The 59,269-nt window shown below is 45.1% G+C and overlaps 1 protein-coding gene across 2 annotated transcripts; it reads left to right on the plus strand.

Moving 5' to 3' along the window:
- Window positions 1-25,090: 25,090 nt before the first annotated feature.
- On the plus strand, window positions 25,091-58,896 carry LOC106572433 (PDZ domain-containing protein 4). 2 transcript variants are annotated; one of them, XM_014146615.2, is made up of 8 exons: window positions 25,091-28,279; window positions 50,040-50,093; window positions 52,609-52,925; window positions 53,253-53,343; window positions 53,497-53,595; window positions 53,679-53,741; window positions 53,855-53,956; window positions 56,120-58,896. In XM_014146615.2, exons 1-8 carry the CDS (start codon window positions 28,220-28,222, stop codon window positions 58,124-58,126), a joined length of 2,793 nt encoding a protein of 930 aa, XP_014002090.1. In that variant the 5' UTR covers window positions 25,091-28,219; the 3' UTR covers window positions 58,127-58,896. The 2 variants fall into 2 exon arrangements, with proteins under 2 accessions (XP_014002090.1, XP_014002091.1); XM_014146616.2 differs by lacking the exon at window positions 50,040-50,093.
- The last annotated feature ends 373 nt before the right edge of the window (window positions 58,897-59,269 follow it).

Below are 59,269 nucleotides of genomic sequence, written 5' to 3' on the forward strand. Positions count from 1 at the left end.
TATTGTTCACACATTTGTTTGTTTGTGTGTGTGTGTGTGTGCGTGCCCGAGTGTGTGCTCGAGTGAGTGTGTGCATGTGTGTGTGAATGAGAGAGAATGATAGGGGTAGTTTAACACCACCCCTCTCCACCTATGCCCCTGCGTGAGCTTCACAGTGCTGTTTTGGGTGAATGCAACTGGGACTTCTGATAGACTGCACTCCAGACACAAGTGTGAAAATTGATCTATCATGCTGCTTCTGAAAGTTAAATCAATATATGTTTCTTTTTTTTTCTCATTGTCATGCTGAGAGAAACAGCAGACCCCCACTGACACTAGTCTAAAACAAAACTGTATTTTAAACTACTGTAACATTCTGTGTAATACATTATCTATTGAATGTGTTTGGAGACATAGCTGTGGAGATCCATAGATAATCTGCCTCTTGTAGAGTATGTTGTGTGTGTGTGTGTGTGTGTGTGTGTAAATATTTATTCAATTGTGTTTACATAACAATCCGCACCAGAATTTGGTTCAGTGGCTCATTCAAAAAAGGACTGTTGCGTCAGCTTGTATCTGAAGAGAAACAACTAGGCAGCATTGCCCCCCTCCCTCAATCTCAAGGTGACACTCTTCCATCTGCCCCTTCCTCTTCTTGCCAATCTAAAAATTCCCTCAATAACCATGACTCTGTTATCCTTATTTTTGTCCTGTGATTCTTTCTCCATCTCTCTATCTATCTCTTCCTTTAAACCCCCCCATCCCCATCTGTCACTCAATACCTGTTTGGCTCAAGCATCCTGTGTTTTGAGCGTGGAAAAATGTTATTTATTGTTGTGGCAAGCAATCATAGTAGTCTAGGTGGGTGGGTGGGTGTGTGTGTGGGTGTGGTGGCTGTGTGTGTGTGTGTGTGTTGGTGGCTGGGTGTGTGGCTGGGTGTGTGTGTGGGTGGGTGAGAGTGGTGGCTGGGTGTGTGGCTGGGTGTGTGTGTGTGTACGAGAGAGAGGTAGAGAGAGGTAAAGGTAGACTGTTTACATAAACAGTGGTCTGAAAGGTATTTCAATTAACCAATATTTTATCTCCATTTCCCATCTGGCCAGATGGCACCTGGACTCTGTTGTTTTATTGCGGCGTTATTCATGCCATAGTCAAGGTGATTTGCCATATTTCTTTTCTCTTCCAAGTGTGATCATTCATACATGGTGTTTCCCTCCATTGCTCTCTCCATCTCTCAAAACAGTCTGGTCTCATATAATAAATGTAACATAGTAAATGTAAATTCGGGACACTCAAACTGTATTTCTGATCAATTTGATGTTATTGTAATGGACAATTTGTTTTTGCTTTTCTTTCTAAAACAAGGACATTTCTAAGTGACCCCAAACCTTTGAACGGTAGTGTACCTTTACATACATTAACATGTAGTGTGTGTTTATTTAAAAACAAATATTTCACCTTTATTTAACCAGGTAGGCTAGTTGAGAACAAGTTTACAACTGCGACCTGGCCAAGATAAAGCAAAGCAGTGCGACACAAACAACACCACAGAGTTACACATGGAATAAACAAGCGTACAGTCAATAACACAATACAAAAAAGTCTATATACAAATGGCGTGAGGAGGTAAGGCAATAAATAGGCCATAGTAGCAAGTAATTACAATTTAGCAAATTAACACTGGAGTGATAGATGTGCAGATGATGATGTGCAAGTAGAAATACTGGTGTGCAAAAGAGCAGAAAAGTAAATTAAAAACTAAATGGGGATGAGATAGGTAGATTGGATGGGCTATTTACAGATGGGCTATGTACATCTGCAGTGATCGGTTAGCTGCTCGGAGAGCTGATGTTTAAAGTTAGTTAGGGAAATATAAGCCTCCAGCTTCAGCGATTTTTGCAGTTCGTTCCAGTCATTGGCAGCAGAGAACTGGAAGGAAAGGCGGCCAAAGGAGGTGTTGGCTTTGGGGATGACCAGTGAGATATACCTGCTGGAGCGCATGCTACGGGTGGGTGTTGTTATCATGACCAGTGAGCTGAGATAAGGCGGAGCTTTACCTAGCTTTACTGCCGGGGGTTAAGCGTATCCCAGTTTAGGTCACCTAACAGAATGAACTCTGAAGATAGATGGAGGGCAATCAATTCACATATGGTGTCCAGGGCACAGCTGGGAGCTGAGGGGGGTCTATAACAGGCGGCAACAGTGAGAGACTTATTTCTGGAGAGATTCATTTTTAAAATTAGAAGCCTGAACTGTTTGGACATAGACCTGGAAAGTATTACAGAACTTTGCAAGCTATCTCTACAGTAGATTGCAACTCCTCCCCCTTTGGCAGTTCTATCTTGACGGAAAATGTTGTAGTTGGGGATGGATATCTCTGTAGAAATTTTTGGTGGCCTTCCTAAGCCAGGATTCAGACACGGCAAGGACATCAGGGTTGGCGGAGTGTGCTAAAGCAGTGAGTAAAACAAACTTAGGGAGGAGGCTTCTGATGTTAACATGCATGAAACCAAGGCTTTTTCGGTTACAGAAGTCAACAAATGAGAGTGCCTGCGGACACGCAGGGCCTGGGTTAACCTCCATTAACCTCCACATCACCCGAGGAACAGAGGAGGAGTAGGATGAGGGTACGGCTAAAGGATATCAAAACTGGTTGTCTACTGCGTTGGGGACAGAGAATAAAAGGAGCAGATTTCTGGGCGTTGTAGAATAGATTGAGGGCGTAATGTACAGACAGGGCTATGGTGAGGTGCGGTGTGTGTGAAGGGAGTCCATGCACTCATGGCTCTGTATAATACTGTATGTTTCCTTGAATTTGTTCTGGACCTGGGGACTGTGAAAAGACCCCTGGTGGCATGTCTGGTGGGGTAAGTGTGTGTCAGTGCTATGTGTAAGTTGACTATGGAAACAATTAGGAATTTCCAAGACATTAATGTTTCTTATAAAAACAAGAATTGATGCAGTCAAGACAGACTCATATGCATAATATTAATATTAGCCCTCTTACGATGAAGAACAAGATGTGCCGGTCTGTTCTGGGCCAGCTGCAGCTTAGCTAAGTCTTTCTTTGCAGCACTTGACCATATGACTGGACAGTAATCAAGATAAGTTAAAACTTGTATAAGGATACAAGGCGAGACCCAGATGCAGACACGGGAGGCAGATGGTTTGAGTCTTGATATTTATTAAACAATCCAAAAGGGTATGCAAGAGAATGGTCGTGGACAGGCAAAAGGTCAAAACCAGTTCAGAGTCCAGAGGTACAGAGTGGCAGGCAGGCAGAATGGTCATGCAGGTGGGTACGGAATCCAGAAAACAGGCAAGGGTCAAAAACCGGGAGGACTAGCAAAAGAGAATAGAAGCAGGAGTACGGGAAAACCACTGGTTGACTTGAAAGGCATACAAGGCGAACTGGCACAGAGAGACAGGAAACACAGGGATATATACACCAGGGAAATAAGCGACACCAGGAGGGGGTGGAGACAATCACAAGACAGGTGAAACAGATCAGGGTGTGACAACTAGAGCCTGCAGGACTTGCTTTGTGGAGTGTGTGTGTGGTAATGTGTAAGGTAAACAGGAGGGAGAACAATCATCCTCTCCATGCTATTGTTCCCTCATTGCTGCCACACTCCCCACTTGCCTGGCTGATTAAGTCAGTATTTCCCTTCTCTCTTGTGCTTTACGGTTAATTTCATCAACCTTACTCTTTCCAGTAAATGACCGAAAGGACCCCAATTTATATTACACCTCTACCTATTAGCCATCAATGACCTTTGTGCTTATTCTCCCATTACCTGTCTGACATCCAGTCTAGAGGTGTTGTTACCTCGTTGTTATGTTAAGGTATGTTGACAGGCTATTGTGTTTACACAGGCAGTCCCACACAGCCCACAGGCTCAGCCTCAGCCATGTCCGCCCCGCCAGGAGAGACTGAGCTGTCTGCCACGTCATCAGTCAACCGTGTGCTGAAGGGTTGAGCCACTACAATGCAATTACACATTAATTTCACCCAGGCAAGGCAGGCAGTCTTCCCTCCTCCTCCATCACTCTCCTCCATCTCCCTCCCTACCTCCTTCTCAGGCACCCACTGTCTTCCTCCACTGCACACAGAAATCCTCTCCATATCCTCTCTCTTTCTGCCTCCTTATCCCCTTCCCCTCTGCTCCCTCTCTCATTTTCCCACTTTATTTCTTGTTACCCTCTCCCCTGTCAACTGTAGGTTCAGAGAAATCCACTTAATGCAGCATAAAGGCCAACAGTGGAAAAGAGAGGTAGAGCATGAAAGAGGAATAGAGAAGATATCAAAGGAGAGGGGGAGCAATAGAAAGAAAGTCACCTGAATAAACATGAACTGCAGGGGAGGAAAGACTTGGAGAGAAACTCGCGAGGAAGAGGAGGGGTTTGATATTGCTGAGCTTTCTGGGGTCCCCTGAATGAGGAATGAAGGGTTGTATTCGGCGCATGTGACTAATAACATTTGATTTGATTTGCTTTGAAGCAGAGACTGGCGCTAATGATATATTGATCTGACACAGCCTGGGGTCACATAACTCTGACTGTGGGACTGGCTGAGAGAGAGAGTGGGAGAGAGAGAGAGAGAGAGAGAGAGAGAGATGTTTATTTATTTTCCCTTTTGTACTTTAACTATTTGCACATAATGGACATTTGAAATGTCTTTATTCTTTTGGAACTTTTGTGAGTGTAATGTTTAATGAATAATTTGTTTCTTTTTATTGTTTATTTCACTTTTGTTAATTAGAGAGAGAGAAAGAGAGAAAGAGAGAAAGAGAGAGAGAAAGAGAGAGAAGTAAAGCTACCCTTAAGAAAAACAGAATGTGTAATTTAGCCTATTAAACAAAAAAAACGATGTTTCAAGTGAAAATTAGGCAGGTCTGATGCCGAAAACGAATTGAAATTCTTGCCTACTTCACCCATATTTTATTTTTGTACCGCTACATGGCAACAAAGTAATGAACTACTGAAAACACTACCTAGATTTAAATTGAGCTCTACTCCCACCAAGCTACTGCTAAATGTAGTTAAAATACTAGTTGAAATACATGTTCACTACTCCCCAATACTGCAATTAACATCCCATCATGCTTAAGGTCATGTATAAACATGCCCAGGTGTCTGTTATTTTGGTTACCATGGCTAGTAGAAGAGATCTGTAACTTTGAAAAAGGGGTCTCAAATGAGCATAGGAGGTTTAAAGAGTGTGTGTGTATCTTAGTCACCAGACTTCAACCCAATTGAACACTTATGGGAGATTCTGGAGCGACGCCTGAGGCAGCGTTTTCCACCACCATCAACAAAACACCAAATTATGGAATTTCTCATGGAAGAATGTTGTAGCATCCCTCCAATAGAGGTCCAGACACTTGTAGAATCTATGTCAAGGCGCGTTGAAGCAGTTCTGACGGCTTGTGGTGGCCCAATGCCCTATTAAGACACTTTATGTTGGTGTTTCCTTAATTTAGGCAGTTACCTGTATGAAGATAAGCGAGTTAAACCTTTTAGCCTGTCAAACATTCAAACATAGAGGGAGGTCATGACCAGATGAGCTCCCACATTTTCCAGCAGGTTTTTTAAAAATAGAAAGATTTAGAGTCAGACAAACTTCAATTTTTTGGCAGGGACATATACAAGATGTTACCCTAAACAACATAACCTTCACTCCAAATCAAAACTCCAAACCTACAACCTGATTTTGGATGGAATTACCTGGAATGCTTCCTACACCCAAGGATTATTATTCCCAAACTATACAGCAAAGGCTCTGGGAAACAAACAGAAACCTGAAAACACCATCCAACCTGGAACTGAGTGAGTAATGCTTAGTCTGAAGCTAATTTTTTACTTTCAAAAGCCAGAAAAATACAATAATATATTTTACTTTATACGGACTGAAAGCTACCAAGCTTGCTAGGACAAAGAGATACAACTTAAATTAGCACTGTCGTGTGAAGCGAGAGGTGTCGAAGCCTTTGAGCCCAACAAATGGCAGGCTACCCCACCCTCCTGCTGTTCAGAGACTGCCATTTTTGACAAGAAATCTGCCTCCAGAAATAAAAGCTTCTCCCAAGTGGGTGTGACACCTACTCCCTTTGCCTGCTGCCCTGGTTGTCTCCCCCTTTCTGGTACAGGTACCCCCCCCCCCCCTCTCCCGAGCTTTCACTCGCCTCCAGCACACAGGCACTGTTGGGGTGAGTAAACTCTGAACTTACAATGGCCCCAAGTCGTTATATATATATTTAAACAAATATTGTGCATTTTGCTATTTCGCTATTTGCCTCATGACTCCTGCATGCTTTGTTGACTATGAACTTTCTTTACCCAACTGGGACAGACTATGTTTGTTCCCACACTCAGGATATGACTCTCTTGGTTACACTCTATTGGTTTTGGCCTCCCATCCTATTCTAACCACCTCTCGTCGGCGTTGTATTCATGTTACCTGATGAAATTGCTGTACAATATGATCTTGTTGCCATCTGATGCACATTCAGATGTCATAAATCAGCACTGCAGAGCTCTCCCTGTCCTATGCCATGCCTTGATTGTATTACTGTTGCCCCAATTCTGATTTGTGCTCTGATATCGGCTTCACTGATTTCTACTCTCGTAAAAGCCTGGGTTTTCTGCACGTTAACACTAGAAGCTTATTACCTAAAATGGATCAATTGAAAGTGTGGGTTCACAGCTCCAATCCAGATGTGTTGGTCATTACTGACACGTGGTTAAGGAAGAGTGTTTTGAATACCGATGTTAACCTTCCTGGTTATAAACTTTTTCGGCAAGACAGATCTTCCAAAGGTGGGGGAGTGACAATCTTTACCAAGGATCACCTTCAGTGCTCGGTTGTCTACACCAAGTCTGTCCCCAAACAATTTGATTTGCTGGTTTTAAGTATTAAACTTTCAAATAGCTCTTTCTTGACTGTTGCTGGGTGCTATCGTCCTCCATCAGCACTTGTACCCTATCTGCCCTAAGCTCTATCCTGGCCCCTTACACTAAGTCTGAATTTGTCTTGCTAGGTGACCTAAATTGGGACATGCTTAAACCACCTGACTAAATCCTAAAGCAATGGGACTCCCTAAATCTTTCTCAGATTATTACCAATCCCACAAGGTATGGCTCAAAACACCCAGAAAAGGCTACTCTTCTTGATGTTATCCTCATAAATAATCCTGATAGGTATTAGTCTGGGGTTTTCTGTAATGACCTTAGTGATCACTGTTTTACAGCCTGTGTTCGTAATGGCTGCTCAGTGAAACGACCTGTCCTGATTTATCATAGAAGCTTGCTAAAAAACTTTAATGAGCAAGCCTTCCTTCATGAACTGGCCTCTGTAAAATGGTATAGAATCAGCTTGATCCCCTCTGTCGAAGACACTTGGACCTTATTTTGTAATATTTTTAGTGGTATTGTTAACTAACACGCCCCCATAAAGAAAATGACAATTAAAAACAGGTTCAGCCCCTGGTTCGACCTTGATCTTGCAGAGTTACTCCACCTCAAGAATTGCATTTGGCGAAAGGCTAGGCACATGCATACTCAGGCTGACTGGCTGTCGTTCAGGCAAATGAGAAATGCATGCACTTAGGCTATCCGGAAGGCCAAAGTTAGTTACTTTAAGGAGCAGTTCTCTCTCTGTGGGTCTAACCCCAAGATGTTCTGGAAAACGGTTAAAGACCTGGAGAATAAACCCTCCTCCTCACAGCTACCCATGTCCCTTAAAGTTGATGATGTGGTTGTTACTGACATTAAGTCAGGATTCCTATTTGACTCAGCCATGCTTCCTTGCCCGTCCAACATTTCCTCATCTCCCACCCCTTCTAATGCAACTATGCCCGAGGCTTCTCTCTCTTTGTCCCCTGCCCCACAACAAAGTTTCTCCCTGCAGGCAGTCACTGAGTCTGAGGTGCTAAAAGAGCTCCTGAAACTTGACCCCCCAAAAACATCTGGGTCAGATGGTTTAGACCCTTTCTTCTTTAAGGTTGCTGCCCCTATCATCACCAAGCTTATCTCCAACCTTTTTAACATGTCTCTCCTTTCTGGGGAGGATCCCATTTCTTGGAAGGCAGACACGGTTCGTCCTTTATTTAAAGGTTGGAGATCAAGCTGATCCTACTTGTTATAGGCCTATTTCTATTTTGCCCTGTTTATCAAAAGTGTTGGAAAAACTGACTGGCTTTCTTGATGTCTATAGTATTCTCTCTGGTACGCAAGCTGGTTTCCGCTCAGGTTATGGATGTGTCACTGCAACCTTAAAGCTCCTCAATGATGTCACCATTGCCCTTGATTCTAAGCAATGTTGTGCTGCTATTTTTATTGACTTGGCCAAAGCTTTTGATACGGTAGACCCTTCCATTCTTGTGGGCCGGCTAAGGAGTATTGGTGTCTCTGAGGGGTTTTTGGCCTGGTTTGCAAACTACCTCTCTTAAAGAGGGCAGTGTATAAAGTCAGAAAATCTGTTGTCTCAGCCACTGCCTGTCACCAAGGGAGTACACCAAGGCTCAATCCTAGGCCCCATGCTCTTCTCAATTTACATCAACAACATAGCTCAGGCAGTAGGAAGCGCTTTCATCCATTTATATGCAGATGATACAGTCTTATACTCAGCTGGCCCCTCCCTGGAGGTTGTGTTAAATGCTCTAAAACAAAGCTTTCTTAGTGTCCAACAAGCTTTCCCTACCCTTAACCTTGTTCTGAACACCTCCAAAACAAAGGTCATGTGGTTTGGTAAGAAGAATGCCCCTCTCCCCACAGGTGTGATTACTACCTCTGAGAGTTTAGAGCTTGAGGTAGTCACCTCATACAAGTACTTGGGAGTATGGCTAGACGGTACACTGTCCTTCTCTCAGTACATATCAAAGCTGCAGGCTAAAGTTACATCTATTCTTGGTTTCCTCTATCGTAATCTTTCCTCTTTCACCCCAGCTGCCAAACTAACCCTGATTCAGATGACCATCCTACCCATGCTAGATTACGGAGACATAATTTATAGATTGGCAGGTAAGGGTGCTCTCGACCAGCTAGATGTTCTTTACCATTTGGCCATCAGATTTGCCACCAATGCTCCTTATAGAACACATCACTGCACTCTATACTCCTCTGTAAACTGGTCATCGCTGTATACCCGTCGCAAGACCCACTGGTTGATGCTTATTTATAAAACCATCGTAGGCCTCACTCCCCCCTATCTGAGATATCTACCGCAGCCCTCATCCTCCACATACAACACCCGTTCTGCCAGTCACATTCTGTTAAAGGTCCCCAAAGCACACACATCCCTGGGTCGCTCGTCTTTTCAGTTCGCTGCAGCTAACGACTGGAACGATCTGCAACAAACACTCAAACTGGACAGTTTTATCTCAATCTCTTTGTTCAAAGACTCAATCATGGACACTCTTACTGACAGTTGTGGCTGCTTTGCATGATGTATTGCTGTCTCTACCTTCTTGCCCTTTGTGCTGTTGTCTGTGCCCAATAATGTTTGTACCATGTTTTGTGCTGCTACCATGTTGTGTTACTACCATGTTGTTGTCATGTTGTGTTGCTACCATGCTGTGTTGTCATGTGTTGCTGCCTTGCTATGTTGTTGTCTTAGGTCTCTCTTTATGTAGTGTTGTGTTGTCTCTCTTGTTGTGATGTGTGTTTAGTCCTATATTTATTTTTTATTTTCTTATTTTTAATCCCAGCCCCCATCCCCGCAGGAGGCCTTTTGCCTTTTGGTAGGCCGTCATTGTAAATACGAATTTGTTCTTAACTGATTTGCCTATTTAAATAAAGGTTAAATAGAAAATAAAAAAACACCCATTGGGTTGTTAACAGTCTGCTGTTTGACTGAGAGCTGAATTACTCTGGTGTTCTGTTGTCATGCTGTCAAGCCCTCCAGCTCTTATGCTACACTAGCAATCTGTACTAATATTATGGACCCTCGGTTTGACAGCTACTCAGTCTCCACCCCCACCATGTATTTGGCTCAAGCTAATAGTAGAGCTTTTCAAATAACAGTGACATTTTGTCTGAGGCATGTGTTAATTGAAAATGACTGAGAAGATCACACTGTGTATAAAGTACGTGTGTGTGTACCTGTGTGTTTGGTGTAGGCCTATGTTGCAGTGAATTCAAATTAGTCCATTTATGTTGCAGTGAATTGAAATGAGTTCAGGGTCCAGGTCTGTGTTCAGTATCATTAATATCAGAGCAACTCCCTGCAAGAGCTGGAGATCAGGCGTTTAGGAGGAGGAGAGTGTCTGGGGAGCACATTAAGGTGAGATCACTGTGGAGGGAGAGAGGGTGGGGGAGAGGGGATTAATGGTATTTTCTGAAGGTTCCCTCTTCATGTGTCGAGGTGTGTGTGTGTGTGCGTGTGAGAGAGAACAGCAAATGTATTCACCAGCAGAGGTGTTGCCATTAGAGTATTGATTCTGGAACCCTTTGCTGAAATATAAATGAAACAAACAGATTGGAAAATACATCAATCTACAGAGGCGATGAAGAGAGAGACTCTTTAAGAGAAGATGTCTGCGGAGTTCCTGAAGTCTTAGACGTGTTTATACACTTAGACGAGTCTGGGGTCACAAGGTTTTAAGATTCGTCTAGGTCTCCCTTGGAAATCTAATGAGCTATTCATTTAAATAGTAGCTGTAGTTCATTTCATAAAATGATCCCCTCCTATCCTCCAGTTGTGTCCATAGAACCTGACGTGGTTGTACCTGTGGCTGTTTCTTAGGGTCTATGTGGTTCCGGACACTGTGGACAGGGGTCAGAGTAGGGATTAATCCAAGCATAGGAGTTAAAGACTCTTGCATGTTGTGGTCCCTCTAAGCACTTCCATTCATTAGTCAATTCTCTCTAAGCCCTCATCCTTTTGCCTGCTACTAGTAATCTCTATCCCCACCGGAAGGACAACTCTAAAGCTGCCACCTCCTTACTTTCCACTTTTCACTTTTCTCTCTCTGTCTCATAGTTTTTTCATGCTGTGCAGTCTTTGCCCTCCACAATCATTCTCTCACCCCGCTACTTCAGTCTCTCCCAGCTCCTGTCCACCCACCTCTCTTCCCCTCTCTCATGGTCTCACTCTCTGCCCTCTCAATTCCCCTCTCTCATGTCTTCTCACAGTTCTTCTTCCTTCCTCTCTTTCTTTTCCACTTTCCTTCCCTCTCTGTGCTAAGATGCCACCAGCAGTATTAACAGCTAGGTTCTAATTTAAGGAAATGTGGTCATATGTGCTACATATTGGATATTACTCATTTAAAAACTCTCAAATCTTGATACAATCAAAAAAGGCCCATCTATCCCCCCCCCCCCCCCACCTCCTCCCTCCTGAGTCCTGTAACCACATTACATCTGTTGTGACACAATTATTAAAATGAGATGGGAATAGGGGACAGGGAAGAGTAGTGATAAACAAGGAATGGAGAATAGTGATGGGTTGGCAGTAGGGAATAGTCTCCCCCTCTGTTTTGTCTCTCAGACTAATTCAGTTGGCTTGATGGGCATTCAAAGCTATTAAGTGGAGCAAAAACATTTACATGACCCAAACAACAGTCTCTTCATTTTGCAGTGATACACATGAATAATACAATTTCTCTCTGTCTGATGCCACTCTGTGCTCTCTCTCACACACTATCTCTATAGTATCATCTGTCCTCTCTCCTCCTCTATATCAACAGTGTGACTCTGAAATAAGATCACTATTTCTGTCTCAGGGAAGTAACTGTTCTTAGAATCCAAGATGGTGTAGCAGTCAGACATCTTTGTCTTTGTCCTGTTGTGTCCCTTGTATATATCTTTTTACATCCTTTTTCTTCGCATATCTTTTTTAAATATTTTCCTAAACCTCAACTTCTAAATATTCTCCTACAACCCGCCTCACCCAATGTGGCGTGGATCAGTTTTTTTTTCTAAAGTATTTCTATTTACTTCAGATCTGGAATCCCTCAACTGAAGCTATCCAGCTAACTACCTATCAGTCAGCAAACCATCCTAGCAGTCATCAGCTAACCTTTAGCTCGGAAAGCTCTCGCCAGTTCGAACAACGTGACTCAAACCAGAGCATAACGGACCTATTTTTTTTTCTCTCCATATCCCCGGATTCCTACTGCAAACTCTGAACATTTTCATCTGGATCTTCACAACTAGCTAACTGCAATCCCAGGTGACTACTCCTGGCTAGCGTTTCCATCCCAGAGCAAGCACCAGGGGCTCCTGTGCTACCACCGAAGCCCACTCCTGGGCTACAATATCCAGACCCCTTCTACTGCTGGTACAGGGCATGGAACCCCGCTGATCCTCTACGACTGGAATACCGACATAATCTGCCTGAGGATTCCAACAGGCCCCTCAGGCGCGACGTCCACTGAAGGCCCATTCTGCTAACCGCGGCCTGTTAGCTATCTTGAGCTACTTGGAAGCCTACTAATCCACGACTGGTCTATCGACGCCACCGCATGAAGAGGCAAAAACAGACTTACCTCCATCGCGACGTCCCCCAAAGGCCCTTCTGCTAACTTGCTAGCCCCGGTCTGCTAACTGCTTGCTTGCTTGCCCCGGTCTGCTAACTCATAGCTTGCTAGCCCCGGTCTGCTAACTGCTAGCTTGCTAGTCCCGGTCTGCTTACTGCTAGCTTGCTTTCCCCGGTCTGCTAACTGCTTGCTTGCTAACCCGGTCTGCTAACTGCTAGCTTGCTAGCCCTGGTCTGCTAACTGCTAGCTTGTTTAGCCCCGGCCTACTAACTGTTAGCTTGTTAGCATCGGCCTGCTAACTGTCTGAATCGCCGTGTACCCAGTCAGCCCAACCACTCACTGGACCCATATGTTCACGTGGCTACGCATGCCTCTCTCTAATATCAATATGCCTCATACATTACTGTCCTGGTTAGTGATTACTGTCTTATTTCACTGTAGAGCCTCTAGCCCTGCTCAATATGCCTTAACCAACCATGTTGTTCCACCTCCTACATATGCGATGACATCACCTGGTTTAAATGTCTCTAGAGACTATATCTCTCTCATCATTACTCAATGCCTAGGTTTACCTCCAATGTACTCAAATCCTACCTTACCTTTGTCTGTACACTATGCCTTGAATCTATGCTATCGTGCCCAGAAACCTGCTCCTTTCACTCTCTGTTCCGAACGTGCTAGACGGCCAGTTTGTATAGCCTTTAGCCGTACCCTTATCCTACTTCTCCTCTGTTCCTCTGGTGATGTAGAGGTCAATCCAGGTCCTGCAGTGCCTAGCTCCACTCCCACTCCACAGGTGCTCTCATTTGTTGACTTCAGTAACCGTAAAAGCCTTGGTTTCATTTATGTTAACATTAGAAGCCTACTCCCTAAGTTTGTTTTACTCACTGCTTTAGCACACTCTGCCAACCTGGATGTCTTAGCCGTGTCTGAATCCTGGCTTAGGAAAACCACCAAAATCCCTGAAATCTCCATCCCTATCTATAACATTTTCCGCCAAGATAGAACTGCCAAAGGGGGCGGTGTTGCAATTTACTGCAAAGATAGCCTGCAGAGTTCTGTATTACTATCCAAGTCTGTACTCAAACAATTCAAGCTTCTACTTCTAATAATGCACCTTTCCAGAAACAAGTCTCTCACTGTTTCCGCTTGCTATAGACCACCCTCTGCCACCAGCTGTGCCCTCGATACCATATGTGAATTGATTGCCCCCCATCTATCTTCGGAGCTCGTGCTACTAGGTGACCTAAACTGGGACATGCTTAACAACCCGGCCATCCTATAATCTAAGCTTGATGCCCTCAATCTCACACAAATTATCAATGAACCTACCAGGTACAACCCCAAATCCGTAAACACGGGCACCCTCATAGATATCATCCTAACTAACTCGCCCTCCAAATACACCTCTGCTGTTTTCAAGTCAAGATCTCAGTGATCACTGCCTCATTGCCTGCATCCGTAATGGGTCTGCGACCAAATGACCACCCCTCATCACTGTCAAACGCTCCCTAAAACACTTCTGCGAGCGACCTTTCTAATCGACCTGGCCGGGGTATCCTGGAATGACATTGACCTCATCCCGTCAGTAGATGATGCCTGGTTATTCTTTAAAAGTGCCTTCCTCACCATCTTAAATAAGCATGCCCCATTCAACAAATGTAGAAATAGGAATAGATATAGTCCTTTGTTCACTCCAGACCTGTCTGCCCTTGACCAGCACAAAAACATCCGGTGGCGTTCTGCATTAGCATCGAATAGCCCCCGTGATATGCAACTTTTCAGGGAAGTTAGGAACAAATATACACAGGCAGTTAGGAAAGCTAAGGCTAGCGTTTTCAAACAGAAATTTGCATCCTGTAGTACAAACTCAAAAAAGTTCTGGGACACTGTAAAGTCCATGGAGAATAAGAGCACCTCCTCCCAGCTGCCCACTGCTCTGAGGCTAGGAAACACTGTTACCACCGATAAATCCACTATAATTGAGAATTTCAATAAGCATTTCTCTACGGCTGGCCATGCTTTCCACCTGGCTACCCCTACCCTGGTCAACTGCCCAGTACCCTCCATAGCAACCCGCCAAAGCCCCCACCATTTCTCCTTCACCCAAATCCAGATAGCTGATGTTCTGGATGTTCTGAAAGAGCTGCAAAATCTGGACCCCTACAAATCAGCTGGGCTAGACAATCTGGACCCTCTCTTTCTAAAATTATCTGCCGAAATTGTTGCAACCCCTATTACTAGCCTGTTCAACCTCTCTTTCGTATCGTCTGAGATTCCCAAAGATTGGAAAGCTGCCGCGTTCATCCCCCTCTTCAAAGGGGGTGACACTCTAGACCCAAACTGCTACAGACCTATATCTATCCTACCCTGTCTTTCTAAGGTCCTCGAAAGCCAAGTTAACAAACAGATTACCGACCATTTCGAATCCCACAGTACCTTCTCCGCTATGTAATCTGGTTTCAGAGCTGGTCATGGGTGCACCTCAGCCACACTCAAGGTCCTAAAGGACATCATAACCGCCATCGATAAGAGACATTACTGTGCAGCCGTATTCATCGGCTTGGCCAAGGCTTTCGACTCTGTCAATCACCACATTCTTATTGGCAGACTCGACAGCCTTGGTTTCTCAAATGACTGCCTAGCATGGTTTACCAACTACTTCTCTGATAGAGTTCATTGTGTCAAATCGGAGGGCCTGTTGTCCAGACCTCTGGCAGTCTCTATGGGGGTGCCACAGGGTTCAATTCTCGGGCCGACTCTCTTCTCTGTATACATCAATGATGTCGCTCTTGCTGCTGGTGATTCTCTGATCCACCTCTATGCAGACGACACCATTCTGTATACATCTGGCCCCTCTTTGGACACTGTGTTAACTAACCTCCAGATGAGCTTCAATGCCATACAACTCTCCTTCTGTGGCCTGCAACTGCTCTTAAATGCAAGTAAAACTAAATGCATGCTATTCAATCGATCCCGCCCGTCCAGCATCATTACTCTGGACAGCTCTGACTTAGAATATGTGGACAACTACAAAGTCCTAGGTGTCTGGTTAGACTGCAAACTCTCCTTCCAGACTCACATTAAGCATCTCCAATCCAAAATCAAATTTAGAATCGGCTTCCTATATCGCAACATAGCATCCTTCACTCATGCTGCCAAACATACCCTCGTAAAACTGACCATCCTACCGATCCTCGACTTCGGCGATGTCATCTATAAAACAGCCTCCAACACTCTACTCAACAAATTGGATGCAGTCTATCACAGTGCCATCCGTTTTGTCACCAAAGCCCATACACTACCCACCACTGCGACCTGTACGCTCTCGTTGGTTGGCCTTCGCTTCATACTCGTCGCCAAACCCATGGCTACAGGTTATCTACAAGTCTCTGCTAGGTAAACAGTCCCGTGTGGCTCAGTTGGTAGAGCATGGTGTTTGCAACGCCAGGGTTGTGGGTTCGATTCCCACGGGGGACCAGTACGGGGAAAAAAATTATGAAATGTATGCATTCACTGCTGTAGGTTGCTTTGGATAAGAGCGTCTGCTAAATGACTAAAATGTAAATGTAGGTAAAGCCCTGCCTTATCTCAGCTCACTGGTCACCATAGCAGCACCCACTCGTAGCACGCGCTCCATTAAGTATATCTCACTGGTCAAAGCCAATTCCTCCTTTGGTCGCCATTCCTTCCAGTTCTCTGCTGCCAATGACTGGAACGAACTGCAAAAATCACTGAAGCTGGAGACTCATGTCTCCCTCACCAGCTGTCAGAGCAGCTCACAGATCACTGCACCTGTACATAGCCCATCTGTAAACAGCCCATCTATCTACCTACCTCCTCCCCATACTGTATTTATTTATTTATCTTGCTCCTTTGCACCCCAGTATCTCTACTTGCACATTCATCTTCTGCACATCTACCATTCCAGTGTTTAATTGCTATATTGTAATTACTTCGCCACCATGGCCTATTTATTGCCTTAACTCCCTTATCTTACCTTATTTTGCACTCACTATATAGACTTTTTGTTTTCTTTTGTTGTACTGTATTACTGACTGTATGTTTTGTTTATTCCATGTGTACCTCTGTGTTGTTGTATGTGTCGAATTGCTATGCTTTATCTTGGCCTGGTCGCAGTTGCAAATGACAACTTGTTCTCAACTAGCCTACCTGGTTAAATAAAGGTGAAATATATATATTTTTAAATACCTTTGCTAGGCCCTCTTAGAAAATAATGACATCGTAAAAACTATAACCATTGAACTGAATCTGATTGAATAACTTAGCATTTTTGCACTGCTCTCATACTGAAACTTTTTTTTTTAAATTGTCCCTTGCCTGGCATGAATATATAACATTGTCCTCTTTCCCCACTTCCCATATTTACTGACTGACTGGGGCTTTGCCCTGATCTTCTCTCTTAAATTATTAATCAATAATAGATCCTATTTCCCTAGACAATTAATTACTGTGAATCCTCCCATCTTCTGACCAAAGCTTCCTCAATTCAAGGTGGATTAAACCAACATACTCTGGCCCCATCTAAGAGGTAGATTTCCTCTCCTGTGCACTTCACCATTCCTCATGAGTCTCTCACTTCATCATTCCTCTTTTTCTCTCTCTCTCTGTCTTTCTCTCTATCTAGGCGGCAGGTAGCCTAGTGGTTAGAGCATTGGGCAAGTAACCGAAAGGTTGCTGGATTGAATCCCTGAGCTGACAAGGTAAAAATCTGTCGTTCTGGCCCTGAGCAAGGCAGTTAACCCACTGTTCCCCGGGTGCTGAAGACGTGGATGTTGATTATGGCAGCCCCCTGCACCTCTCTGATTCAGAGGGGTTGGGTTAAATGCGGAAGACACATTTCTGCGGAAGACGTACATGACCATTCTCTTGCCTTCCCCTATTGGATTAATAAATATTGTAAGACTCCAACCATCTGCCACCTGTGTCTGCATCTGGGTCTCGCCTTGTGTCATGATAGTACGAACTGGCCTTGACAGACCCAGCAGACTTGGACCAGCACTGCCACGCTGTCTTCCTGCAGGGAGCCACCACTGGGAGACATGAAGAGTTGTTACAGGGCCTTTTGGAAGGGCTCAGTTCCTTGACGGAACGCCACGACCATGGGTTAAAGGCTATTATGGAGCAAATCAGGGAGTTAGCTCAGAGGCTGCCTGCCACCTCTGAAAAACCCCAATCACCCAGTAATTTTTCCCTATCTGTGATGAGTTTCTACAGCCTATCCCGACTCCCCGTGAACCCTGCTTACCTCCTCCAGAGCGAAATTCGGGGAATCCTGGTACCTGCCGGGGTTTTCTTTCTCAGTGCTCGCTTATTTTTGAGCTACAGCCATTTTCGTTTTAGTCAGACCAGTTGAAGATAGCATATATAATTACGCTAATGTCGGGAAGGGCACTCTCTTGGGCTACGGCAGTTTGCGGTCATTTGGAGGAATTCATGGCAGAGGTGAGAAGTTTTTGAGTCTCCTGTATCCAGGAGAAAGGCAGCCAGCAAACTGCTTGACTTATGTCAAAACTCCCGTAGTGTGGCAGACTACGCGGTGGACTTTCGCACGTTGGGGAGGTAAAGGATGAGCTAGCTGCTCGGGAACTGCCGGTGGACCTCAACTCCTTTACCGCCTTAACCATTGAAATTGATGGACGCCTAAGGGAACGCAAGAGTGAGAGGAGGTATGGTCTCGGGCACACTCGTGCACCCGATATGGCTCGATCACCTCCTATGGAATCCGGAAGTTTCCGAAGGCAGCTCTTCTGAGAGGAGTCGAGGCCACCCGAGCTCTCTCGTGAATCTACGATGGGTGAGTTGGATACTCCTGAGCCTATGCAGTTGGGAAGAACTAGGCTATCAGTTTGGGAGCGCTCACGGAGGATGAATAATAACTGTTGTCTGTACTGTGGAGGGGCAGGACATTTTATAGCTACTTGCCCTATTAGGAAACCCTTGTCCATAGTGGGTACCAGTACTATGGTGAGTCAGACTGGAAGTCCCTTAATTCCCATCACCCGCACACTGCCGCTGTTTGTCTGCCGCTGTTGACGTTGTCCAAGGCCGCCCATCTCTGCCTTCGTCACCACATGCACTGTGTGTGCTCAAAACAAGACTCCACAGGAAGCTCCTTCTGGCCTCCTGCAGCCACTACCGGTTCCTCATCGTCCCTGGTCTCATATATCTCTGGACTTTGTCACTGGGCTCCCTCCGTCTGATGGCAACACTGTCATTCTGACGGTAGTCTACCGGTTCTCCAAGGCCGCCCATTTCATCCCTCTCCCCAAACTACCTTCTGCCAAGGAGACGGCCCAGTTTATGGTGCAGCATGTCTTCCGGATCCATGGACTCCCGGTAGACATGGTCTCCGATCGGGGTTCTCATCTCAGTTCTGGAAGGCATTCTGCACCCTCATTGTATCGTCAGCCAGCCTGTCATCTGTATTCCATCCCCAAACCAATGGTCAGTCGGAGCGAGCCTACCAAGACCTGGAAACCACCCTGGGGTGCCTGGTTTCAACTAATCCCACTACCTGGAGCCGACAACTGGTCTGGGTGGAGTATGCATGGAACACCCTTGCCTGTTCGGCCACGGGACTCTCTCCATTTGAGTGTTATTTGGGGTATCATCCTCCACTCTTCCCGGAACAAGAGGTCAGCGTACCCTTGGCCCAGATGGAGAAGAGCTCGGGCAGCACTTCTCAAGACCAACTCCAGGTATCGTCGACAAGTGGACCATCGCCGGACTCCTGCTCCCCGCTACCGCATTGGGCAGAAGGCATAACTTTCCACTCGGACCTGCCCCTTCGGGTAGAGTCCCGCAAACTGTCTCCCCGTTTCATTGGTCCTTTCCCCATCTCTAGAGTCCTTAGTTCCACTGCTGTCCATCTTGTGTTACCCCGTACCCTCCGTATTCACCCTACTTTCCATGTGTCCAGAATTAAGCCTGTGTCTCATTGTCCTTTGTCTTCTGTCCCCAGGCCCATCCCTGCCCCCCGGGGTATCGATGGCCAGCCAGCGTATACGGTGAGACGCCTCCTTAAGGTTTGACCATGGGGTAGGGGTTTCCAGTACCTGGCTGACTGGGAGGGTTATGGCCCAGAGGAGAGGTGCTGGGTCCTTGCTAAAGACATCTTGAACCCGGCCCTCATCGCCAATTTCCACCGACGACACCCCAGGTATGCGCCCAGATAGGACGCCAGGTGGCGTCCCGGGGGGGAGGGGGGGACTTTCACGCCCTGATCTGTTTCACCTGTCCTTGTGATTGTCTCCACCCCCTCCAGGTGTTGCTTATTCTCCCCAGTGTATTTATCCCTGTGTTTCCTGTCTCTCTGTGCCAGTTGGTCTTGTATGTTAGTCAAGTCAACCAGCGTGTTTTTCCCGTACTCCTTTTGCTACTCTCTTTTTGATAGTCCTCCCGGTTTTGACCCCTGCCTGACTCTGGACTACTTTCCCGCCTGCCCTGACCTTGATTCTGCCTCCCCTTCGGTACCTTTTGGACTCTGAACTGGTTTTGATCCTTTTGCCTGTCCACGACCATTCTCTTGCCTTCCCTTTCTTTTCTCTGGAAAATCTCTGTCATTAAATGACTCCCCCAGAATGTAACTGAATCAGTTTCAGGGGGACAGAAGCTCTGGCAGCCCTTCCTACTCTCATCCCCCTCAACTAAACACGATGACTGGGATCTTAGATGACAGGTCACTTCTTACACACACCACACACACACACCGGCATGCGCAAACACAGGTACACGCACACACACGCGCATACCCACCCCAGACACACACACTCAGACACAAATTGCACAAATTGCACATAGACACAATAACATCTGACCTTTGCTTGTATCTTTTTGTATTCCCTTTAGTCCATATAATTCGTTTTTATTATTGGACTCACACTCACCTCATGGTTCCCAGTGAAGTGTATTATTTACTGGCAGCTCTATCCTCCAAGTAGTAAATAAGTAATGAGAACTTTGTTAAAATTCTGTCGGGATTCCATCACACTCTACATCCCAACCCTCTCCTTTGCTCCTCTCAAAAAGCAAGAGCAGGCTTTACTAGAAAGGTACAGATCTCTCCTAAACATATTCCTCTCCCTCTCCTTCTCTTATATATCCTCCTTTACCACATCCACCCATAAATGCTTCTCAGACCTTTTATCTCTCACCCACCCAGCAATACAGAAACTCTCTCTGTTTGAATCTCTCTCGTACTGTTCTCTCTCAGCTTTTCATTTACCACTGACACATACATAATGATTTCAATTAGCATTTTCCAAAACAAGAGCTTATGAGTTCTTCCTTCTTCCAATAATACGTTACAGAAATGGGCATGAGTTTTCAGTCAGGACAAACCTCATATTGTCAGTGTAAATTTAAAAGGGTAATCCACAGTTAGAACAATAACATAGCATACTCCGCGACAATGTTTTGGTAAAAATCTGAGGGATGGGGCTGGAGAAATGTAGCCACTCTCAAATTCATAGACAGCGCTATGGATGCAAGGAATGACCATGACATCAACATGATAGTTTTAACCATGTTTTAAGGCTATGCAGTGTATGTTTATATTTACTTTGTTTACAAACATTTCAGTAAAACAAGCGTATCATTTGGGTTATGATGGGTACGTCAGTTGAACTAACCATTTATGCATTTATAAGTTATATTGTTCAAGGTACAATGAGTACATGTAATTAATTTATACATCCAAAAATGGATGTGGCAACTGCAGATTTCCCTATTAAAGAGTGTTAGAAAAAGGTTGAGATACAGTTGAAGTCGTAAGTTGACATACACTTAGGTTGGAGTCATTAAAACTTGTTTTTCAACCACTCCACAAATTTCTTGTTAACAAACTATAGTTTTGGCAAGTCGGTTAGGACATCTACTTTGTGCATGACAGAAGTAATTTTTCCAACAATTGTTTACAGATTATTTCACTTATAATTCACTGTATCACCAGTGGGTCAGAAGTTTACATTCACTAAATTGACTGTGCCTTTAAACAGCTTGGAAAATTCCAGAAAATTATGTCATGACTTTAGAAGCTTCTGATAGGCTAAATGACATCATTTGAGTCAATTGGTGGTGTACCTGTGGATGTATTTCAAGGCCTACCTTCACACTCAGTGCCTCTTTGCTTGACATCATAGGAAATCAAAAGACCTCCACAAGTCTGGTTCATTCTTGGGAGCAATGTCCAAATGCCTGTAGGTACCAAATTCATCTGTACAAACAATAGTACGCAAGTATAAACACCATGGGACCACGCAGCCGTCATACCCCTCAGGAAGGAGACGCGTTCTGTCTCATAGAGCTGAACGTACTTTGGTGTGAAATGTGCAAATCAATCCCAGAACAACAGCAAAGGACCTTGTGAAGATGCTGGAGGAAAGTCCTATATCGACATAACCTGAAAGGCCGCTCAGCAAGGAAGAAGTCACTGCTCCAAAAGCGCCATAAAAAAGCCAGACTACGGTTTGCAACTGCACATGGGGACAAAGACCGTATTTTTTGGAGAAATGTCCTCTGGTCTGATGAAACAAAAATAGAACTGTTTGGCCACAATGACCATCGTTACTTTTTGGAGGAAAAAGGGGGAGGCTTGCAAGCCGAAGAACACATCCCAACCATGAAGCACGGGAGGGGCAGCATCATGTTGTGGGGGTGCTTTGCTGCAGGAGGGACTGGTGCACTTCACAACATAGATGGCATCATGAGGAAGGGAAACTATGTGGAAATATTAAAGCAACATCTCAAGACATCAGTCAGGAAGTTAAAGCTTGGTCGCAAATGGGTCTTCCAAATGGACAATGACCCCAAGCATACTTCCAAAGTTGTGGCAAAATGGCTTAAGGACAACAAAGTCAAGGTATTGGAGTGGCCATCTCAAAGCCCTGACCTTAAACCTATAGAACATTTGTGGGCAGAACTGAAAAAGCGTGTGTGAGCAAGGAGGCCTACAAACCTGACTCAGTTACACCAGCTCTGTCAGGAAGAATGGGCCAAAATTCACCCAATTTATTGTGGGAAGCTTGTGGAAGGCTACCTGAAACGTTTGACCCAAGTTAAACAATTTAAAGGCAATGCTACCAAATACTAATTGAGTGTATGTAAACTTCTGACCCACTGGGAATGTGATGAATGAAATAAAAGCTGAAATCATTCTACTATTATTCTGACATTTCACATTCTTAAAATAAAGTGGTGATCCTTAAACAGGTCATTTCTACTAGGATTAAATGTCAGGAATTTTGAAAAACGGAGTTTAAATGTATTTGGCTAAGGTATATGTAAACGTCCGACTTCAACTGTATATGCATTTCCCAATATTAGCATTTGTGTTATATTACCTATTTAACATTGAGACATCTGGTCTGTATGTACACACTATATTTGGTCTGTATATGTACACAGGTACTGCATGTGCAAATTCAGAAATGGTTCCATTATAGTTGTTTCCATTATGTGCATATTTGCAGAGTGTAAAGCAAAATGCACAGCAATGTCAATGCACCACACTGAAATTGCACTGCACTGGAGAGCAATAGAAAGCAGACACACATACAAGACTGGTAAAGTGCTGACAGACATACAGAACACAGAGGTAATGGTGACAAAATGCGGACATGGTACCAACAGACAAACTGTAGACATGCAGACTGAACAGAAACACAGTGTGAGCATCGCCAGAGCAGAGTAAGAACTGAAGTCATGAGATGAACCACAGACAGAAGTCAGAGCTACAGAACAGACAAGGCCCCATTTTCTACACCTGCCCTTTAGATAGATGAAGAGGGGAAGGATAGTGAAATGGCAAACATTAATATTTTGGATAGACAAGAATGCACTGTGATGAAATAGATCCCTCTATTTGTTCTGACTTGCAGAATAGGCAGTTGATATTTTAGACATTTTTTCTGAAGATAGAGTTCTTTAGCAGCCTCACATTTTGGAGAGGGTGACGCATGAGGATAACCGAGTCTGACTGAGGTCTGAGTGTAAGTGTGTGTGTGTTCAGTAAAATGTAGGGAGCTCTGCAGCTTACTCAGACACGCTGAACTGAACTGTCTGTAAGCCTGTTGGGTCAGTCAGACAGACACAGACAGCGTGAAATCCTGTTTCAAACTGGCTCAGACAGACAGAGAGGGTCTATGGCTCCATTTACCAAATACATAGCCAGTCAATGAGTACATTTAATATGTGTAGTCTGTATGGGACAAAGGTTTGTGATGGTATTGCAGTGTTATGGACAAATACGTGCTTTGATTTATGCATTTTTATAAGAGTAAGCACATTGAGGTGTGTGTGTGTGTGTGTGTGTGTGTGTGTGTGTGTGTGTGTGTGTGTGTGTGTGTGTGTGTGTGTGTGTGTGTGTGTGTGTGTGTGTGTGTGTGTGTGTAAGATTAACACAGTGTCCTGAGTATTGACAGGGTGTTGATGTTAGTCAAATGACTCCCTCTGGTGAGAGAGAGGCAAAAAGAGAGAGAGGAAGACAGGAGAGAGGAAGACCAGGGAGAGGGAGAGAAATACCGAAATAATGTAAAAAATATCATTTTTTAAATAGTTGTTTGTTGGCTATAATTTTATTTTTAATATTTGTTCTTTCTTACAGTGTTCAGTTTGCTGGGATTCACTGATTTAATCCGCCCTATCCCCTGGTCTGTGTCTCATAGCTCTACTTGGCTCTAAAACAATTGGCAGTGTGACTGTTGCAAATGTGCCGACAGAGCTGTCTGTGTTTAAAATTGAAATTAGACAATGAACAGTACTAAAATGCAGCTTGATATTCAGAGAGGGAGAGAGGGTCAAGGGAAGTCAATGAAAATATATAAATTGAGGGAATACACAAGTATTGTGCAAACAAAACAGGTGCATATACTCAGCATTTAAACCTTTTTGTTATCCACATGATTGCAGCATTTACAGGTTTGTATTGTTTGCATTTTGAATGCCGTACTGCTGAAAGCCCTCTCTGTCTCCACCCCACCCCCTCTTTTTCTCCATCGCCCACTCTCTCCCACACAGTCATGTACTTCACATTCCTTGGCTGTGTTCCATCTTTAAATCCATCCCATCATACACCTGTTATCCAATTGTTCTGTCTCCCTCTCTTTTCCTTCTCATTTTCTTCCTTCTGTGTGTCAGCGCTGCAACTCATTTAAATTCACAGGCGGTCAGAGGCTCTCTACCTCCTTTGGCCATTTCTGTTTGTCTAGTACAGTACATTATCCCATATAATTCTTGGTACCTTATCATTAAAGCAATTGATACTTGTAAGGATACATACAGTATGTCACATTATATATGAATATTGACAAATGTTTATTGATAGTGCACCTTGACTGTTCATTATTTAATGTAGATTGTAGTAGCTTACTCTCTCTCTCTCTCTCTCCTTCTGCTCTGTTCTACCTGCATAGTGAAAACAGATCATCAGGCTTTCTGGAGCATGCCCTGTGTTTCCCACAGAGAGAGAGACAGAGAGAGAAGGGAGCAAGAGAGAGAGAGCAAGAGGGGGAGGAGGGGTAGCAAATGAGGTGTGGGCAAAAATATGGGGGACTAGGGGAGGGGGCCAGAGCCCTCCCCTGGAAAGCCAGAGAGAACAGTGTTGCATCCAGTAGAATCCTATTCAGCAGTAGCAGACATGCTTGATAGTGCTGTGTGCGGATCAGCAGGCTCCTTAGCGCTGGGCAGGAACGCCTTTGTGTTCCCCGCTGCAGTGGGGGAGCACATTTACTGTCGTGCCTGAGGGGAGAAGCCAAGACAATCCCCCAATCAGCCGTCAGTGATTTCTATCATTTTCTGAGTGTGCTGATTGGGATTTATGTCCAACCTGAGAGAGGCAGTGTGCTTTACACTCTGGCTCTATAAACCACCTGGATGGATGCTTTTGTCCCTCCCAACGCTTTTGTTTCTAATTGCGGATTTTTAAAAGAATGAATAACAGACAAAAGGTGGATTATTACTGCAGATCTGGTACCTTACATTCTTGATTTTATGTTATTTTCTTCCTGCAGTAGAAGATGGATGAACTTTCTTTTTCTGGGCTCTAGTTTAAGATTTGTTTTTGTTTGTGAGGACATAGAGTGGCAGAAGTCCTGCAAGAGGAAATACTCTCATTTTCTGTCATTTCTCATCACTACATTTTACATCTCCTCTTCTTCTCTCCTCCGTGGATCTGTAGAATCCTGAATGAGTCCATACCTGTTAGACTCAGATCATTCACATGACAGACTGTGGGTCTCAAACTAGAGGTTTTACAATAGTGGCCAGGTAAGAATTAGAATTCACGTACATCCTCATGCGATGAAAGGCTCTATGTGGAACTGAACATGGAGAGAGCGTAGGAACCGTTGGGACATTTGACACGCCTGTTTGGCTTTCAGCACCTGCTGTGACTGTCTGACAGTTCTACAGCTAGACTGGCATTGGCTCTGGTGCTTACTGCCTAGCCTGACAGACTGGGAGGGGTTTTTACAAGTGTGTGTGTATGTCTCTGTGTGTGTGTTGATCTTTTATATTGGAGTTGGTTACATATTGTGTGTATGTGCCAGTGTCAAGGATAACACTGAGTGTCTGGAGATAGTAGAGGTGGGTTCAGTCAGTGAGGCTTTGAGGAAGGATTACAGAAGCTAACACCTTGTTTTTGACAGTGGCTTGGCTGGGCAGAGGTGAACTTTTCAAAGCGTAAAATGTTGAGTGATGTCCAGACTGCAGGGCCTTCTGGAGGAAGTACTGATAAGACTTAAAGGTTTAACCTAGGTAATGAGACAGAGACAGTCAGGAGAGATACAGACTGTAAATGGTTACAAGGTTACAGGATGCAGTACGTTTCAACTTCAGCATGCGTTATCTTAGGGGATAATGAGAGAAGGAGTGCAGGATTTAAGTCAATACACTGAGTTAGTCCACTTAAACAGGTGAAGGATGGATTGAATGATATATAGGAATGAGAGAGGAGGAAGAGGCAGACTTTCAATCAACACATTTTAATGAGGAAAACAAAGACCCTTAAACCTTATATTTCCAATGAAAAGCCCATTATTTTACACATGGCTTATCATTGATGGTCTTAATGTTGACTAGTCCTGATTTCACCAATAGTCCTGCAAACACAACATGTAATTGATCCCTTAGAGTTTTTAATATAGATTTTTGCACATGACTGAGTAGGAGGGTTCCTGTTCTCTAACAGGCCTATAATTTAATTGTAATTTTCCATTCAGTGACACCCCAGATCAATAGCCTCCAGTGTTTCAGTGCCCTGGTTTAGCTTATCAATGAGCCATAACTGTCAAAAGAGCTGGCTAGAAACCTGAAAGAACACCTGAAGCTGAATCTACCAGTCTGGCTCACACGCCTTCTGCAGACAACTGTCTACTTTCCTCAAACACTCCACAGTGATAATTTACATGATATACATTTTATATGTAGACCAGTGTCAGTGAAACAGTTGTATCCTAAAAGTGGTTCTTAGCATCTGTTATTCTGGCAGATACACAACATCAAGCAGAGAGGTGCCGTTGAGACAGCAGTTTCCTCATCTGTTGTTGCCTCACTGTGATTCGTGTGCAGGTGTGCGTGTTATTGGGTTTCGTGTAGCCAATACATACTGCTAATCTTAGCTCGACAGCCAGGGCTTGAGATTCAGGCAGTAGGATAGATTGTTCAGTGGGCAGATAATCTCTCTCTCCTCTTGGTCTGTTTCAATGGAGGTAAACCAGAAGATGTCAATGACTCCAAGCACCAATGAAAAAAGTACTGAGGAGTCCATTGATCCTGAAAAGGTGAAAGTACCAGAGCAAAAGAAAAGTGAAACCTGAGAAAATGCCGTCAGAGGGATAACTTATCACACAAGCCAGACTCGAGCAATCCTTCTAAACCTGGAAAGCGAAGAAGGTGGGAAACTCAAGCGGGAGTGTTAGGGGAAAAAGAGGGCAAGAAGTTATTTGATATCGGTGCCTGTTTGCATCTGATACTTTGAAAGACTTTCTTTAAAAGAGTGCTGAGGATTAGCTGAGCTGAGCGTGAGACCAGGGAAAGGCGTGGGCGAGTTCACTTTGAGTTCCATTGGGAAAAACATCTCGGCTAGTTGAGAGAGACAGCTCAAATGGTGACTGTTCAACAGAAATCAGGCAGAATTAGGCTGCATACACTTTAGGTCTAGATCACACGCATGATTATTATTGACAGGTGATTGAATCATTATTGAATAGTTATGATGGACTGTCTTAAATACATTACACCACAATAACACTGATCAACTGTCAGTCCTTTCAACCCATCCTCAGCTCCCTCGTCAACTTACTCATCTCTCAGTCATTCCCCCTCCTCCCTCCCTCTGACTCACCCGTCCAAAAATCATGATGGAGTCACGCAAAACCTAACCTGAACATAACCACTCTTATGCTAATGAAGACAAACAAAGATATGTGTACTCTGCAATGGGGACAGAAACAGATGGGAGGACATCCAAAACCCTTTTTTAAATGTAGGGATTAGGTTTGGTTTGTAAAACTTGACATCTGGAACGAGGATAGGAACAGGACACAGGGACACAGCCTGTTTTTGGGGACAGAGAAACTCTGGTATCCATAATCCACAGTGCCCTGACATAAGAGGGGTTGACACTCAGGACCCGTAGGTCTGTGGGGAGCTCTCTGACTGCCACACCGAAGGGAGAGAGAGGTGTTTTTAGGTACTGTTCTCCTGGACTGGTTTGGCCTCGCCTGGCCTGAGTTCAGGACACCATGGGGTGTAACATGTGTATGGTTCAGAAGCCTGAGGAACAGTACAGGGTCATGTTCCAGGTGAGTCTCTCTCTCTCTCTCTCTCTCTCTCTCTCTCTCTCTCTCTCTAGCCTACTGTAGTACCAAGCCTCTTAACATTCTCCTGTCTCCTCCTCTCTTGCTCTCTTGATACTGCCACAGCCTCTTCATATTGACACCTTTCTGATACAGTGTCTGTCTGTCTGCAATCTAATGACAGTATGTGTTGTTGTATTCAGACCTACTGACTTTTTCCACATTTTGTTACATTACAGCCATATTCTAAAATGGATTCAAAAAATAATAAATCCTCAGAAATCTACACACAATACCTGTCAGGCGTGTGCGTACTTGTGGTGAAGTCAGGTGCAGGAGAGCAGAGAATTGTGAACAGGCACACACTTTATACAGACAGACGCAGCTGCGTCAAAAACCTCCAGCCAACAAGGCAAAGTGTAACGCGAGCAAAAACTGTCACAAAACATCAATGTTTAACAATACATACAAGCTTCGTGAAAATAACACGGAAAATAACGAACGCCAGCCTGGCGCGTTACAAAAACACGTAACACACAAACAATCACACACAAAGACATGAGGGGGAACAGAGGAATAAATACATGTAGTGTGATTGGGGAATGAAAACCAGGTGTGCAGGGAACAAGACAAAACAAATGGATAAATTAAAAATGGAGCGGCGATGGCTAGAAAGCCGGTGACGTCGACCGCCGAACGCCGCCCGAACAAGGAGAGGGGCCGACTTCGGCGGAAGTCGTGACAGTAACCCCCCCTTGACGCGCGGCTCCAGCGGCGCGCCGACACCGGCCTCGGGGACGACTGGGAGACCGAGGCGCAGGTGGAATTCCCACAGCAGTTCAGGGTCCAACACATCCACCACCGGAACCCAGCACCTCTCCTCCGGACCGTACCCCTCCCACTCCACGAGGTACTGAAGGCCCCTCACCTCGAATCCAGGATGGAACGGACGGAGTACGCCGGGGCCCCCTCGATGTCCAGGAACCTCCCGCACCTCAGACTCCTTGAGCGGACCAGCCACCACCGGCCTGAGGAGAGACACATGGAATGAGGTGTTAATATGGTAATCGGGGGGAAGCTGTAACCTGTAACATACCTCGTTCACTCTCCTCAGGAATTTAAATGGCCCCACAAACCGCAGACCCAGCTTCCGGCAGGGCAGGCAGAGGGGCAGGTTTCGGGTCGAGAGCTAGACCCTGTCCCCCGGTGCGAACACCGGGGCCTCACTGCGGTGACAGTCCGCGCTTGTCTTTCGGTTCAGTGCGGCCTGCTGGAGGTGACCATGGGCGGCTTCCCATGTCTCCTCCGCGTGCCTGAACCAATCATCCACCGCAGAAGCCTCGGTCTGACTCTGATGCCACGGTGCCAGAACTGGCTGGTACCCCAATACACACTGAAAGGGGGAGAGGTTAGTGGAGGAGTGGCGGAGCGAGTTCTGTGCCATCTCTGCCCAGGGCATGAACGCCGCCCCTTCCCACCTGCCCATTACTCTCGGGGTGGAAACCTGATGTAAGGCTGATCGAGACCCCCAGACGTTCCATGAACACCCTCCAGACTCTCAAAGTGAACTGGGGACCTCGATCAGACACTATATCCTCAGGCACCCCGTAGTGCCGGAAGACGTGTGTAAACAGGGCCTCTGCAGTCTGTAGGGCCGTAGGGAGACTGGGCAGAGGGAGGAGACGACAGGACTTAGAGAAACGATCCACAACGACCAGGATCGTGGTGTTTCCCTGTGAGGGAGGAAGATCCATTAGAAAATCCACCGACAGGTGTGACCAAGGCCATTGTGGAACGGGTAAGGAATGTAGCTTACCTCTGGGCAGGTGTCTAGGAGCCTTACAATGGGCGCACACCGAGCAGGAGGAAACATAAACCCTCACGTCCCGAGCCAAGGTGGTCCACCAGTACTTTCCAGTCAGACAGCGCACCGTCCGACCGATCCCCGGATGACCAGAGGAGGGTGATGTGTGGGCCCAATAGATCAACTGGTCACAGACAGCAGACGGAACCTACCGACGCCCGACGGGACACTGGAGTGGAGCGGGCTCTGTATGCAATGCCTGCTCAATGTCCTCGTCCAGCTCCCACACGACTGGCGCTACCAGGCAGGAGGCCGAAAGAATGGGAGTCTGATCCATGGGCCGCTCCTCTGTGTCACAGCCGGGACAGTGCGTCTGCCTTCACATTCTGGGAACCTGGTCTGTAGGACAGGGTAAACACAAATCGGGTAAAGAACATGGCCCACCTTGCCTGACGAGGATTCAATCTCCTAGCTGCCCGGATGTACTCCAGGTTGCGGTGGTCAGTCCAGATGAGGAAAGGGTGTTTAGCCCCCTCGCGCCAATGTTTCCACGCCTTCAAAGCCTTAACCAGAGCCAACAGCTCCCGGTCCCCCACATCATAGTTCCGCTCCGCCGGGCTGAGCTTCTTCGAGAAGAAAGCACAGGGGCGGAGCTTTGGTGGCGTGCCCGAGGTCTGAGAGAGCACGGCTCCTATCCCAGCCTCGGACGCGTTCACCTCCACTATGAACGCCAAAGAGGGATCCGGATGGGCCAGCACGGGAGCCGAGGTAAACAGAGCTCTTAGGTGCCCAAAAACCCTGTCCGCCTCAACCGACCACTGCAGACGTACAGGACCCCCCTTCAGCAGTGAGGTAATGGGAGCAGCCACCTGGCCAAAACCCCGGATAAATCTCCGGTAGTAATTGGCAAACCCTAAAAATCGCTGCACCTCCTTTACCGTGGTGGGAGTCGGCCAATTACGCACGGCTGCAATGCGGTCACTCTCCATCTCCACCCCTGATGCGATACCCTAGGAAGGAGACGGCCTGCTGGAAGAACAGGCATTTCTCAGCCTTGACGTACAGGTCATGCTCCAACAGTCGTCCAAGTACCTTGCGCACCAAGGACACATGCTCAGCGCATGTAACGGAGTTTATCAGAATGTCATCGATATACAGCACTACACCTTGCCCGTGCAGGTCCCTGAAAATCTCATCTACAAAGGATTGGAAGAGTGATGGAGCATTCATCAACCCATACGGCATGACGAGGTACTCATAATGCCCTGAGGTGGTACTAAACGCCGTATTTCATTTGTCTCCCTCCCGGATACGCACCAGGTTGTATGCACTCCTGAGATCCAGTTTAGGGAAGAAGTGCGCCCCATGCATTGACTCAATCGCCGTGGCGATAAGAGGTAGCGGGTAACTGTACCTCACCGTGATTTGATTGAGACCTCGATAGTCAATGCACGGGCGCAGACCTCCATCCTTCTTCTTCACAAAAAATAAACTTGAGGAGGCGGGTGAAGCGGAGGACCGAATGTACCCCTGACGCAGGGATTCGGAGACATAGGTCTCCATAGCCACCGTCTCCGCTTGCGACAGGGGATACACGTGACTCCTGGGAAGTGCAGCGTCTACCAGGAGATTTATCGCACAATCCCCCCGTCGATGAGGTGGTAATTGAGTCGCCTTCTTTTTACAGAAGGCGAGAGACAAATCGGCATATTCTGGGGGAATGCGCACGGTGGAGACCTGGTCTGGATTTTCCACCGTGGTAGCACCAACGGAAACCCCTACACACCTCCCCAAGCACTCTTGCGACCACCCCGTGAGAGCCCTCTGTTGCCAGGAAATGGTGGGGTTATGACGAGCCAACCAGGGAAGGCCTAGTCCCATGGGAAATGCAGGAGAGTCATTGAGGAAGAGACTGATTCTCTCCTCGTGACCCCCCTGCGTCTCCATGGCCAGGGAGATGGTGGCTTCCCTGATTGACCCGGACCCTAATGGTCGACTATCCAGAGCGTGTACAGGGAAAGGTCTAACCACAGGAATAATGGGGATCCCTAAACTAAGGGCTAACGCTCTGTCGATAAAGTTCCCAGCTGCGCCTGAATCGACGAGCGCCTTATGCTGGGAATGCGGGGAAAACTCAGGAAAACAAACCGGTACAAACAGGTGGACAACAGAGGACTCTGGATGAGAGTGGTGCAGACTCACCTGGGGTGACGCCAGAGTGCCCTGCCTGCTGCCTCGACTCCCAGAGGGACCAACCTCGGCACCGGTGAGGGCCCTGTCGTTCCATCCTGCTCCGGTGGCCAAGGTCCGGAATTCCAGTGCGAACTCCTGTGTGCTCCTCGTCCCCTGCCTCAAATGGAAGAGCCGTTCCCCCGCCGCTCTCCCTTCGGGTGGATGGTCGAAGACGGCCCGGAAGCAGCGGGTGAACTCCTCGAAGTGGTCCAACGCCGCGTCTCCTTCTCCCCATACGGGGTTTGCCCACTCCAGAGTTCTTCCCGAGAAGCATGAGACGAGGGCGGACACTCTCTCCCTTCCCGAGGGAGCTAGGTGAACGGTGGCCAGGTATAAGTCCAGTTGTTGGAGGAACCCCTGGCACTGTGCTGCCGTCCCGTCATACTCCCTGGGAAGGGAGAGACGCATCCCACTGGAACTGGATCCGGATGGGACAGGTAGAGGTAACCCCGGTTGCGCTGGTCGAGGCACTGGAGAGACTTCCTGTCTCTCCCAGAGGTCCATGGTCTGGACAACGCAATCCATCAAGGCATCGAGATGATGCAGCATTGCTGAGTGTTCCTGGATGTGCTCCTCGACTCCTCTGACCGGGGTACCTGCTCCTGCTGACTCCATGGTGGTGTGTGATTCTATCAGGCGTGTGCGTACTTGTGGTGAAGTCAGGTGCAGGAGAGCAGAGAATTGTGAACAGGCGCACACTTTATTTCGGCAGAAGAAATATACAGACGGACGCAGCTGCGTCAAAAACCTCCAGCCAACAAGGCAAAGTGTAACGCGCGCAAAAACAGTCACAAAACATCAATGTTTAACAATACATACAAGCTTCGTGAAAATAACACGGAAAATAATGAACAATCACACACAAAGACATGAGGGGCAACAGAGGAATAAATACATGTAGTGTGATTGGGGAATGAAAACCAGGTGTACAGGGAACAAGACAAAACGAATGGATAAATGAAAAATGGAGCGGCGATGGCTAGAAAGCCGGTGACTTCGACCGCCGAACGCCGCCCGAACAAGGAGAGGAGCCGACTTCGGCGGAAGTTGTGACAATACCCCATAATGACAAAGCGTAAACAGGTTTTTTGAATTTTTAGCAAATGTATTAATGTATATATATACCTTATTTACATAAGTATTCAGACCCTTTACTGTGAGACTCGAAATTGAGCTCAGGTGCATTCTGTTTCCATTGATCATCCTTGAGATGTTTTTACAACTTGATTGGAGTCCACCTATAGTAAATTCCATTAATTGGACATGATTTGGAATGGCACACAGCTGTCTATATAAGGTCCCACAGTTGACAGTGCATGTCAGAGTAAAAACCAAGCCATAAGGTCGATGGAATTGTCCGTAGAGCTCAGAGACAGGATTGCGTCGAGGCACAGAACTGGGGAAGAGTACCAAAAAATGTCTGCACCATTGAAGGTCCCCAAGAACACAGTGGCCTCCATCATTCTTAAATGGAAGAAGTTTGGAACCACCGAGACTCTTCCTAGAGCTGGCTGCCCAGCATAACTGAGCAATCAGGGGAGAAGGGCCTTGGTCAGGGAGGTGACCAAGGACCCAATGGTCACTCTGACAGAGCTCCAGAGTTCCTCTGTGGAGAGGGGAGAACCTTCCAAAAGGACAACCATCTCTGCAGCACTCCACCAATCAGGCCTTTATGGTAGAGTGGCCAGATGGAAGCTACTCTTCAGTAAAAGGCACATGACAGCCCACTTAGAGTTTGCCAAAAGACACCTAAAGACTCTCAGACCATGAGAAACAAGCTTCTCTGGTCTGATGAAACCAAGATTGAACTCTTTGGCCTGAATGCCAAGCATCACGTCTGGAGGAAATCTGGCACCATCCCTACCGTGAAGCATGGTGGTGGCAGCATCATGCTGTGGGGATGTTTTTCAGTGGCAGGGACTGGGAGACTAGTCAGGATCGAGGGAAAGATGAATGGAGCAAAGTACAGAGAGATCCTTGATGAAAACTTGCTCCAGAGCACACAGGACCTCACACTGGGGTGAAGGTTCACTTTCTAACATGACAACGACCCTAAGCACACAGCCAAGACAATGCAGGAGTGGCTTCGGGACAAGTCTCTGAATGTCCTTGAGTGGCCCAGCCAGAGCCCGGACTTGAACCAGATCGAACATCTCTGGAGAGACCTGAAAACAGCAACGTTCCCCATCTAACCTGACAGCGCTTGAGAGGATATGCAGAGAAGAATGGGAGGAACTCCCCAAATACAGGTGTGCTAAGCTTGTAGCGTCATACCCAAGAAGACTCGAGGCTGTAATCTCTGCCAAAGGTGCTTCAACAAAGTACTGAGTAAAGGGTCTGAATACTTATGCAAATGTGAAATCAGTTTTTTTATTAGCAAACATTTCTAAAAACCTGTTTTTGCTTCGTCAGTATGGGGTATTGTGTGTAGATTAATCAGGAAAAAAAACGATTTAATTATTTTTTGAATAAGGCTGTAACCTAACAATATGTGGAAAAAGTCAAGGGGTCTGAATACTTTCCGAAGGCACTGTATCTTGAGTCATGCTCAGCCACAACTCAGTCACAATGCTCTGGTGGCACCACCTGTAGCAACAGAGACGGGCGTCAATATGCTGACGTCATATAGGTCTAATGTCAGTCATTCAGCAAACCAGCTGACAGATCATTTGCATGCTCAATGGTTTCAACACCCCATCCATATGAACAAGCCATGCATGTATTAATGAAAATGATCAAACTATTGATGAACGATTCAAAGTAATAACACCCACAAGCAATTACAGAGGTGCACACAGTAAAATGACCATGAACAATGTAACTACAACCACCATAATGATGGACTATTAGAAAACAAAAACACAAAGAGAAAAATAACAATATCATCAATCTAAAGAATCTGATTATTATTGTAAAAAAAACTAATAATGCAGGAATATTCATGATTATCTTTTTATCTGACAAAGATGCATAATTCATTAAATGTAGGCATTTTAGCTCAGTGCCAAAATAGTTTTTGTCCAGGGGGTGCACAGAAGGGTTGCCACGGTTACAGCCTCAGCAAACAGCAACATTTGGCAACTGCAAGATCTAGGTGTACTCCCATGTACCATGTGAATGTAGTTTTTGCTTCATGAGTTTTTGGTAATGTCTGTGAGACTGAATAAACACACCACATAAAAAGATAATGCCCATGAATCAGCTTCAATATCCATGTTCTCATGTATCAGACGTGTCACAACAAGCATAGGGATGTATACTGTATGGATTGTTATTCTATTGTTATGGTTGTATGTCAAAGAGTCAGGACATGTGAATCTGTGCCAGTTATCATAGTTGCATCTGGTGCCTGAGGCAAAGCCAAGAAAGAGAACAACGGGCGACGACATGACTGCAAGTGGTAGACTAATGAGTCAGGCAAAGGAAAGGAAAAGACAGAATGGGAAAAAGAAAAAGGGAAGAGAAGGAAGGAAGGAAGGAATGAGAGGGCTATTTTTCTGCTGTTTGCCCTCAGATGACAGGAGTAATTGATTTGAGCGCTTCACAGAGCAGGGATGAATAGGTAGGCTTGAGTGACTTCGCTGATCCCCCGGGTGTGTGTGTCTGCGTGCTTGCGTGTATGCGTGTGTGTGTTTGTGTGTGTGTGTGTGTGTGTGTGTGTGTGTGTGTGTGTGTGTGTGTGTGTGTGTGTGTGTGTGTGTGTGTGTGTGTGTGTGTGTGTGTGTGTGTGTGTGTGTGTGTGTGTGTGTGTGTGTGTGTGTGTGTGTGTGCAGTCTGAAGCATGCAAGGGAGACTGGCGGTAAATTCATTGACCCTTTTTCAGAGGTCAGCCTTGATGACAAAGACCACATGCCGGGTCAGTGTGTATTGATATAGTGTAAAATCAAATCACTTCACTGATCAAGCGTTCAAACAATTGTGTAATAAGCGGTACATAAAGGTATGCCCAAGGGAGTGAGCTCTAACGACACACAAGGTGTTTAGCTTTTATAGACAACAAAATCCACTGGCAGACTGTGTGAGCCACTGTCTGAGACCCAAACAGGCAGGGGTGGGGAGTAAAACAGTGGTGGTTTATCACTGAGTCCTCTGACTGGGCAGAAGACTTCTGTTCTCTGTCCCGTCTGGGTGATGTAGCATGGAACCTGTTTGTATGCACTGTGGTCCAATCAGTCTGTACCCACTGCCTCCAAAGAGCACACTGGAGAGCCTCTGCCTGGATAAAGGGAGCATACACCGACAGAACTGAGACACATACACCACTATTCTATTGGCAGAAATCCTGGTTACCACCAGTGCTCTCATGCAACCTGCGAAGGCCAGATGGCAAAGGGTGTGTCAAGATGATCACATAGGCATGTAGCTAGACCATCAGCATTCCAAACAGAATACACTGACAGTTTGATAGTAAAGCATGTTTTCCTTTCATCCAAAGGCTGAAATTTCTATTTAAATAAAATTCTTAAATTAAAAGAACTCATCACATGACAATATTGTAAATACAGAATTTCTAACAGAACAGATGGTTGATTGGTTTAAAAACTCCATGATGCCAAATAAAAGAGAACAATTTTCACGGTTATCTAAAACACTGCATGTCTCTTGAGGTTTTGTGCTTTGTTCTGGGGCCGGTTTCCCAAAAGCATCTAAAGGATGAACTTAGCCTTAAGGATGAACTTAGCCTTAAGGATGAACTTAGCCTTAAGAATGAACTTAGCCTTAAGGATGAACTTAGCCTTAAGGATGAACTTAGCCTTAAGGATGAACTTAGCCTTAAGGATGAACTTAGCCTTAAGGATGAACTTAGCCTTAAGGATGAACTTAGCCTTAAGGATGAACTTAGCCTTAAGGATGAACTTAGCCTTAAGATGCTTTTTGGAAACCGGGCCCAGGGTTTTTCACAGAAATGCATAAATACACATCCAAATTAGACTCAGTTAAAGGAGAAATGATCTGCTATTCATGTACATTGCAACATTACACTGACATTACAATGCAACATTATACTGACATTACAATGCAACATTACATTGACATTACAATGCAACATTACACTGACATTACAATGCAACAATTCACTGACATTACAATGCAACATTACACTGACATTACAATGCAACATTACACTGACATTACAATGCAACATTACACTGACATTACAATGCAACAATTCACTGACATTACAATGCAACATTACACTGACATTACAATGCAACATTACACTGACATTACAATGCCACATTACACTGACATTACACTGCAACATTACACTGACATTACAATGCAACATTACACTGACATTACAATGCCACATTACACTGACATTACACTGCAACATTACACTGACATTACAATGCAACAATTCACTGACATTACAATGCAACATTACACTGACATTACAATGCAACATTACACTGACATTACACTGCAACATTACACTGACATTACAATGCAATATTACACTGACATTACACTGCAACATTACAATGCAACATTACACTGACATTACACTGCAACATTACACTGACATTACAATGCAACATTACACTGACATTACACTGCAACATTACACTGACATTACAATGCAACATTACACTGACATTACAATGCAACATTACACTGACATTACACTGCAACATTACACTGACATTACAATGCAACATTACACTGACATTACACTGCAACATTACAATGACATTACAATGCAACATTACACTGACATTACAATGCAACATTACACTGACATCACACTGCAACATTACACTGACATTACAATGCAACATTACACTGACATTACAATGCAACATTACACTGACATTACAATGCAACATTACACTGACATTACAATGCAACATTACACTGACATTACAATGCAACAATTCACTGACATTACAATGCAACATTACACTGACAGTGTTTACAGCAATGCAAGAGAAGAAACAGACAGTTTTGTCTGTCTGAATCCATGATTTATACACTAGATGACTGATAGGGGGGTGCTGTGTTGAAGCCACTGTGCCTCCATCAAATCAAATTTTATTTGTCACATACACATGGTTAGCAGATGTTAATGCGAGTGTAGCGAATTGCTTGTGCTTCTAGTTCCGACAATGCAGTAATATCCAACGAGTAATCTAACCTAACAATTTCACAACAATTACCTTATACACACAAGTGTAAATGAATGAATATGTACATAAAAAAATATATGAATGAGTGATGGTATAGAACGGCATAGGCAAGATGCAGTGGACTGTATAGAGTACAGTATATACATATGAGATGAGTAATGTAGGGTATGTAAACATATAAAAGTGTCATTGTTTGAAGTGGCTAGTGATACGTTACATCAAGATGGCAAGATACAGTAGATGGTATAGAGTACAGTATATACATATGAGATGAGTAATGTAGGGTATGTAAACTTGATATGAAGTGGCATTGTTTAAAGTGGCTAGTGATACATTTATTACATACATTTTTCCATTATTAAAGTGGCTGGAGTTGAGTCAGTATGTTGGCAGCAGCCACTCAATGTTAGTGATGGCTGTTTAACAGTCTGATGGCCTTGAGATAGAAGCTGTTTTTCAGTCTCTCGGTCCCTGCTTTGATGCACTCCTCCACTAAAATATATTTTGGAAGCTATAGAAATACATTTAATGTCCTCATTTGTTTTTGTCACATTTATTCTGTTAGACACCTTAATGCCTTCTTTCTAAAGTATGCTACATTTACATTTTAGTCATTTAGCTCCAGAGAGATTTACAGTTAGTGCATTCATCTTAAGGTGAGACAACCGCATATCACAGTCATAGTAAGTACATTTTTCCTCAATAAAGAAGCATATCCTGAAGGTAGGGAAGGGAGGAGCAGTTCCCCTTGCTGATTTGAGCATAGCCTGAAAGTAAGGAAGGGAGGGGCAGTTCCCCTTGCTGATTTGAGCATAGCCTGAAAGTAGGGAAGGGAGGGGCAGTTCCCCTTGCTGATTTGAGCATAGCCTGAAAGTAGGGAAGGGAGGGGCACTTCCCCTTGCTGATTTGAGCATAGCCTGAAAGTAGGGAAGGGAGGGGCAGTTCCCCTTGCTGATTTGAGCATAGCCTGAAAGTAAGGAAGGGAGGGGCAGTTCCCCTTGCCGATTTGAGCATAGCCTGAAAGTAGGGAAGGGAGGGGCAGTTCCCCTTGCTGATTTGAGCATAGCCTGAAAGTAGGGAAGGGAGGGGCAGTTCCCCTTGCTGATTTGAGCATAGCCTGAAAGTAGGGAAGGGAGGGGCAGTTCCCCTTGCTGATTTGAGCATAGCCTGAAAGTAAGGAAGGGAGGGGCAGTTCCCCTTGCTGATTTGAGCATAGCCTGAAAGTAAGGAAGGGAGGGGCAGTTCCCCTTGCTGATTTGAGCATAGCCTGAAAGTAGGGAAGGGAGGGGCAGTTCCCCTTGCTGATTTGAGCATAGCCTGAAAGTAGGGAAGGGAGGGGCAGTTCCCCTTGCTGATTTGAGCATAGCCTGAAAGTAGGGAAGGGAGGGGCAGTTCCCCTTGCTGATTTGAGCATAGCCTGAAAGTAGGGAAGGGAGGGGCAGTTCCCCTTGCTGATTTGAGCATAGCCTGAAAGTAGGGAAGGGAGGGGCAGTTCCCCTTGCTGATTTGAGCATAGCCTGAAAGTAGGGAAGGGAGGGGCAGTTGCCCTTGCCGATTTGAGCATAGCCTGAAAGTAGGGAAGGGAGGGGCAGTTCCCCTTGCTGATTTGAGCATAGCCTTAAAGTAAGGAAAGGAGGGGCAGTTCCCCTTGCTGCTCCATAGGCAAGCACCATGTTAATGTGGGTCGGGACATATCAGAGTGAACAAATTAAAAATAATTACTGTTGAGAGTTAGAATAGTAGAATACACAAGGTGCATTTAAAAAATGTGGATGTGCCTCAGCAGTTTTTCTCTTGTTATGTCAGTCACTGACAGTCACTCAATTAGCCATATTAGCCGTAATGCATACTTTGAAATTAAATTATGTGAGCGTAACATAAAAAAGCACACACACACACACACATATATATATATATATATATATATATATAATATGTGTGTTTTGTTATGTTTAGATCACATAATTTAATATATCGGTTTTTTTTACAGTATGTATACAGTTGAAGTATAAATATTCAGTTGAAGTCGGAAGTTTACATACACTTAGGTTGGAGTCATTAAAACTAGTTTTTCAACCACTCCACACATTTCTTGTTAACAAACTATAATTTTGGCAAGTCAGTTAGGACATCTACTTTGTGCATGACACAAGTAATTTTTCCAACAATTGTTTACAGAAAGATTATTTCACTCATAATTCACTGTATCACAATTCCAGGCCATCACAAAGCCCTGACCTCAATCCTATAGAAAATTTGTGGGCAAAACTGAAAAAGCGTGTGCGAGGAAGGAGGCCTACAAACCTGACTCAGTTACACCAGCTCTGTCAGGAGGAATGGGCCAAAATTCACCCAATTTATTGTGGGAAGCTTGTGGAAGGCTACCTGAAACGTTTGACCCAAGTTAAACAATTTAAAGGCAATGCTACCAAATACTAATTGAGTGTATGTAAACTTCTGACCCACTAGGAATATGATGAAAGAAATAAAAGCTGAAATAAATCATTCTCTCTACTATTATTCTGACATTTCACATTCTTAAAATAAAGTGGTGATCCTAACTGACCTAAGACAGGGAATCTTTACTAGGATTAAATGTCAGGAATTGTGAAAAATGGAGTTTAAATGTATTTGGCTAAGGTGTATGTAAACTTCTGACTTCAACTGTGTGTATATATATATATATATATATATATATATATATATATATATATATATATATATATATATATATATATATATATATGTATGTATGTATGTATATGTATATATATATATGTATGTATGTATGTATGTATATGTATAAACATTTTCCTCAAAGTACACTGAACAAAAATATAAACGCAACATGTAAAGTGTGGGTCCCATGTTTCATGAGCTGAGTATTTCTGTCTGTAATAAAGCCCTTTGTAGGGAAAAACTCAGTCCAGTCGTGTGAAATCCATAGATTAGGGTCTAGTTGTTTCATTTCAATTGACTGATTTCCTTAAATGAACTGTAACTCAGTAAAATCTTTGAAATTGTTGCATGTTGCATTTATATTTTCGTTCAATATATAATTTTTTGAGATTACTAATGGTACTGTCCCCACTACAACAAAAAATACTTCAATACATGTAATTTTGTCCTTTTTAATTGAAATACATTCCTATGGAAGACTGGTCCTACTGGGGAGTGTCGATATGGCTGACCGGTGGCTTCAAAGCCTCTCAATGGCCAATACATGGCTCAGCAATCCATGGTTTACATTTACATTACATTTAAGTCATTTAGCAGACACTCTTATCCAGAGCGACTTACAAAATGGTGCATTAACCTTATGATATCCAGTGGAACAACCACTTTACAATAGTGCATCTAAATCTTTTAAGGGGGGGGGTTAGAAGGATTACTTTATCCTATCCTAGGTATTCCTTAAAGAGGTGGGGTTTCAGGTGTCTCCGGAAGGTGGTGATTGACTCCGCTGTCCTGGCGTCGTGAGGGAGCTTGTTCCACCATTGGGGTTTAATGGCACAGGCAGAGAGCCCAGCCAACAGCGAGTTGCAGTAATCCAGACGGGAGATGACAAGTGCCTGGATTAGGACCTGCGCCGCTTCCTGTGTGAGGCAGGGTCGTACTCTGCGAATGTTGTAGAGCATGAACCTACAGGATCGGGTCACCGCCTTGATGTTAGTGGAGAACGACAGGGTGTTGTCCAGGATCACGCCAAGGTTTTTAGCACTCTGGGAGGAGGACACAAGGGAGTTGTCAACCGTGATGGCGAGATCATGGAACGGGCAGTCCTTCCCCGGGAGGAAGAGCAGCTCCGTCTTGCCGAGGTTCAGCTTGAGCTGGTGATCCGTCATCCACACTGATATGTCTGACAGACATGCAGAGATGCGATTCGCCGCCTGGTTATCAGAAGGGGGAAAGGAGAAGATTAATTGTGTGTCGTCTGCATAGCAATGATAGGAGAGACCATGTGAGGATATGACAGAGCCAAGTGACTTGGTGTATAGCGAGAATAGGAGAGGGCCTAGAACAGAGCCCTGGGGGACACCAGTGGTGAGAGCGCATGGTGCGGAGACAGATTCTCGCCACGCCACCTGGTAGGAGCGACCTGTCAGGTAGGACGCAATCCAAGCGTGGGCCGCGCCGGAGATGCCCAACTCGGAGAGGGTGGAGAGGAGGATCTGATGGTTCACAGTATCAAAGGCAGCAGATAGGTCTAGAAGGATGAGAGCAGAGGAGAGAGAGTTAGCTTTAGCAGTGCGGAGAGCCTCCGTGACACAGAGAAGAGCAGTCTCAGTTGAATGCCCAGTCTTGAAACCTGACTGATTAGGATCAAGAAGGTCATTCTGAGAGAGATAGCAGGAGAGCTGGCCAAGGACGGCACGTTCAAGAGTTTTGGAGAGAAAAGAAAGAAGGGATACTGGTCTGTAGTTGTTGACATCGGAGGGATCGAGTGTAGGTTTTTTCAGAAGGGGTGCAACTCTTGCTCTCTTGAAGACGGAAGGGACGTAGCCAGCGGTCAAGGATGAGTTGATGAGCGAGGTGAGGAAGGGGAGAAGGTCTCCGGAAATGGTCTGGAGAAGAGAGGAGGGGATAGGGTCAAGTGGGCAGGTTGTTGGGCGGCCGGCCGTCACAAGACGCGAGATTTCGTCTGGAGAGAGGGGAGAAAGAGGTCAAAGCACAGGGTAGGGCAGTGTGAGCAGGACCAGCGGTGTCGTTTGACTTAGCAAACGAGGATCGGATATCGTCAACCTTCTTTTCAAAATGGTTGACGAAGTCATCCGCAGAGAGGGAGGAGGGGGGGGAGGGGGAGGAGGATTCAGGAGGGAGGAGAAGGTAGCAAAGAGCTTCCTAGGGTTAGAGGCAGATGCTTGGAATTTAGAGTGGTAGAAAGTGGCTTTAGCAGCAGAGACAGAAGAGGAGAATGTAGAGAGGAGTGAGTGAAAGGATGCCAGGTCCGCAGGGAGGCGAGTTTTCCTCCATTTCCGCTCGGCTGCCCGGAGCCTTGTTCTGTGAGCAAGTGTTTACATACAGCATTGGTCTGAACATACGCTTCTCTTGCTGGAGGAACTTATTAATGTGTTGCTGGCTGGTGCCATGTCTTGCACAGTACACACCCATATTTTATGTCTGCCTATGTGTTTGTAGTAAGCATTAGTTGAGCTATTAGTTGTACTATATGTGTAATGCATAGCAAACTAACCAGAAAATGTATATACCTACACAACACGGTATGAGCACAGTATCCATTTTGTGTTGCACCCAACACACACCCACCCCCCTTCAGTCTACCCTTCCATCTACCCATCCTCCCCTCAGTCTTTCCCACAATCCTGTCTACCTCTCTCTTCTCTCTGTAGAATGGGTTTCAATGGGAGGCTGTTGCCGTGGCAACTGAAGTCATTAAACAAGCCTAAAATGTTATTTTTCACACTGACACAGGCATGTACTGACGTACACACTGTGCAAACACATATAGATAGCCTACTGACATATTTACTGAGAGCGAGTACGCATGGGCATATGCATGGACATACACACAAGCACACACATAAAGATCACAGATTCTTTATATTGAAACATATGGAAACCACGTTTGACTCCGTTCCATTGATTCTATTCTAGCCATTACAATGAGCCCGTCCTCCTATAGCTCCTCCCATCAGCCTCCACTGGAGTACAGTGAAATGACAACTTGACAATGAAATTGACTTCCCCTCTGACAGACTATCTAAGCCAATATCTGTCTCTCACATTCTCTCCCTCTGCTATCTTAGATTGAATCTGATCTGCCCCTTTTCTTCTCTTCCTCTCAGTATCTGGGTATTGATTGACTTCTTCTCTTGCTACAAATATCCAAACGGCTCCACATAGTCACACACACTCCCATTCCACTTTCTGTTTCTCTCGCTCTGAAATACTAAGCCTCAACACAGCAATATTCGTAGGGAATTCTCCCAAAGACAGATATAAACCGGAGCAACCTGATTACTACTCAGTGAGGGTTCGGGGTCTATAGGCATCCAAAGTAAATTATCTCTAAACGGAAATACCTGTTGACTCTCACTAATTGGCTTGGTACTCACCTCAAAACAGACCTATTATTAGTCAACTCATCTGCCTCTTTATCATGATGGCTGCACATTTTCCCTTGGGAACACCTCTCTCTCTGGTAAAGCTTTTTTTTTTTTTGTGTGTGTGTGTGTGTGTGTGTGTGTGTGTGTGTGTGTGTGTGTGTGTGTGTGTGTGTGTGTGTGTGTGTGTGTGTGTGTGTGTGTGTGTGTGTCAACAGCTTTGTTCTAGTTCTATCACCTTCCTGCTCGACAGGCTTGTGATTAGGTTGGAGGTCATAAAGTGAGGAGAGGGGGTTTATGGGTGGTATGGCTGGTCTAGTCAGACTTGTCTGTTTCAGCAGAGAGCGAGAGAGGTCGAGGGAGAGAGAGAGAGAGACATAATGGGGGGAGGAAAATAGAAGAAGAGGAAATACATTTGTTTTCTTGGACAATAACAAATACATACAGCTCCTAAAGAGGTTTGCAGAAACCAACAAAAATACATCTGCTTACTGGTATGCCTCCAGTATTGCTATTTACCCAAAATACTTGTTAGTTTAATTTGTCCAATTGTTTTAGCAGGACTTTAATCAATAGCAGCTCATCGTTGTCCATGTGTCGGAGCTCCACCACTGCCCGCTGTCCAATTGAAATGTTCTCTTGTCATATCAAATATCTGGGTTGGGACCAGAGGGCACTGAACATGTCTCCAGATGAATTGATTTTGTGAAGAGGTGACTTTTACAACCTTCAAAACATGGGAGATGAGAAAAATCACTTGCCCAACAAGTAGAATTCAATATGTGGAGGGCACATGCAGGGCCCGGTCAGCGTAAAGTCTGAACACAAATATGGAAGAAATATTGTGAACCTTTTATAATGTATTTTTATGCATCATTTTATAGTATTTTATAAGTATTCATTGGGAAGAATATGCTTCAGCATAGAGTTTATGATGCGATACATTTTACAAATACTCCTTTACTGCTGGGTGGGTGTTCACCACCCATTCCCACTCTTTGTCTTCATTTTTTTTACATTTTAGTCATTAGGCCGACGCTCTAATTCAGAGCGACTTAAGGCGTCAACATTCTTCAGTTTGGCTGGCGGCTAGCCGAAGTCGGCTTAAGGCGTCAACATTCTTCAGTTTGGCTGGCGGCTAGCCGAAGTCGGCTTAAGGCGTCAACATTCTTCAGTTTGGCTGGCGGCTAGCCGAAGTCGGCTTAAGGCGTCAACATTCTTCAGTTAGGCTGGCGGCTAGCCGAAGTCGGCTAGGCAAACCGAACGAGTTTGCTCCCATAAGACATTTGCTTGAAAAACGAGAAAAAAGCAGCAATTGTACTATTTGTCCATTTTGAGAAGCTGTAGCCTGAATACACTTGGCAGGCTAAAATACTCAGAATTAATCTAATCTAATCTGTGTCTGTCTTTGATTTTGACATTTTTGGCAAGGAGATCTTAGTTGTGCAATTTTGCTCCCAGCCTAAACATTTCGGAAGAGTTTGTGCATATATTATGAAGACATTTTGTGACGTTTTTCTCACAATTCTACTTTGATGCAGTATTTCTAAATGTAAAATGTGGATGAAAATGAGTCATCTCTCATTGAATAACAACAAAGACTTTACTGATGAATCCCTACTGTTGACCAATCACTGACGAAGGGGCGTAGACTTTGGCTATCGATTCGGCTTGCCTTAAGAAAAAATGTGTGTGCCTGAACACCCGAAAAAACTCTTACCGAAGTCCAAAACAAACAAAACCGTCACAAAATGTGGTCATAATATATGCTCTAACTCTTCCAAACTGTTTTGGCTGGGAAGCATGTGGACACCTTTACAGGAGCATGTCTTCCCCGAACACAGAGTCTGGTGTACTGTAGATATTATATCAATCTGCAGCTAAAACGGCTGAGATAAAACCTCATTAAGCCTCAACCACTAAGACACCTCCCTGGGGGTTCTTCTGTGTGTTTCAAATATTTACCAACAAGCATGGATTTGTGAGACATTCACACCCTCATTATCTACTATTCCTCGAAAGCTCCTTCCTTCCCTCTCTCTTTGTCCTTGTATTTCACTCATCTTTCCTCACCTCCCCTTCCCCCTGTGCTGCTCTCCATCAGCATCGCTCCCTCGCTTTTCCCTCACCCCTTTGAACTCCCTGCTTCTCTTTCATCTCCCTCTCTTTCTCCCCCTCCCCTCGTTCCACCGCCTCCCCCATCCTCCCCCATCCTCCCCCCTACTGTGCTACTCCGAATATTGTACCTTATGATAGGAATATATAATGGCATGGAACTCAGTATCTATTCGCCTGTTATTACATACACCATTAGTGAAGGAATTAACAATAAATACCCTTCTCTCTGTCACCCGCAATTTGACTTGACAGTCATTGGATACAATGGGACACTGCTACACTCTAAGAAAAAAGGGTTCCAAAAGGGTTCTTTGTCTGTCCCCATAGGAGAACCCTTTGAAGAATCCTTTTTGGTTTCTGGTAGAACCCTTTAAGGTTCCATGTAGAACACTCTGTGGAAGGGATTCTACTTGGAACCCAAAGGGGTTCTACCTGGAACCAAAAGTGTTCTACCTGGAACCAAAAAGGGTTCTTCAAAGGGTTCTCCTATGGGGACAGCCGAAGAAGCATTTTAGGTTCTAGATAGAAAAAAAGATGCTAAGTGTAAAGTCAGAAGTTATAGGTCATGAACTTAGCTGACATAATGGACCAGTGGATGTATAATGCATCACAACATGTCAAGATGAATTATCCTTCCAATCTAATGCACAACAACCATTAACCTGTACGAAGCCAACCTCAAAGCCATCTCACTGCCTCTCATTGATAATTAATGCAGAGGCACCCCCCTACATATTTTTTCTGAGTGTTCTCAGACCTGTCAGTCATGACCATACGGCTATTTTTCTGTATACCCAATCCCTCATTGGTCCTGATGATGGTGTATCCTGTGTAGACAAACTAAGGGAATGGGAACCAGCCAAAGAGAGAGGGGGAAAAAAGAGGAGAAAATACAAGAACAATGCTTGATTCAGTGGCATGACAAGCTTTTGTCGTGGACAACTTCATTAGACTTGACAAATGAAAAATACAGGTACGCTTCACACTGTTAACTCCATTTGGCATTGCCTAAGAAGCCATGCAAAAAATGAAGTTTCTTATTTGTCTTCAATTGAAATAACAAATGAAAATAGAGAGAGAGAGACAGACAGAGATTTATGGCAGGCCATTAGTATGGGAACAGGCAGGGGAAAGAAGCGGCTCAAAGAGAGGAGCATGTTTTGTCTCCTCTAGGGAGGGGATTGAGAACGAGAAGTGTTGTGACAGCATTCAGAACAGAGAGAGTGAAAGAGAGCCTGGAGATGGAGAGAATAGAGCAAGGTAGAGTGTAGGGGAGAGAGAGAGAGAGAGAGAGAGAGAGAGAGAGAGAGAGAGAGAGAGAGAGAGAGAGAGAGAGAGAGAGAGAGAGAGAGAGAGAGAGAGAGAGAGAGAACTCCCCAGACAGCCAAGGTCAGTGTTTGACCATGAGCGCACTAACACAATGTCTGTCTGGGTGTCTGTCTGTCTGTCACTTAGACCACCTCAATACTGTCTATAGCGCTCCATTAAAACACACACAAACGCACGTGCATAAGCACATAGTCTATGCACACTCGCACAGCTGTGTGCTCATGACATCAACCAATGGATTCTATGAACGCAAAAAAGTGCATTACCATTTTATAAAAGAGGGGCATAAGCTGTTGTAAGATCTTTCACCTCTGAACAGATTCAATGTTGTGGGGTCTTGCATCAGTTGACCACGATCACTGCTTCTCCTCGGAGCCAGTTTAGTCACCCCTGGAGCAATATCCCTGCTGTTTCAATCAGATTCATCAGTTTAGTCACCCCCGGAGCAATATCCCTGCTGTTTCAATCAGATTCATCAGTTTAGTCACCCCCGGAGCAATATCCCTGCCGTTTCAATCAGATTCATCAGTTTAGTCACCCCCGGAGCAATATCCCTGCTGTTTCAATCAGATTCCTCATGCAGATCTACACCCACTAATCCCTAATATTAAACTGCCCTCTATCTGCAGCAGACACTCCTTCAAATGAGGAAATACCATGGTTGAACATGCCCAATGGTATAACTACCTGGGACAAAAAGTATGTGCCTCTGGTGGATTTGGTTTGGCAGTGAATGTACTAAAAGAAAAAAGCCTGCAAAGCATTTTACTTCATAAAAAGAAAATTCTAAAAAATAAACATTAATATCCAGATCTGGTGCAAAATATTCAAGTGTAATTTTACCAATTGTACTGTATGGAAGTGAGGTTATGGGTCCAACCTGTTTTTACAATTATAACAATTGGGAGAAAAAACTAATATAAAACCTACATACAGAACTCTGCAGAATTATCTTAAATAGACAAAAGAAAGAACCAAATAATGCATGCAGAGTGGAACTCTGAAGATTCCATTTAAATCTAAATATAGCCCCAAAACATCCATACAATTCAAAGCACTGGAAACCCAAGAGCTGAACCCTGAAAAGAGTCCACTATGTCAGCTGTTAAAAACACTAAACAACTGTATTATTCAAGCACACAGGGAAATCAATCAGATTGTTACAGAAATTCACTTTTTCCTCCACTGCGAGAAATACTCCCAAATAAGATGATATTTTTTCAAGAAAACATCTCTATCAATTTCCAACTTCTGTGCATTTACTAATGACATAAAACTGGGAATTATTCTGGGTGAGGGAGAAACTGCAAATATTACTAGCAGATATGTACAGTATATGATTGCCATAGCCTGAGGAACATCCCATGAACATTAATTATCTGTAGTTTTTCAATTGTATGTAACTTAGAAGTATGCATAGTGTAACCATCATCCGTGTTCATTTTGTTGTTTATTTATTTGACATTTTCTGTTTAGAATGACACAATATAACAGCAGTAGTGCTGTACCTGTATACCTATTATTATTACTACAAGAAATGAACTGTATTTCATTATCCTCATTGCATTGTACTGTATTTACTGAAATGCTGTACCACTATACCGCTTTGGCAATATCTACAAATTATATTTCATGCCAATAAAGCAGTCACAGAGAGACAGGGAGACACACAGAGAGAGAGAGAACTGACTTCACAGACATGCAGATATAGGGAACTAGAGAGGGTTTATATATTAGGCTGGGTTGGTACACATGTTGATTACTTGAAACTGCAGTAACTGCAGTCGACTGTGGTATTTTGAACTGCAGTTTATAATGCACTCTGACTGCAATCTTCTTTTGTAAAGGATGTAACTGAGTTGTGTTGTTTCGAAGAGAGAGGATCATTTACAGCATGGTTAGACACATGCAGAGGGAGTTAGGACTAATACAGGGATTAGCCTGCCAACAGGCAATCTATGATCTCAACCAATATTAACCCATTTCCTTATAACATAACACTTTCATTTTTCCCACTGAACCAACCCTATTAACTTTCATTTTCTCTTCTCTAATGATTCCATTCCTCTCCCTCTCTCTCTCCACAGAAGGGTCAAATAAGTAACATGCTGTGTTCTTTAGATGGAGAAGGTCGATTGAAGGTCTCAGTATAACGTTTTTCTTCTCCCCCGCTGTATGTGATTTCAAAACCTTTTTAGTTGAGCTAAATGTACCAAAAACTGTGATGTGCCTTTGTAATCCTACGTGTGGGTGTGTGGGGGAGGGTGTATTACTAATATAGAGTACATTTGGAAAGTATTCAGATCCCTTACATTTTTCCACATTTTGTTACGTTACAGCCTTATTTCATCAATCTACAGCCTTATTTCCTCAATCTACACACAATACCCCATAATGACAAAGCAAAAACAGGTGTTTAGAATTTGTTTTAGATGTATTACAAAAAAAAAACTGAGATACCTTATTTACATAAGTATTCAGACCCTTTGCTATGAGACACGAAATTGAGCTCAGGTGCATCCTGTTTCCATTGAGCATCCTTGAGATGTTCCTTCAACTTTATTGGAGTCCATCTGTGGTAAATTCAATTGATTGGGCATGATTTATATATATAGACACCTGTCTATATAAGGTCCCACAGTTGACAGTGCATGTCAGAGCAAAAACCAAGCCATGAGGTCAATGGAATTGTCCGTAGAGCTCAGAGACAGGATTGTGTCAAGACAAAGATCTGGGGAAGGGAACCAAAACATTTCTGCAGCATTGAAGGGCCCCAAGAACACAGTGGCCTCCATCATTCTTATATGGAATAAGTTTGAAACCACCAAGACACTTCCTAGAGCTGGCTGTCTGGCCAAACTGAGCAATCGAAGTAGAAGGGCCTTGGTCAGGGAGGTGACCAAGAACCTGATGGTCACTCTGACAGAGCTCCAGAGCTCCTCTGTGGAGAGGGGAGAATCTTCCAGAAGGACAACCATCTCTGCATCACTCCACCAATCAGGCCTTTATGGTAGAGTGGCCAGATGGAAGCCACTCCTCAGTAAAAGGCACATGACAGCCCACTTAGAGTTTGCCAAAAGTCACCTAAAGACTCTCAGACCATGAGAAACAAGATTCTCTGGTCTGGAAAAAACCAAGATTGAACTCTTTGGCCTGAATGCCAAGCCTCACGTCTGGAGGAAACCTGGCACCATCCCTACGGTGAAGCATGGTGGTGGCAGCATCATGCTGTGGGGATGTTTTTCAGAGGCAGGGACTGGGAGACTAGTCTGGATCGAGGGAAAGATTAACAGAGGAAAATACAGAGGGATCCTTGATGAAAACCTGCTCCAGAGCGCTCAGGACCTCAGACTGGGGTGAAGGTTCACTTTCCAACAGGACAACGACCCTAAGCACACAGCCAAGACAACGCAGGAGTGGCTTCTGGACAAGTCTCTGAATGTCCTTGAGTGGCCCAGCCAGAGCCTGGACTTGAACCAGATCGAACATCTCTGCAGAGACCTGAAAATAGCTGTGCAGCAACGCTCCCCATCCAACATGACAAAGTTTGAGAGGATCTGCAGAGAAGAATGGGAGAAACTCCCCAAATACAGGTGTTCCAAGCTTGTAGCATCATACCCAAGAAGACTCGAGGCTGTAATCACTGTCTAAGGTCCTTCAACAAAGTACTGCATAAAGGATCTGAATACTTATGTAAATGAAATGTCAGTTTTATTTGATTTTATACATTTGCAAAAATTTCTAAAAACCAGTTTTTGCTTTGTCATTATGGGGTACTGTGTGTAGATTGATGATGGAGAAAAAAAACGATTTAATCAATTTTAGAATAAGGCTGTGATTTAACAAAATGTGCAAAAAGTCAAGGGGTCTGAATACTTTCCGAATGCACCTTTCCGAATGGACTTACACATTTCTCTATTTGTTCAGGTGTATTGTGCTGTTCACTTAATTGGCTGTGTTGACTGACTAACCCCTAGCTTTGTGTTTTAGGCCTGTCTGTATGGGTTGTGTTCATCTATTCTCCTCCTCAGTCTTTGTGTTGTGGTTAATTCCAACAGTGAACCAACCTGTTCTGTCTGTATGTGTTGTGGCTAATTGTAACACAGTGAACTAACCTGTTCTGTCTGTATGTGTTGTGGTTAATTCTAACACAGTGAACTAACCTGTTCTGTCTGTATGTGTTGTGGTTAATTCTAACACACTGAACTAACCTGTTCTGTCTGTATGTGTTGTGGTTAATTCTAACACAGTGAACTAACTTGTTCTGTCTGTATGTGTTGTGGTTAATTCTAACACAGTGAACTAACCTGTTCTGTCTGTATGTGTAGTGAGAACTCTACTAATGTGTCTCAATACATCTACTATCTATTATCCTGTTTAATCTTTATATACACCTGTATTGTAATCACACACCAGTCCAATCTCTACCACCCACCCATTGCCCTTTCTCGCTCTACAAATGGCTTGTTTTCCTTTGTGTTGCTCTCTCTCACATCTTCCTCTGTATGTTCCATGTCCTTGTACTCCTTTGTGTTTAATCATTCTCCACCAGTCCCCTACTCTTCCTTTCTTCTCCGCCTCTCTAACCTCTGATCTCACTCTTCTCCTTCTTCCCCCACCTCCCGCTGTCTAACCTCTGAACCCTCCCTCCTCTAGGTGAATGGTAAAGAGCTGTCTCGTCCCTCTGGGGACCCCACCCTGGATGTGAAAGACCCCCTGCTGTCTCACGTGTTGAGGAGGGGGACCCGGCGGCGGGTGGGACATGCAGGGCGACTAGCGGGGCTAGACGGGACAGTAGCAGTGACAGGGGGGCTGACTGACTGTGTGGACAGCGGCACTCAGACTGACATCAGCTTCCAGCACATCTTGACTCTGGGAAGGACCGCCCACAACCCATGTGGAGCCCTGCCCCCTCACCCTTCCCCCTCTCCACCACTGCCACCCATCCTGGAACCCTACCTGCTCAATGAGCTGTGAGTGGAAAGAGAAAGAGAATGTGTGTGTGAGAGAGAAAGAGAAGGATAGAGAATGATAGCGAGAGAGAGTGTGTGAGAGAAAGGGACAGACAGATTTACTGTTTATTTCACATTTGTTTATTACCTACTTCACTTTCTTTGGCAATGTTATCATGTTTCCCATGCCAATGAAGCCCTTAAATTGAATTGAGAGACAGAGGGGGAAGGGGGGGGGATTGAGATTCAATTTATCCAAGATGTTTGAAAGCGCTGCATTCTGTATGTCTGACAAACAAACAAAATTGGGACACATGACATATTTTCTCTCATATGTTTTATTCTCAGTCTCCTAGAGCCTGAATATTACGACCCCAACAACTACTTTGACATCACTCAGCAGGAGGGGGATCTCCGACAGGATGAGTTAGAATACGAGGTAAGTCTTAATTGTCTTGTCAAATCAAATTGTCTACCATCTAATTCAACAGGAAATCCCATTCTTCATGCACTCTCTATCTCCATTACCAGTGTTCAGGTGTTTAACTTGTCACTCAAAATGTTTTTTTTTTCCTGCCACACATTTCAATAGGAGGTGGAGCTGTATAAGTCTCGTCAGCAGGACAAGCTGGGGTTAACGGTGTGCTACCGGACAGACGATGAGGAGGATCTGGGGATCTATGTGGGCGAGGTGAGGAGGATGGGAATGAGGATGAGGGTTATCCTCGCGCTGATCGCCTGTTTGCCAGCTAACCTAATCCTCTCTCACTCCAGGTCAACCCCAATAGTATAGCTGCTATGGACGGCCGCATCCGAGAGGGGGATAGAATATTACAGGTAAGAGAACATTAGGATTGTTAGGATAACATTTCAGACAAAGTTCTATATTATAGCAAGTCTATGTAGAAAAAAAAGGGTCAAAGTACATTTATGATGTGATTCTGAATCAGATAAACGGGGTGGACATCCAGAACAGAGAGGAGGCGGTGGCCATTCTTACCAGGGAGGACAGTACCAACATCTTCCTGCTCCTGGCCCGGCCCGAAATAGAGGTGAGAACCTCTCCCAGAACAAAACACCCAGCATCTGACATACAGATGTAGGATCTTAAGTTGATCACCCTGTTACATGATAATATTCCTACATTTAAAAATATATAAAAAGGTTTCTGAAGTTTGTAATTTTCACTTGGAAATTTGACTTGAATTTCCCTCCCTATTTTCTTGCTGTAGCAAACTGTATCAAATTAAGATCCTCCATCTGTATCGAGCGTACAAAACATCCATAGCGGCACCCACTATAGTTATTTATTTTCACAAGATCCCCATTTACAATTTTCCGTCAAGTACAATTTAACATAGATCACCAAATTGATCAACATAGAATCAAAGGCAGATCAGATTGGTACGTCTATAACAAGGGGACATTCATGTAAAGGAAATAAGACTGGAGTTCTGCATCTCCCCCTACCCTGTTTACCCAGGAGACAGGAAAGGTGAGAGGAGTGAAGAGGGAGACAGATGAGGACAGATAGAGGGAAATGGAGCGGGGGTGGGAGGGATGGACAGCGAGCGTTAGTGGGAGAACGAGGAGAGCCTGCTTGTTTTCAGTATGTGCCAATGTGGCATTGCTTTGTTTCCCTCAAGGTCACAGCTCACCAGATCTGAGGACACAGTCCCAGGAGATCCCATAATATACACACATACACACAGCAAATGGGTAGTCACTGAACACACACCTCCAGATGGGGCAGAATAGTTTACCCTTTTTATACTGAGAGTGGTGCATAAGCCATAGACACAAACAAACACGTCTGTACATGTGCTCTGAGACATAGTCAGTGTTGAAATCGGAATGCAGTCCACATTCAGCTAGAGGGCAGATTTAAGCGAGGGCCATTAAAATGTAGGTTGCTACCCAGTCAGTCACGCACTGCACGTACCCTCATCTTCTTTTACTCATGTGGCGCCCTCCAATCTGCAGAGAAAAATGAGATGCAGGGTAGGCTAAAACTGAGATAGACAATGCTTTATCAATATGAATCCTCACAGAGGGAGTTGAGGAGAGGGGGAATCATCAGAGGGAAATATATGAGCAGAGATGAAAGGGGCAGTGCAGTCAAACCCCTGATTTTTGTTGGTGTTTTATATATATTTCCACACTGAGGTTGGAATAATACTGTGAAATTGTGAAAATGATTGTCCTTTTAGTGTAAGAGCTGTTTGAAAAGACCGCCTGAAATTTCTGCTCGTTTGCATGGGTGGGTTTTTCGGACCGCCTGGAGACATCATCAGGCGGTATAAGTTAATAGATCAATAACAAAGAGACTTTCCCCTCCTCTCTGCCAATAACAGCTAGTTTTCAGGTTACATATCCCTCCCATTAGGCTCCTCCAATTAGGACCCTCACTCAGGCCACTCCCATACTGTCCTAGCAAAATTCTGTCTTGAGAAATAGCTTCTTGGCAAAAAGCTATTATTTATTTATTATTAACAATTTTAATTGAAAACAATCACAGTATGGTATTTAATTGTTACCCAGAAATGATTTGATATTCAGATACAAATGGCTGTATTGGACCTTTTTAGGGTTATTTCACCTGTCTTGGGGATAGGGGGAGATACATAAATACATAAAGGGGTTGTTAGATAGGAATAATCCAAAAGTCTGAAACATATTAAAATTTATATCAATGAAATGTGGTCAACTCCACTCTGAGGCGTGAATTGTTTGTTGAATTCAACCAGAATATTTACATATACATTATCAATATCTCAGAGGGTCTGAATAAAGGGATGAATTAATTTTCCTACCTACTCTATTCACTAGTAGTAACAACACACTAAACAAAATCATAACAGAACAGTCTGGTAATGTGTGTGTACGTGTATAGCTGGGTGAGTGGGTGTGCATATATTTACCTTTAGGCCCAATTGACCTATTCATCCAGACAGGTCAGTGGAAAATACCCCCAAGTACAAAAATGTATTTAAAATGGTAATGAACTCACACATTAAGTTGGCTCCTGCGCCATCTAGTGACTGAGATGAACAATAAGACATACGTCTAACATGTTGTATGAGGTTCAAAAGAGTACAATAAAATAAACCTGCTTTATTCTCATATGTTTCTTTTCACACTTCAATGACACCTTCAACTCAACAACGGCCATCAAAACAACAAACACAATATGTGAAACACCTTCTACAACTCAGAATGACAACCAGCTGGACCCAGATGAGCTGGAGCTGGAGGTTCTGGACAATGCCGTCCATCTGCCCAGCCCCCATCAGCTGAGGAACGGGGCCTCCGTGCTCGATGCAGAACCAGGGGTCATGGGTGGTGGTGGGGTGGGAGGCCGTGAGTGGGGTCACCGTGACTCTCCTAGCCTGCTCCACACGGTGCTGAGTAACAGCCAGGAGCTGGACAGCGGGGTGGGCCGTACGGACGAGAGCACCCGCAACGAGGAGTCCTCAGAACATGACTTGCTGGGAGACGACCAGACTAGTGCCCCCACCACCAACGCCACCAACACCCCAGGCAGCATGCGCAGGTTCCACTCTGGCCAGGGGGACAAAGGGACCCCACCCCTGCTCCATGGTCACTCCACAGAGTTCCACTTAAGCACAGACTCTTTGCTGGGGCTGGACTGTCTGGGTGGTGGAGGAGGAGGGGGAGGGGGGGGTGTTGACCTGGCAGGGGAGAGGGTCTACACAGCTGACCCAGTGAGGATGATGCCTGGACTGACGGAGGAAGAGTGTGATAGATACAGGGAGCTCCTGGAGATCAAGTGCTACTATGAGAAGAACGGCAACGCTCTTCTGCTGCTGGGGGAGCATGGGGGTCACGGGCAGGTGGGCGATGGGGGGATTCCTCTGGATGTGAACAGGAATGAGAGCCTGATGCAGCATGAGATGGCCCTCCTGGAAGAGGAGCTACGCCACCTGGAGTTCAAGTGTCGTAACATCCTGAGGGCCCAGAAGATGCAGCAGCTCCGGGAGCGCTGTCTGAAGGCATGGCCCCTGGAGGAGGAGGAGGAGAGCGGGGCCGGAGGTGGGGCCGGGGCTGGGCGCGTGGCTCTTCTGGTTAGCGAGGAGTCCTGTCACCATGAGCTGTCAGACATTAATGAGCTCCCTGAGAGGGAGCGCTCTGACAAGGACAGCACCAGTGCCTACAACACAGGAGGGGAGAGCTGCAGGACCACCCCTCTGGTCACCGAACAGTACCCCTCCCTCTCTGCACATGGCCGCAGCAGCCTGGAGGGGGGAGACTCAGCCTCTTTGCAATGTCGGACCCCCAGCCGGCACAGGGGAGGCAGGAGGGAGGAGAGGGGGCAGGCTAACCTGAACCAGCCCTACTCCCCGAACTCACACAGAAGGGGAGTGGAAGCCAAGACCTCCAGCCCGGGAGGGGCCAAGTTCAGATCCCTATCCCGCGACGAGGCGGCCAGGAGGGGGTCGGACGGAGGTGCAGGACGCCCCAAAACCAACGGGACAGTAGAAGGGAGGGGAAGAGGACATAGCGCTGAGAACAGCCCTTATCTGTCCCGCCGCCACTCTGGCCCCAGAATCCCCCAGCGCTACCAGAGCTGCATGCAGCTGAGGTCCCCCTGTACCTCCGAGGGCCTGGAGCGACCCAGGGAGGGCAGCGACAGTCCCATGAGCCTGGGGAGCACATGCAAGGACATCCACCAGGGCCCTGTGTCCATGCCCTCCTTACCCCTCCTCCCTCCCCTCCCGCCGCCAGCCTCGCCACGTATGGAGTGGAAGGTCAAAGTACGGAGCGACGGCTCCCGCTATGTTGCCAAGCGTCCCGTTAGGGACCGCCTCCTGAAGGCCCGGGCCATGAAGATCCGGGAAGAGCGCAGTGGCATGACCACGGACGACGACGCCGTCAGTGAGATGAAGATGGGCCGCTATTGGTCGAAAGAGGAAAGGAAGCAGCAGTTGCTGAGGGCCAGGGAGCAGCGCAGACGCAGGGAGTTTATGATGCAGAGCCGGCTGGACTTCCTGAGGGAGTCGCGTGGCGGTGGACAACACGGGGCTCCACAGGGACAAGAGCCCACTACCATCCTGGAGCTGAGCCACAGGAGGAGCCAGAAGAAACGGAGCCGTAGGATCCTGGATAACTGGATCACCATCCAGGAACTACTGGCTCACGGGACCAGGTCACCTGACGGGAAGAAGGTCTACAACCCTCTGCTGTCAGTCACCACTGTTTAATGTAGAGGGGAGAGGTGATGGGTATAGAGGACAGAGAACGGAAGACCGAGAGAGGACGAGAAGAGTGGAGAAGTAGTTTGTGGAGGGGTTGATTTAGAGGAAAAGAAATCCACCTCAATCTTGTATGTCACTGCCATAGAGGAATCATCTTTATATCTGTACCATTATAGGGTCTGTGACAGCCTGGGAAGCTCCATTCAGGCTATAACCCATAGGAATCACCACCCAGTTGACTACTTTATGGCGGAAGCCTTCAATGGCAATATCCACGCTTAAACAGGTATATCCCTATGGTCACTACACATAGGAGAGGGAGAACGGGTGAGATCGCACCACGTGCTGCATAGTCACCACAGTCTGTGAGGAGAGGAGGAAAAGAATGGTGCAATGTAGAAGAAAATAACATAATTAAGCAATATGGCCCGAGGTGGTGTGGTATATGGACAATATACCACGGCTAAGGGCTGTTCCTATGCGAGACGCATCCTGGCGTGCCTGGATACAGCCCTTAGTGGTATATTGGGCATATACCACAAGCACTCTAGGTGCCTTATTGCTATTAACTGGTTACCAACGTAATTAGAGCAGTAAATAGTATTTTTCTCATACCCATGGTATACGGTCTGATATACCACGGCTTTCAGCCAAATCAGCATTCAGGACTCGAACCACCCACTTTATAATTACCAATATTGCAAGCTGTCATTTCTGCCTGAGAGAAAATGATAAACATAAGCAGGAAGGCAAGACAAGTAAAAAGAAAGCTCTGGTGAAATAAACCAACCTGTAGTTATTGACCATGCTTATAAGGACAGTGCCTCGTATGCCAACTAATATGATTGTGTACGGCATTTACAAAGCACATTGGCAAAGAACACAGAGCCTGGGCCTTGACTAACGACTGAAATGGACATTGCGGTAAGATCTGACAAGCATGTGTTTTCATATGAATAAATTGAGAAGCACAGTGAGAAAAAAGGCACACCAAATCCCACAGCACACGACAACTACATCTCTGGTGGTGGAGACGGGAGGAAATCTTCTGGAGTCTTCTGATGACTGGTACGATCATATGGAGTTACTTACTCATACAGTATGACAGAACAATGAGGAGTGGTAAGTGGTTCTTTGACATTTAGTTAC

This window comes from Salmo salar, chromosome ssa15 (genome assembly GCF_905237065.1).
Source record: "Salmo salar chromosome ssa15, Ssal_v3.1, whole genome shotgun sequence".
Taxonomy (NCBI): domain Eukaryota; kingdom Metazoa; phylum Chordata; class Actinopteri; order Salmoniformes; family Salmonidae; genus Salmo; species Salmo salar.

Excerpts from the sequence above, each read along its gene's own strand:
- LOC106572433 (XM_014146615.2), top strand. The coding sequence starts at position 28,220 with ATGGGGTGTAACATGTGTATGGTTCAGAAGCCTGAGGAACAGTACAGG. Across the intron at positions 52,926-53,252 it reads CCCTACCTGCTCAATGAGCT|TCTCCTAGAGCCTGAATATT; the intron begins GTGAGTGGAAAG and ends TTTTATTCTCAG. Across the intron at positions 53,742-53,854 it reads AGGGGGATAGAATATTACAG|ATAAACGGGGTGGACATCCA; the intron begins GTAAGAGAACAT and ends ATTCTGAATCAG.